Source organism: Anser cygnoides, chromosome 1 (genome assembly GCF_040182565.1).
Source record: "Anser cygnoides isolate HZ-2024a breed goose chromosome 1, Taihu_goose_T2T_genome, whole genome shotgun sequence".
Classification (NCBI taxonomy): Eukaryota; Metazoa; Chordata; class Aves; order Anseriformes; family Anatidae; genus Anser; species Anser cygnoides.
In genome coordinates this window covers 75,392,559-75,464,647 of record NC_089873.1, presented here as the reverse complement: position 1 = coordinate 75,464,647, position 72,089 = coordinate 75,392,559, and the positions used below count along the sequence as shown (strand labels likewise).

The 72,089-nt window shown below is 41.3% G+C and overlaps 1 protein-coding gene across 3 annotated transcripts; it reads right to left on the bottom strand.

Moving 5' to 3' along the window:
* Positions 1-17,416: 17,416 nt before the first annotated feature.
* On the bottom strand, positions 17,417-49,061 carry SULT4A1 (sulfotransferase family 4A member 1). 3 transcript variants are annotated; one of them, XR_007160083.2, is made up of 9 exons: positions 48,565-49,061; positions 48,175-48,350; positions 30,016-30,146; positions 28,518-28,598; positions 28,284-28,410; positions 25,730-25,824; positions 24,604-24,742; positions 20,739-20,868; positions 17,417-19,098 (listed from the first exon to the last, which is right to left on the bottom strand). XR_007160083.2 is itself a non-coding variant. In XM_048054575.2 (8 exons), the coding sequence occupies exons 1-8, from the start codon at positions 48,894-48,896 to the stop codon at positions 18,986-18,988; spliced, it is 1,194 nt and encodes a 397-aa protein (XP_047910532.1). In that variant the 5' UTR covers positions 48,897-49,061; the 3' UTR covers positions 17,417-18,985. The 3 variants fall into 3 exon arrangements, 2 of the variants coding, with proteins under 2 accessions (XP_047910532.1, XP_047910533.1); XM_048054575.2 differs by lacking the exon at positions 20,739-20,868; XM_048054576.2 differs by lacking the exons at positions 20,739-20,868; positions 30,016-30,146 and having other exon boundaries at positions 48,218-48,350.
* Between the last annotated feature and the right edge of the window lie 23,028 nt (positions 49,062-72,089).

The following is a 72,089-nucleotide window of genomic DNA, read 5'->3' as shown; positions in this document are numbered from 1 at the left end:
ACTAGAGTGACGATATATTCAGATGTCCTACTCAGTGGAAGGGAAGCAAATGGGTTGCAAATACTACTACTGCCCTGAGGTGTAATAACATCTCTGAAATCAGAAAGATTTTATTTCTCTCTCTCACATTACAGGCCAAGCCCATGCCAAGCACAGCAGGAGGTTGAATTTTTCTTGGATTTTACATCAGGTTATGGTTAATGTATTTCTCCCTCTATGAAGGGGTCTTATAGTAGCGGTAATAGACTGTCACACAATATTCTAGAAGGCGTGGAATATTTTCTGTGTGCTTGCAAATAGTAACTATTATTATGACTAGCAGAAAACGGACTCCACAATCAGTAAGATTGTAAAGTAGGTATGTTTATTTAGTGTTGGGCAGCACGAGAGGTAGTCCCACCAAAGTCATGCGCACGTGACGTGGCAACTTGCCATGGTTATATGCAGTAAAGAGTTGCATATGCATGAAGTTTGACAATGCACCTATATATATGCATAACCTGTCCCCGCTTCATATTAAAATAAGTTCAAGAAGGCATTTCCATAAGCTCCTCCCATCTGCGCTTGCGCAGTGTCTCCTGGTGGTGCTCGCCGGGGGTTGTGGGGATGAAGGTTGGTGACTCTTCCTCGTCACTGCTAGTTGACCTCCTGTCCTTGCAAAGACTCAGTTGCTCCTTGGCTCTTGTCCATCCGCAGGACCAGTTTCTGCCAGTTTCTTGAGAGAGGCTCCCACTCTTATCAAGAGACTAACCTTGATAAGCGGCCCAGGGCTTCTTCCTTTAATTAATTTGCACAATGTACAACAGTTAGCAAAGACACTAAGTAGCATCCACTAGTTTAATACTGTCAGCGCTCTATCTCTACTTGTTAAGATTCTCCTAACTCCTTTCTGAGTCAGACGTGATATGTGACATCAGGTTACAGGTTAACTTGAAAATGCCCAAATATAATAAGATCGTGACACTGATGGACAGGTTTTTGTGGCTCAGTTTGTGAAATAAATAAGTCTAGGTTTCCCATATTTACACCATCACATCTTCCCCAATGTAAAGAAGTATTTTGATGCTGTTCAACACTGTCTGAGATTTAAGTAGCCTGAGCTCTCAGGTGGATGAATAATTTTAAGAGTACAAAATGGTTAAAATACTATTCTTGTGATGTGACTGAATGTTTTATACCAGTCTTGCAAAGAGCTAAATGATTTCAGAAATTGTACTGGTATGGAGAATCTAGTTTCTTTTATAAAACAAGCATTGTTACTCAAGCCACAAGCATCTAGTAACAAAGAAATAAAAATCTCAGTAGGACTATGCCAGTCCTATGCCAGAGATTTGTTACGAGACTGCTGGAAAGAGAAGAGTACTTAGATTTTTGATGCTAAAAAGGGATTCATAGTAGAGATTAGAGAGAGGAGACAAAACACTTTTTACTTTAGCATAATAATAATAAATAATAATATATAATATATAATATAAATATATAATATAAAATATATAATATAAAATATAATAATAATAAACAACCCAACACCTAAATTACAAGATCTTCATAATGCAACAACAGGGCAACATCCATTTATGCACATTACTAAACTGATAGCAATAAACCAAGAGCACCATCTACTTATTATCTGAAGTGAATTACTATACCAGCATGTGGTTTCTGCTGTTAAACATACTTTGTCCTTGAGCTCTCCAGCTGCCTTAATGTCATTGTCAGGCAACCTTGGCTGTTTGGTCTGAAAACACAAAAATAACATAAACCACAAGTGCATAACAGTACTGTTGAAGACCGCTGTAGGGACATGAATGGGAGAGCTTTTGCTTGGCATGCAAAGAACTACAAATGCAAGAAAGTGGATCAATCCTACCTTCATTCTAGCTGTGCCACACAGCTTTGCACTGCTCATAAAAAAAATCACTAATTTGGATCCCTGAGCAGAACAGAGATGTGGCAGCTGTCCCTTTTCCACCAGTGTAATGACTTAGTGTAGAATATTTTTTGTTCAAGGATATATCTGTGTGTATATGCTGCTGTATTTGGCCCTTGGGATGATACAGGAGTCCCAAGGTCAAGAAAGTTATAGTGCTAGTTCTCCCTTCTTTTCCCTCTCATCAAGTGTTACTCAGAACTATAAACATGCCTCCTCCCCTTCTCCCCGAGCACAATTGAAATCGATTTTTACCTATTTGTGACCAGTAAATTTGAATAACTGAAAAATCTTATTAAAAATAAAAAGATGTATTACCTTGCTTTACTTCCATTTCCTCATTCCATTGACTTGCAACAGGCCAGGTCATTTTCAGACTTAAATACCAGCCAAGTCTACTTTCTACAGCTTGCTCTACCTGTGTGAGACTGTCCAGTCTCTGCATATTTGTCTCTGCTTTCAGCCTTAAGTAACTGGTTCTGAAAAGCTTTGCACAATGTAATTCATATCTGGTTTTGTGGTATGGAGTCCTCAAAGCCAACTTTTGCCATATTTTCGGCCTCTGAATTCAGTGGAATTGCTCGAATTTTAAACAGGAAGAGACAGTATCTCATAATTCCTCCTAGCAAAACTTCTGGAAAACAGCACCTGTACTGCCCTCCGGTGGTGGAAGTACAGATATCTGTTTCTGATAGCTTTCACAATCCTACGGTTATGTTTACTTCTGTACACTGCACACAGTTTCAAAAAAGATCTCTAACAAAAGATCTCTAGCTGGCCAAAAAACAAACCTTAAACAATGATCCGTTCTACATTTTAGTGAGTTTAAAAGGAAATCAAGAGCAACATCTTATTCTCCCTGAATGTTGGAGGAAAATCCAACCCTTAGCATGTAAAAAGATTCACCATTTTATTATGTCCCATGTAATAAAGACAAGATTAACCTTTTATTCCAGAAAAGATCCCCCATATGTTATTTAATTAGTTTTCACTAATTAATTAGAATTTTTAAGCTCCTCTGTCTCTCTAGGAAAAGTCCCTCCTTTTTTCCTGCTTTTCTTTTGCTGCTCCTCTTCTTCCTCCTGCTTCCTTTCAAAGTCTTAATCCTATTTTTGTATCTCTGGTATTACACTCCTTAATAACTTCTTTGTCTGAGAGTTTTCTTAGCTTTGCACTTGCTGGGAATGAAGTTGGACTGGAATTTACAAAACTTTTTTTGGAGGAAGAACAATTTTCTTGCAGATCCCTTTTCAAAATTACATTCTTTATATTTCAGTGAGGGGAGTAGCAAGGGGTGGTGGTGAAAAAATATTAGGGCTCGACTAAGAAAGCTGCTGTGAGAACACTTTTTTCAATTATTTTTATTATTTTTATGTAGAATGTGGATCTACATTTCGTTTTACTTCCTATGTATTAGCCTTCATTAAAAAAGTAGAATCCAAACTTAATCCCTGTTCACACATAGATGGCATCTTCCTTGTTTTATTGTAGAAAAATTACTTGCACTGGAAATGCTGACAAAATCAAGTTATTTACTCCTGAAGGTCTGAACTCTAAAACATCCTGACTTTCCCATTACTGGGTCTCTTATCTTGGCTTCTGTGTCTCACTTAAAGGCATTTCAAGTTGAGCAGCATGTTTTTGAATTCTCATCGAAGTGCACTGGCTATGATTTCTTTCATACACAATAATTTACAATGTTAATTTAGTTAACAGGCTGATTAGTGTTAAAGATTCATATTTTTTCCAGTAGCAGAGCAGTGGCTTAGCAGACCATTCCTTTCCCTTTGCCAATTAGTCAACATTCCTTTGGCAACTATGCCAATTACACATACAGGAAAAACATTTCTAGAAAAGAACTTATTGTATATGTCTACCTTACTAGATGCTCACATCAGCAGCTAGACCCTGCTTTGAGAGCTTGAAAACTCACAAGTGATTTGTGATTAGAAGTCAGGAGCAATTTCACTGCATAATATGTAACACCTACCTTTTTAGCACGCTGCTACTTTCTGCAACTTTAGTGACCAGGAAGTCAAGATAGGGCACAGTAACTTTGCCAATACTTCGAGTCTGTATTTCAAAATACATAGATCAATACATGCGTAAATGCAAGAGTAAGTTCTATAGTGATATCAGATATTTTTAAATACTTCATTTGCATTACTAATTTATTCTTTTCCTTAAGAAAATAAGTACCTTTTAATTGTGCTTTTGTTCTGTGTATTTTGCATGACTGCTTCTCAGCAAGTTGTCTACAATTAAGCAGAACTTGGTAACCCCCACAAACCCCTCTAGCTCTTATCTTTCATGTGCATATATGAGAGCATTTCATTCTTATCAGCACCTTCTCTTGATTCAAAATAATATTTAAAGTGTTTCAGGTGCATATGTCCCCCTAATGACTATTTAGGGACTATATAATCAAAGAATTTAACATCAAGCTTAGCTGAAACGTGCTTAGCCTTTTACAGACTGATTTGCTTAATGTGGGTGAGCTGAGCTATTAGGTTTGCATTTTAAGCTACAAAAACCAAAGCAGATAGACTGGGGGCGGGGAAGAGAAAAGTTTCCTACATTTTCAGGACAAAAATTTAGGTGTACAATAACACTGGTGCAGATGGTGCATGAGAGTCCTCCCTGTTTTTCAATGTGTCAGTTACATTACCATATAAATGCCCAACACTCCTTCAAGTCCTCTCTCTCACTATGGTTTATAAATTCACAAATATGAGAATTGTGCTGAGACCATCCTCCCGCCCCACCATCAAGACAAAAAGCAGCTGGTACGTCTCAGTGTTCACAGCCTAATCTATGCACACTCATAACTCTGCATGTTTATGACTAAGCTTTGAGTAATGTCCTTGTTTTTAATTGCAAAATCTGGTAGTAAGTGGCAACTCTTTCAACTAGAGTAACAAGCCACAGACAAAAATCCTCTTAGAACAAAATTTTAGAATTTAGTTCACATTACTTTTGCAAGTTCTCTATTACTTTCACTTCAACTACTCATATAAGATTTCAAACATATTTAACATCTTTTAAATAATATTTGTCTTGAATCTGCTCCCATTGAAATATGGGGAAATTTTGCACCTAAGAAATAGGAATTGTCTCTAAATTATTATAAACAGCAATGACTTAGCATACCTCTGCCAGCGCAGCATCAAAGTGAGCTCCTGTTAGACAGAAAAGAAAGATTTCAATCTCACTCCTAAATTCATGCTTTGTGACTGTCAGGGCCTGAGCAACATCAAGCATTTAAAATGCTTTTTTTCAGTTCATCTTCTTTTTCAGTTGTCCTTTGAAGTAAGATCTGACCAAAGTCCCAGGAGAATTATGTAGGATTTGGGACAGGAGTCACAGACATAGCTGTAAAATATATTAGGTAGTCACCATATTCTGCTAAGCCTGGCAAAGTCACATCTTTTTCTGAGAATTCAACACTATCAGTTTATTTGCAGACACATAAGCAAATCAGCTGCTGCTTGTCCACTTATTTGAAGGCAGTAAATAAACAAACACAACTGTAATGGCTTAATAAGAGATCTTTCATCCCTGAAAGTAGTATGTACTGTCTTCTGTTTTTGTTTTTTTTGTTTGTTTTCCAACAGAATAAAAAATGTTTCTGGACATTACTATTATAAAATCATCATATTCTAAAGAAAATCATCAGATTCCAAGGTCTGTCTTTCTGCAACTACAACCAAAATAGTAAGCGTTTGAAACTTAGTTTTCAAATTTAATAAAGTACACCACATATGTCTGTCCTGCCACCTCAGACAGGATCTCTTTGCCCTGTATTTCACTTGCTTACTGAGGTTTCGGTACAGGTATCATATACTATTGGGTTTAGCATTTGTTTTTCATATGTGGAGCATACAGTCGACATGTATATTAGTGCACATCAGCTTCGTTCCTTCAAAAAACAGGCTGAGCAACAGGAAGAGTAGATGTACCTGACAGTGCAGCGCAGCTTACAGAGATACCTTGTGTTACACTTCCCACTCTTGGTGGGCCTGAGTGAGAACTACATAAGGCCCAGAAGGTTTTGCGTGTTTCTTTTGGATTCACGAGTGAAGTTCAGCCACAGCTATGAGCATTTAATTACCTACCACTTGAATCAATGGAGATTCTGTGCACAAATCTGAACCTAGAGGCCAGTTCATATGCATTTATTTTTTTTCCAACGTTTAATCTAGGATCTGCTGTTAAACAAAACGTAACTGCCTTCAAAAGAAGACTTGTTTACAAGAAGCAAGATGGCAAAATACAGTTTCTTGTTATTTAGTTTTGCTGCAGTTTTATGGGAGACTTTTTTTTTTTTTTTTTAGTGCTCATCCCTTTCTTGCACAGAAAGGATACAATCATGGATGTCTCGTACATTTCATTTTGACTCCAAGCCTTTTTGACAAAATAAGGTATTCAAATGCACAGCTGGATGAAGCTTTGGTGAATTCAATAGAGCTGTCACAGCTTACCTCTGCTATGAGTAACCCTAAATCTTTAGCTACATGGCAAGGAGAGGAAGAAAAGTGACATGAGCATTGATGGAGGAAGCGTTAAATGATAATAATTAAAAATTACTTGCAAGAGGAATGTCCACTTTGCGATTAACAGCAAATTCATACTTGATTGGCACAAACTATAAATATCAGTACTCCAGAAAATGAATTTTCTATGGTAAGTGTACATCATTAAAAATGACTTCCCAAACAGCAAGACATGTATCAAGTTTGGTAATATGATTTAAGTGGCAAAAATGAACTTGCAGTGATTTAAGAATATAAAGGAGACAATAGTACACAGAACCAATGGACTTCAGAGAAGGGAATAAAATTAAGACCCTACTTCCCTACAAACACGTGGAACAAGCGCGGGGTGAGAAGAGACATGGCTTCCTCTTCCACCCTCTTTCCACCAGTACAACAAAAAGCAATCTCGATCTAATATCTACAGGAGCCAGCAAATATGGTATATTTGTCTGGGATGACTTCTCTCAAAGTGCTGAAGGAAGTGTGTCCCAAATGCCCAATGGCACAAGTGTTCCTTGGCTATTGCAGCTTGCTACACTAAAATGCACCACTGACTCTGATGCAAATGTGGCAGAAAGTACTGAGTGGCCAAGGCTACATATGAGTACACAGATCTTGTCCTCTAAATCAAAATCCTTCTAATGCTCAGAGTCCCAGCATTATGAAAATTTAGATTTCAGTACAAACCTGCAGCTGATTTAATTGAGTGCTGTTTGCTGCCATGCAACAGTGCCCTGTTTTGCATAGACTAAGGTCCTGAGGTAAATGTGATTCCTTGACAGGAAGAGCGTAAGTTAAAGTCTTCTGCATTTGTCACTCTGGCCATGACTGGGTTTAAAACAGAATAATCAGAATGAAAGAGAATCATCAGAATATAGGACATGAAAGGAAGCAGTGTGGATGGCAGCAGCAGTGATAGGAAAACAGAGATATATACGTACATTACATGCATATATTTATATTCTTGACACAAGACCTAACTCACTGCTGTTTTGACTGTATCCAGTACAACTGCAGAGGTTTTGTACTCCTTTCATCTCGTTGCTAGTAGACAGCAAGATCTATCTCGTACACTACCACATACAAATATGCAGTTTAGTCTACAACTCCAGTGTCCTTCAGTAACTTCTTTACAAAATAACAGAGAATTTTTTCAGTAAAAGTCTTTTTAGCCATCATCTTGAAGTATATGCATAAAAGCATTCTCAAAGTTTTAAAAAGCAAACAAAACCCAATAACCTTTTAGTTAAAGCCTGCTACTCTATTAAACAGTTCAGTTACTTAGATGTTTATACTCTTATGCTTTTGCATGTCAAAAATCCATGTACCAGACACCAGAAGTCGAAAGAATAAGAGAATGTAAAGAAGCGGAAAGCAGAGACGACAAAGACAAAAGGCCGAAAGAAGGCAAGGAGTGCCTGAGAAGGTTAAAAAAAGAGAGGAAAAAACGGTAAAGAGGAGGACAAGGGAAGGCCAAAGAAAATGAAAGACCGCAGAAGGCCAGAGAATATAAAAGGAGACGCAGTGAACGAAGAGAATGACACAAATTTGGAACCACCAGGTGGCCCGGAGGACAACCCCCGGTGCCAGACTTTGGAACCCCTCCTAGGGGCCCCGGAGGACAATCCCGGTGACAATATTTGGGATCCCAGAAGACTTAGAGCACAGACCGGGTGACACAATTCGGGAGACCCCTAGGTGCCCCGGACGACAACGCCCGGTGACAGACTTTGGAAACCCTCCTAGGTGCCCCGGAGGACAACCCCCGATGACAGACTGGAACACCACCAGGTGCCCTGGAGGACATCCTTCGGTACAGTATTTGCGATCCCAGATGCCCCAGTGCAAATTTTAGGAGACATAGTTTGGGACCCCGACCCCCAAGGTGTCCGGGACGATAACCCCCGGTGTCAGACATTGGAAACCCTCCTAGGTGCCCCGGACGATAACCCCCGGTGTCAGACTTTGGAACCCCTCCTAGGTGCCCCGGAGGGTAACCCCCGTGAGAGACTTTGGAACCACTCCTAGGTGCCCCGGAGGACATCCTTCGCTGACAGACTGGAACACCACCAGGTGCCCCAGAGGACATCCTTCGGTACAGTATTTGCGATCCCAGATGCCCCAATGCACATTTCAGGAGACATAATTTGGTACCCCGACCCCCCAAGGTGCCCCAGACGATAAACCCCGGTGACACACTTTGGAACCCCCTCCTAGGTGCCCCGGAGGACATCCTTCGCTGACAGACTGGAACACCACCAGGTGCCCCGGTGGACATCCTTCGGTACAGTATTTGCGATCCCAGATGCCCCAGTGCACATTTTAGGAGACATAATTTGGTACCCCGACCCCCCCAAGGTGCCCCGGACGATAACCCCCGGTGTCAGACTTTGGAACCCCCTCCTAGGTGCCCTGGAGGACAACCCCCGGTGACAGACTGGAACACCATCAGGTGCCCCGGAGGACATCCTTCGGTACAGTATTTGCGATCCCAGATGCCCCAGTGCACATTTCAGGAGACATAGTTTGGGACCCCGACCCCCCCCTGGTGCCCCGGACGATAAACCCCTGTGTCAGACTTTGGAACCCCTCCTAGGTGCCCCGGAGGTTAACTCCCGTGACAAACTTTGGGACTCGCCAGGTGCCCAGGAGGGCATCCTTCGGTGACAGTATTTGCGATTCCAAGGTACCCCAGTGCACATTTCAGGAGACATAATTTGGGTCCCCGACCCCCCTGGTGCCCCGGACGATAACCCCCGGTGTCAGACTGGAACACCACCAGGTGCCCCGGAGGACATCCTTCGGTACAGTATTTGGGATCCCAGATGCCCCAATGCACATTTCAGGAGACATAATTTGGTACCCCGACCCCCCCAAGGTGCCCCGGAAGATAACCCCCGGTGTCACACTTTGGAACCCCCTCCTAGGTGCCCCGGAGGACATCCTTCGCTGACAGACTGGAACACCACCAGGTGCCCCGGAGGACATCCTTCGGTACAGTATTTGTGATCCCAGATGCCCCAATGCACATTTCAGGAGACATCATTTGGTACCCCGACCCCCCCCCAAGGTGCCCCGGACGATAAACCCCGGTGTCACACTTTGGAACCCCCTCCTAGGTGCCCCGGAGGACATCCTTCGCTGACAGACTGGAACACCACCAGGTGCCCCGGAAGGCCAACCTTCGGTACAGTATTTGGGATCCCAGATGCCCCAGTGCACATTTCAGGAGACATAGTTTGGAACCCCGACCCCCCCCCAAGGTGCCCCGGACGATAAACCCCGGTATCACACTTTGGAACCCCCTCCTAGGTGCCCCGGAGGACATCCTTCGCTGACAGACTGGAACACCACCAGGTGCCCCGGAGGACATCCTTCGGTACAGTATTTGGGATCCCAGATGCCCCAGTGCACATTTTAGGAGACACAATTTGGGACTCCGACCCCCCAAGGTGCCCCGGACGATAACTCCCCCAGTATCAGTCTTTGAAACCCCTCCTGGGTGCCCCGGAGAGCGACTCCCGGTGACAGATCTTGGAACCCCCCCCCAGGTGCCCCGGAGGACATCCTTCGGTACAGTATTTGCGATCCCAGATGCCCCAGTGCACATTTCAGGCGACATAATATGGGACCCCGATCCCCAAAGTGCCCGGGACGATAACCCCCGGTGACAGACTTTGGAACACAACCAGGTGCCACGGAGGACATCCTTCGGGACAGTATTTCGGATCCCAGATGCCCCAGTGCACATTTCAGGAGACATAATTTGGGTCCCCGACCCCCAAGGTGCCCTGGACGATAACCCCCGGTGTCAGACTTTGGATCCCCTCCTAGGGGCCCTGGAGGACAATCCCGGTGACAATATTTGGGATCCCAGATGACTTAGAGCACAGACCGGGTGACACAATTCGGGAGACCCCTAGGTGCCCCGGACGACAACGCCCGGTGACAGACTTTGGAACCCCTCCTAGGTGCCCCGGACGATAACCCCCGTGAGAGTCTTTGGAACCCCTCCTAGGTGCCCTGGAGGACAACCCCCGATGACAGACTGGAACACCACCAGGTGCCCCGGAGGACATCCTTCAGTACAGTATTTGCGATCCCAGATGCCCCAGTGCACATTTCAGGAGACATAGTTGGGGACCCCGACCCCCAAGGTGCCCGGGACGATAACCCCCGGTGTCAGACTTTGGAACCCCTCCTAGGTGCCCCGGAGGGTAACCCCCCGTGAGAGACTTTGGAACCACTCCTAGGTGCCCCGGAGGTTAACTCCCGTGACAAACTTTGGGACTCGCCAGGTGCCCAGGAGGGCATCCTTCGGTGACAGTATTTGCGATTCCAAGGTACCCCAGTGCACATTTCAGGAGACATAATTTGGGTCCCCGACCCCGCCAAGGTGCCCCGGACGATAACCCCCGGTGTCAGACTGGAACACCACCAGGTGCCCCGGAGGACATCCTTCGGTACAGTATTTGGGATCCCAGATGCCCTAATGCACATTTCAGGAGACATAATTTGGTACCCCGACCCTCCAAATTGCCCCGGAAGATAACCCCCGGTGTCACACTTTGGAACCCCCTCCTAGGTGCCCCGGAGGACATCCTTCGCTGACAGACTGGAACACCACCAGGTGCCCCGGAGGACGTCCTTCGGTACAGTATTTGCGATCCCAGATGCCCCAGTGCACATTTCAGGAGACATCATTTGGTACCCCGACCCCCCCCCAAGGTGCCCCGGACGATAAACCCCGGTGTCACACTTTGGAACCCCCTCCTAGGTGCCCCGGAGGACATCCTTCGCTGACAGACTGGAACACCACCAGGTGCCCCGGAAGGCCAACCTTCGGTACAGTATTTGGGATCCCAGATGCCCCAGTGCACATTTCAGGAGACATAGTTTGGGACCCCGACCCCCCCAAGGTGCCCCGGACGATAACCCCCGGTATCACACTTTGGAACCCCCTCCTAGGTGCCCCGGAGGACATCCTTCGCTGACAGACTGGAACACCACCAGGTGCCCCGGAGGACATCCTTCGGTACAGTATTTGCGATCCCAGATGCCCCAATGCACATTTCAGGATACATAATTTGGTACCCCGACCCCCCCAAGGTGCCCCGGACGATAAACCCCGGTGTCACACTTTGGAACCCCCTCCTAGGTGCCCCGGAGGACATCCTTCGCTGACAGACTGGAACACCACCAGGTGCCCCGGAGGACATCCTTCGGTACAGTATTTGGGATCCCAGATGCCCCAGTGCACATTTTAGGAGACATAATTTGGGACTCCGACTCCCCAAGGTGCCCCGGACGATAAACCCCGGTGTCACACTTTGGAACCCCCTCCTAGGTGCCCCGGAGGACATCCTTCGCTGACAGACTGGAACACCACCAGGTGCCCCGGAGGACATTCTTCGGGACAGTATTTGGGATCCCAGATGCCCCAATGCACATTTCAGGAGACATAGTTTGGGACCCCGACCCCCTGGTGCCCGGGACGATAACCCCCGGTGTCAGACTTTGGAACCCCTCCTAGGTGCCCCGGAGGGTAACTCCCGTGACAAACTTTGGGACTCGCCAGGTGCCCAGGAGGGCATCCTTCGGTGACAGTATTTGCGGTTCCAAGGTACCCCAGTGCACATTTCAGGAGACATAATTTGGTACCCCAAGGTGCCCCGGACGATAAACCCCGGTGTCACACTTTGGAACCCCCTCCTAGGTGCCCCGGAGGACATCCTTCGCTGACAGACTGGAACACCACCAGGTGCCCCGGTGGACATCCTTCGGTACAGTATTTGGGATCCCAGATGCCCCAGTGCACATTTTAGGAGACACAATTTGGGACTCCGACCCCCCAAGGTGCCCCGGACGATAACTCCCCCAGTATCAGTCTTTGAAACCCCTCCTGGGTGCCCCGGAGAGCGACTCCCGGTGACAGATCTTGGAACCCCCCCCAGGTGCCCCGGAGGACATCCTTCGGTACAGTATTTGCGATCCCAGATACCCCAGTGCACATTTCAGGCGACATAATATGGGACCCCGATCCCCAAAGTGCCCGGGACGATAACCCCCGGTGACAGACTTTGGAACACAACCAGGTGCCACGGAGGACATCCTTCGGGACAGTATTTCGGATCCCAGATGCCCCAGTGCACATTTCAGGAGACATAATTTGGGTCCCCGACCCCCAAGGTGCCCCGGACGATAACCCCTGGTGTCAGACTTTGGATCCCCTCCTAGGGGCCCTGGAGGACAATCCCGGTGACAATATTTGGGATCCCAGATGACTTAGAGCACAGACCGGGTGACACAATTCGGGAGACCCCTAGGTGCCCCGGACGACAACGCCCGGTGACAGACTTTGGAACCCCTCCTAGGTGCCCCGGACGATAACCCCCGATGACAGACTGGAACACCACCAGGTGCCCCGGAGGACATCCTTCAGTACAGTATTTGCGATCCCAGATGCCCCAGTGCACATTTCAGGAGACATAGTTGGGGACCCCGACCCCCAAGGTGCTCGGGACGATAACCCCCGGTGTCAGACTTTGGAACCCCTCCTAGGTGCCCCGGAGGGTAACCCCCCGTGAGAGACTTTGGGACCACTCCTAGGTGCCCCGGAGGTTAACTCCCATGACAAACTTTGGGACTCGCCAGGTGCCCAGGAGGGCATCCTTCGGTGACAGTATTTGCGATTCCAAGGTACCCCAGTGCACATTTCAGGAGACATAATTTGGGTCCCCGACCCCCCTGGTGCCCCGGATGATAACCCCCAGTGTCAGACTGGAACACAACCAGGTGCCCCGGAGGACATCCTTCGGTACAGTATTTGGGATCCCAGATGCCCCAATGCACATTTCAGGAGACATAATTTGGTACCCCGACCCCCCCAAGGTGCCCCGGACGATAAACCCCGGTGTCACACTTTGGAACCCCCTCCTAGGTGCCCCGGAGGACATCCTTCGCTGACAGACTGGAACACCACCAGGTGCCCCGGAGGACATCCTTCGGTACATTATTTGCGATCCCAGATGCCCCAGTGCACATTTCGGGAGACATAGTTTGGGACCCCGACCCCCCAGGTGCCCGGGACGATAACCCCCGGTGTCAGACTTTGGAACCCCTCCTAGGTGCCCCGGAGGGTAACCCCCCGTGAGAGACTTTGGAACCACTCCTAGGTGCCCCGGAGGTTAACTCCCGTGACAAACTTTGGGACTCGCCAGGTGCCCAGGAGGGCATCCTTCGGTACAGTATTTGGGATCCCAGATGCCCCAGTGCATATTTCAGGAGACATAATTTGGGACTCCGACCCCCAAGGTGCCCCGGACGATAACTCCCCCAGTATCAGTCTTTGAAACCCCTCCTGGGTTAGAACTACAATTTTGCCCAGCGCAAGGCCCCTGTGACACACTGAAATGCTCTTTAGCTCTTTTAGCTTCTCTAACATTTTTGCTAGAGGACTTAGCAGGACAGGAGGAAATCCAAGTGTATTTCCACTTTGCCTTGTAATGGCTGCTCTGTTTTTTTTTATTTCTACAGAGAATTCACCGATGTACAAAGTAAGAAACAATGTACATAGCATGCTGAGTTTTCCAGAGACTCCAGAAGTCACAGCATTCCCATTGCTAATATTTTCCTTCTACACTGTGTTAACTGAATGGGAGAAGCAAGGTGCAATTTATTAACTGGTGCATGACAGAATGAGAAACAAATATATTATACTCTGTCATCCATTTTGGGAAGAAAGGACACTTCTAACTTCTAATTTTATGTGCCAAAAGGAAAACATGGCCTCAGATTTCTAAATCACTTCCTTTGAAGTGTCAAACTGGGCTAACTATGCAAGCAGAATCACCCTGTGGTCTGCTGCATGGGACAGACTGTACTTGATTGTACATATGGTTTAATGACTGTTAAACAGGTGAACCACAGAACACCTGAGGGTGGAAGGGACCTCTGGAGATCACCTGGCCCAATCCCCTGCTCCAGCAGGGCCACCCAGAAAGGGCTGCCCAGGACCATGTCCTGGTGGCTTCTGAAGATCTCCAAGGAGAAGACTCCACAACCGCTCTGGGTAAGCTGTGCCAGTGCTCCCCCATCTGCACAGTACAGAGGGGTTGCTGATGTTCACAGGGAACCTCCTCTCTGCCAGTTTGTGCCCACTGCCTCTTCTCCTGGCACTGGGCACCACTGAAAAGAGTCTCGCTCTGTCCTCTTTGCAACCTTCTTTCAGGTATTTGTACACGTTGAGATTTCCCTGAGTCTTCTCCCTTCTAGGCTGTACAGGCCTCGCTCTTATAAGCATTTCTTCATAGGAGAGATGCTTCAGTTCCTCAGTCACCTTTGTGGCTCTGTGTTGGACTCTTTTCACTCTGCCGTTTTCTGTCTTGTACAGTGGGGCCCGTAACTAGCCACAGTAGATGCCAGAACTGGACACAGTAGCATGTAAAATATGTCTGAAACAGGCAAAGACAGATTCCTCATGTCTGAATGTGCCACAGAGCAACAGCTCTCAAAACTTGGCGCTTTGGAACATTGTCAGTTCTCAGAACTTCTGACAGGAGCTCACATAACAGAGCTTACAATTGCAAATTGTCTTTGAGCTGTGTGGTTGCACAGAGCAGATGCAGACTACTTAACGTTGTCTAGCAGGTCACCAGTGAGCCAAGCTTATGGAACTGTTGAATGTGCCATGCTGTACTCTCTCTGATTGTTAGCTTCCTGGTTAGCTTTTCTGTTTATACTTACAGTACAGTTTGCCTCAGATTTCCTGGTGTGGAAAATCATAATAGCTTTTCATAAGACAGAGTAATTTGTCTAATGAACTGGTGTCTGGTACATGGATTTTTGACATGCAAAAGCATAAGAGTATAAACATCTAAGTAACTGAACTGTTTAATAGAGTAGCAGGCTTTAACTAAAAGGTTATTGGGTTTTGTTTGCTTTTTAAGACTTTGAGAATGCTTTTATGCATATACTTCAAGATGATGGCTAAAAAGACTTTTACTGAAAAAATTCTCTGTTATTTTGTAAAGAAGTTACTGAAGGACACTGGAGTTGTAGACTAAACTGCATATTTGTAAGTGGTAGTGTACGAGATAGATCTTGCTGACTACTAGCAACGAGATGAAAGGAGTACAAAACCTCTGCAGTTGTACTGGATACAGTCAAAACAGCAGTGAGTTAGGTCTTGTGTCAAGAATATAAATATATGCATGTAATGTATGTATATATCTCTGTTTTCCTATCACTGCTGCTGCCATCCACACTGCTTCCTTTCATGTCCTATATTCTGATGATTCTGTTTCATTCTGACTATTCTGTTTTAAACCCAGTCACGGCCAGAGTGACAAATGCAGAAGACTTTAACTTACGCTCTTCCTGTCAAGGAATCACATTTACCTCAGGACCTCAGTCTATGCAAAACAGGGCACTGTTTCATGGCAGCAAGCAGCACTCAATTAAATCAGCTGCATATGTTCCTCCTCCAGATTGGTAGCTGGTGGCTATCATTCAGCTACATTCGGCATTGGTATGTACATACACTTGGGTGTTAAAAACATGGCCTTAGAACCCAAGAGCTTTGCCTTTAGGGGCTGGCAGTGGTTTTCTCATGCAGCAAAGGAGACAGACTGTGCCTAGGAATGGGAGTAGGATTCACTGCTGTCTTTTGAAACTTCAGAAGCCTTTTGGGCAGGTGGTAAGGATGTATTGCTCTTATGCCCTCAGGATTAAACAACTTCAGTGGATTTTTGATGCCAATGAAGTTTTCTGACTCACATTCACAGGAACGGTGGGAAAATTCTGTCTTCCTCTGCAGAACTTCCACTGCAGATGTCTACTCTCTCTAGTCGTGTCTTCTTGTGGCTTAGCACATTTTGTAGGTTGTGGTTTTCTGTATGACACAGACTAGGACTCCTCAGCATGGAGCTGCTGAGAGCTGTAAAATAGAAGTCTACAAAATCCCAAGTGAACAGTGGATGGAAGAGTGACTGTATCATCCGTTGCAATGCAAGAACAAAGGAACATCACACTGCACTATCTGTTGGCAGCCTCTAAGACAAAAGGAGTCCTTTTTCACACAGCGGGTATTTAGATGAAGAACTTATGGCCATAGGATGGTGTCAATACCAGCACAGGGGAAGAAAAAAAATTAAGTACTATTAAACACAAAGATACTCACATAGTCCTGTGCTCTCAGTTATATTCTTGCACAAGCATTTCTACTATTCCCCCTCTACTCTGCCCTGGTCAGGCCTCACCTGGAGTACCGCGTCCAGTTCTGGGCTCCCCAGTACAAAAAAGACAGGGATCTTCTGGAAAGAGTCCAGCAGAGAGCCACTAAGATGATACAGGACCTGGAGCGTCTTCCCTACAAGTAAAGGCTGAGAGACCTGGGTCTGTTCAGCCTGGAGAAAAGAAGACTGAGAGGGGATCTTATTAATGTTTACAAATATCCCAAGTGTGGGAGACAGAGGGATTTGGCCAACCTCTTTTCAGTGGTTTGTGGGGACAGTACAAAGGGTAATGGCCACAAAATGGAGCACAGGAAGTTCCGCACCAACATACGAAAGAACTTCATGGGGAGGGTGACTGAGCACTGGAACAGGCTGTCCCAGGGAGGTTGTGGAGTCTCCTTCTCTGGAGATATTCAAGGCCCATCTGGATGCCTACCTGGGCAGCCTGCTCTAAGGAACCTGCTTTGGCAGGGGGGATTGGATCCGATGATCTCTCAAGGCCCCTTCCAACCCCTACAATTCTGTGATTCTGTGTGATTCTGTGATTTGTTATAGGCTGCTGTCAGAAACAGCTCACTAGGTCAGACAGTGGTTTGATTTCATGCCATCTATCTGCAGTTTTATCTTAAATTAGGAGGTATGGGTAGTGAATAAGAGCTGTGTCTGAAGACTACAAGGCTTGAATTGGAGGTCTCCAAAATGAGCAAACCATAATGCATGGAACACATCTTTTATTCAGTAATCAAGCAAGCACAGAAGTATAATGTGTAGTGCTTAATATTCATACAGTACTGAAAATATAAAAATAGAAATAAAATTTCACTGAAAGCATTTTCACTCACAAATATACAAGGAAAAGTGCTGTCAAGCCACATCATGCTACACCACTTGCCAGTTAAACTGACAGTTTGTTTCCCAACAGAACTGAAACACCAAAAATCTGCTAGCCTTTCCTCATGACTTTTGGTGAGACTGAATATTTGACTAGCAAAAATGGGCCTTCGGCCGCTGAGAACCTAAAAGGCAGTGATGTCATTATGTAACAGAATAAAATAATTCTGGAAAGTTTTACAGTAATTTTTACAGTAATAGGAGCCTGCTTCAGGCTGTTTGTGTACCTGTCATCGAAAATAAAAAAAGAAATCAGCTTTCCTCCTGATCATAATCCAGACCAACGAGCCATAGCTAACAATTACTGAAACTATTCTGCATGAATATTTGTACAATACTCCCACCTGGTGGTGTATTTTTAAACTCTCTTCCCTCATTGCTGCCATTTCCTCTGCCTGCTTACATTGTCACAAGTACCCACTTTATCTTAGGTCTGAGGGAGTCCAGTACCACAGAGAACAGTGCTGAATGCCCTTAACTTTTGGTGGAACAGGAGGAGATCCAGTACCTTATCTTCTCTGACTGTATCTAATAGGTGAAATTCAGATCTGCACAGTAAACCAACATGAGTTAGAGGCTAATTCCTGAAAAAAGACCACTGCACCAGATGCCTTGGTCCCCATTTTGAGGGACTAAGCTAGAGCTGCAGGCTGAAAGCTTCTGTTTGCTGACCTTCTGCATGGAGCTGAACTTCTTCCATCAAGAAGACTGCTGTGTGCAGTCATCCATGAAAGCATGCATGAGCTTGGGGATTAGTGACAATCACAGCTATATTTCATAACTAGGCCTGTCTTGCAGAGTGTGCCAGTACACAGATTATAGATTATAGAGATAAGAGTGTGCAGAAGTTAATGTGAATCCGACTTTGATCATTTATTTTGGAATGGGATTTTTTTATACTTGATTTACCAGCTATAAAAATAAATGTCATGATTAACCCCTGAGATCATTCTAGAATACAGTTTTGGCCTGTTACTTGTTCCCCTCTGAAATAATTTATTTGGTTTATGGACATTTATTTAGGTCCTCGTGAAAAGCTTTATAAAACATTAAATATGCAAGATGGGCCTGAAAAGGGGTACATTCTAGTTGCACATGATACATACCTTATACATATATACTACAATTCCTTAACAGCTGAATGTTCTAGTGTTGTCTAGGAAGTTCGTGCATGTGGACAAGTAATTAAAATACCAGAAAGTGAACAGCTCTTTAGGATCAAAGATAATATCTGGTTTACACTTAAATTGTTTAAGGTTTTCTTAGATTGTTTACTTCAATTGTTTTTCTTTCTTTAAATCTTGTTACACATAACAGCTACAGTAGTTTGTCCAGTAGGTAATAAATGAACGCATAAAGCACTTCTAGCTACATTTGGATCATATGCATGCATTTTATAAATAAAAATCAAATGTGAGGTCACATTTTCCCATCTTCTGTTTATAAACTAAATCAAATTTCTCATTCATAGAAACAGTGAAGATGTCTTTCCATAGCCCAACTCGACCTGAAACACACAGAGGTAACAGTCAGACAGTGGAGAGAACACCAAATTTTTACAGTCTAATTGTGCAGGGCACCAAGAATACTTTGTGAGAAGCTGTTCAGTCTTAACTTTCACTGAAACCCCAATGAGAGCTGATACTATTCATTATCTTCCCCAATCACCCCTGCCATAACCTTTGTGAAGACTTAAAAAAAAAAAAAAAAAAAGTGCCCTATGCCTTGTCATCTGCACTGGAAGAGAAAAGAAAAATTCAGATTTGAGATACTGCTCCAGCCTTAACTAACTATAAATACAGATTTTGTTTTGGATATTAACTTGTTGATTAAGTTGATTTCTGGTGTCAGTTCTAAGTATGGATGCTTAATAATGCCATCAGCTAACAACAACACATTTCAAAGTGACCGTGCCTTCACCATATACTCATTGGAAAACAATTCAAAAGGTGCATGAAATACAGAACATTAAGCTGATTATTGAATTTTGATCACTGAGATAAAATACTAGAAATCAGCTATGCTAAAATTTCATGTTTAAAGGTAAGTTCAACAGCTGAATTTAAGTTTCTTAGAATGGAAAGAAATGATTTGTAAAATACGAGTGAATGCACAGATTGTATCTATTTACAAGATATTGACAAGAACATGTGCCATGTAACCAGTTTATGACATTTAAGTTTTAATTTTGTACATGAGGAAGAGGAATCTTTTGGTGGATACAGTATGGACACTGAACACTTTTACCTTGTATGTAGTATTCTTCTACTTTACTGAATCCAACTAGTAATACAACCTGATGACACTGCTGAAGTCACCAGTCAAAGGCTACAGTCCCCTTAGCAACTGTTACTCTGCAACAAATTTTAACTTGTATTCTTGTTGGGTTACTTATTGATGAATAAGCCCCATGGAGTAACCAGACTGAGATAAACAATTCTCTTCTCATTTATACTGGGTATAAATAAAGACAAAATCCAGGCTTGTTCAGCTGGAATAAATTAAAGGAAAACTGAGACTATGCTACCACGGTTTAATCATAACAGCAAGAACAAAACTACATGCAGGGAACTTAATTAAGCATCTGATGCATAAGAAGAACAGCTATTTAATTAACATTGCTTTTATGCGGCAACTCTATCATTGAATCCAAAGACAAAACTGTCTGAAACTTCTATAAATTAGACATTAACATGATGATATAGTATGTGTGACAAGGGCCATCTAATGAAATCAGGATTTTCCTATAACTCCTGAAGGTATGACAGTGTTACGGTTTGTTTCAGGATCAAAAGGGTCAAGAGAACCTGAAACTGACTAAAAATGCATCATTTTGTTTTTGACAAGTTTGTCCTGTATCAAACAGACCATTAAGAAATGTCTTGCAATCAGAAACATCTGATAGTTTTATTCTTGTAACTCTAATTGCATAAAGTACAGCAGAAAACATAAAACCCTGTATTTATCTTTCAATAATGTTAAGAAGTATTTTCTTCCTCTACTTGGGAAAGATAGATGTTTTTATTTCTGAATCTCCCTAACAGCACATATGAACAAATCACAGGTTTTACAAAACACAAATGCAGTGGATTTGTAATTTTTTTTTTAACCACATGAATTTATAGGTTGTCAAAAAAAGTCACCCACCTGGTTTATGATTTGAATCATGCAACTGTGTAACTTATGATGTGATATGAGTCAAATGTAAATAATATATCTAATCATTGCTCTGCTTTCACAGCAGCTCATGGTTATCTTCAGAGTACAGATCAATGTGCTAAAAGAAAAAAATGAAGAACTAAAATAAAGCAAAATAAACGTAACTAATGACAAACTAAAAATATTTGAAACAAATTACAATAAACTGTCATGTAACCGCCACAATTGTCACAGAAATGAACAGAAGAACAAAGCACTGTTAATGAAGCTACATTCTGAAGTAACAAAGTATTGTAAAAGCCAGAGACAAGTGAACAAAAGAAATTCAAAATAAGGATTTATTTTTTAAAAAGCACACAGTGAACAAGTGACAAAATATTAAATCAGCTGTTGTAGCTCCCTTCCTTCTTTATTACAAAATGGGAGTATCTTTTTGAAAGGTTTGTTAGAAGAGAGCAGTAAGGGGCTCTGACCCTTGACTAGGGCTTGCAGGCTCCACTACAGAACAATGAACACTAACACCATGCACAGAATGGTACGTGCAAAAGTGGGCATCACCCTGTTTATCTGGATGGAGATGACCTGGGCAGCAGTGGCAGTGGTTGACCTTTCTGCGTGTTGAAGGACTCAACAGCAGCTGTGTTCCCTTCTTTCTCATTTCTCTGATATTGCAGCCTCACCTTTCTTTCACAACTGCCTTGCTGGCTTTCACTAGGCAAAAAGGAGGGATTTTGGCTGTGCACAGTATGTAGCTGCACTGCTGCTCCACAGACCTCCTCCAGGTAGCAGAGGTTAGATACAAATCTAGGTTTTTGTGTTACTTCATACAATTGAACTGAAGAAAATGTGGCTCTGTTGTTTGTAAGATCTTAAAACTTATATCAAACACTTTATCTGAGGCATTCAAGATGCCTTACCAGACTCATTTTTTGATCTTGCCTTCACAGCAGAGAAGTGAGGTGATAATATGAGTTTGGTAATCTGCTGTAAAATTCTATGGCAAATGAGATGGTTTCTGTTTTTTATACAAGATACGACCTGTATTACATGTTGAATTTTTCAGTTTGAAAAAGCAAGAGGGGGGCAGGATGAGAGTTGAAAGTAAGATATCTACGAGCAGAAAAACACACTATGCAGTGGAGACTACCAAAGACTACACAGATGATGTTTTCCAGTGAAACTACAAACTTCTTTGTCTTCACCAAAATTTTACCTCAAGCCAGCAAACTTCAGATAGTTATTTCAAGAACTAATTATTTATCATAACTGAACTGGGACAAAAAAAAGGTGCCATATCACAGTTATGGCAGAACCGCCCACAGGAAACCAGGTTCCAGGTCCTACAGTAGTAACTGGAATGTACAGCTCCTATATAACATACAAAAAGCCTTTCCATACTGTTTTTACAAAGTCACAGATAAAAGCAAGGAGGTCTGAGCAATAGCTTTTGTAAAGTGTGACATTCTGAAATGTTTGTGCCAACATACAAACAGCACAAGTTACTGAGGGGCAGTTACCCTGACCACAGTCTGTGCAGGGGAATGAAAACTGGCATAAGGCTCTGCCAAGAAAGACAAAGGTCATAAAGAATAGCAGTTATCTGCTTCCATGGGAAACAGATCCTCTCAAACAAAACTGACTGAATGTTCATAAGATTACAGTCTGACTGAGTAAAGGTGAATGCAAAGATACAATGGACTTCTGTAAGGCATGTGACGTGTTTTTTTAATGCAATGACATAACGTTGTATTGGATTTACGTGGAAAGGTTTGGTGAGGGTGACGGGGGACTGCAGGGCTGGCTTCTGTGAGAAGAGAGAAGGAGCTGCCCGCCATGTTGGACAGAGTCAGTTCCAGCTGTCTCCAAAACACTGTTGGCCAAAGCTGAGCACCATTAGCTGGTGGTACCTCTGTGATAACATTATTAAAAAAGGGATAGAAAACTGCTCTGAAGCAGCTGTGAAAAAAGTTAGAAAAATGCAAGAGAACCAACCCTGCACACAAAGTCAGTGAAAAAGAAGGGAGTGGAGGTGCTTCACATGCCAGAGCAGAGATCCCCCTGCAGTCCATGTAGAATACTGTGGTGAAACAGGTTGTTCCCCCACAGCCAAGGGAGGACCATGTCAGAACACTGCCACGCTGCAGCCCATGGGTACCCAGTCTCTTCCTAAAGGACTGTACCCAATGGATAGGACCCATGCTTGAGCAGTTCTTGAAGAACTGCAACCCACTGGAAGGACCCGTGTTGGACTGATTTGTGAAGGACTGTATCCTGTGGGACAGACCCCACACCAGAGCAGCAGCAAAGTGAAAGGAGAAAGCAGCAGCAGAGAGGAACTGTTATGAACAGACCACAACCTCTGTTCCCCCTGCACCACTCAGGGTGGGGAGGAGGTAGAAGAGTCAGCAGTGAAATCAAGCCTAGGAAGAAGCAACAAAAGGTAGGTTTAGTTTTGTCTTTGTTTCTCACCATCCTACTCTATTTTTAACTTGCAATAAATTAATCTTCTCCAGGTCAAGTCTGTTTTGCCTGTGATGTTACCATCACATTTTGGTGAGCAAACTCCCCAACTTTATCTTGACCCACAAGTTTTTTCATTCTTTTTTCTCCTCCTGTATCACTGAGAAAGGGGAGTGAGAAAACAGCTTGGAAGGCATCTGGCAGCCAGCCAAGGTTAACACTGCCTCCCCCCCAGTCAATAAAATGCATGATAAATGAATAAACAATTGACTTACTCAAAATTAGCAGTCAAGATGGACTAATGATATTTCATATTCTTAGAGATTTGAGAATTATAAAAATTACAGCTAATAAAATTTGCACATAACAAGAAGATTGGCTGAGAGAAGTAATATGGAAGGGGCTCCTACACAGAAGCTTAAGAACAAAGCATTCAGGTCATGCTTCCCGTATAAGGGACAATAACATTTCAATCAGTTCCTCTGAAAAGACTGTGTGGTCACGATAAGCATGAGCTTCATGTTTGATGCTGTAGCAAAAAGTGCTAATGTGGCCACAGATGGACAAACAAGGGAGAGGGAAACAAACTTAAAGTTAAAACTGAATTCAATCAGTGGATAAAGTGATTTTTATCCTGAACAAGGCACTTGTGAGAATGACATAGGAAATCTCCATCTCATTCTTTATGCTCTTGTTTTTAAAAAGAGCTGTTAAGTGTTGTAATGCAGCCCACAGAAAATAAGTAGAGGGAGACTTCTTGAGTCCACTTTCCTATGCTTATCAGAAAGAAGACTGAGAAAGGACTTGATTTCTTGGCATTGTTGAAATACAGATATATCAGCAGATCAAAGGACACTTCAGGTTCCTAGAGAAAGACCTCACAAGAATAAACATCTATAAGCTACAAACATTTTAAACAGCTGAGATAGACAATGAAAAACGGACATAAGTAAAACTAGAAGTTCTTCTCATTTGATGCCTTGAAACTAGAATGATTTGCTATTCTAGAAAATCTGATATAACAGAACACAAGGGTTTAGGCCAGGACAAATGAAATTGTATGGGCTTTGGCATGCCAAATGTCAGAAGGAGCCAAGCAATCTTCCCAGCATCAACAGCTCAATCAGTTGAAGTAAGCCAAAGACAACTTGTTTTCTCCAACAGAGCAGTTTGGATGATGCTCAATATGCACTGTTGATCTTGAATGTTTCCATTCTTTTAATCACTTCCACCTGACTTTATTCTGAAACAAACCTCAAAATTGTACCAGTTTCCTCACATCATTTATAGAGCAATATTTCTCAAACATCTTAGAGTATCTTGGATGTTACTAAGCTGTCAGACGCTTCTTGCAACTTCCACTCTTAAGTTTTACTGTGGGTTTTAAACATACCCCTGCCAACAGGAAGCGCTTCTGCATTACAGCACTGATCGATGAGTTGATGGCAGTGTTCCACCATGGATTCCAACTGTGCTTTGTCATAAGAAACTCCCAAGAACCTCACCAGTTGCTCAACCATTGTTGCTAGGTCCTGTAAGAGAGCATTTAAAGATGAGTTTATTTTACAGTATTTTAAATGATTTTTTTTGTATGAGTTTAAATACTTCAAAGTGAATTACATCCTGATGAGTGGGAAAAATATCAATGAAAAAGTTGCAGAAACATCACCGTAAAAATTTTCCCACCTTCCTATTTGCTGAAAGTAAACCCACATATTCCAAGTAAGTCGGGGAGAACAGATAGGAAGCGGAGTGATGCTGTGATGCTACCAGCTTTCAGCAGCATCCCTCACTGAGGGGTTAGGAATATACTGTTATTCAAAATAATGGGTTTGAAATCATTGTTACTGAATTATTAACATTATTCTGATTATATTACAACTTCTAGCATCCAACTCCATGAGAAGGTTTAAGAAAAAATACAAGCTGAAATTATATAAATGTGCATTTTGAAATATTCTTGCTAATTCTCAAAAATATATTATTACAATAGGAAATGGAAATTGATGTTATGTACTATTTCCATTATATTTCTGATTTAAAACACAGTGGATTTGTTAGCCAGTGCACTGTAAGGACGTTAGAATTATGTTCACCTTATGCTACATGATCATCCCCAATTAAGATTGATTCCCATACGATAGTAAGATCAAATAATCAGAATAAATGCCAAATATATAGGAGAGAGTGATACCTCTGTTCTCATTGATATAACACACACTAAGACGTTTATTTTAAGTGAACGCCCAATGTTGAGGGCACCAAGCATTGAGCAGTTACACCTCTCTGCCTTCTGTGCAACGGAGCACCTACACATGCAAGTGGATTCCTGAGCAAATTACTGCTTCTACAAAAGTGCTGACAGTCCATGGAACGAATTGAATGCCAGTACTTTAAAAATGGTATCAGACATTAGGAAGCCCAACTATGGAAACACGAACCATTTTTTTCCCTTCATATGTTTTAAATGCTACAATGCTAAAAGCAATTAAAATACCTCTTTGCTACATGTAACCTACCTTGTGCATATCTTCATACTTGAGGAAAAGCATGTTGGCATCCATGTGATGTTCCCAAAACTCTTGGACATGTTCAAACCAAGAGCCATATCCTACTACAGGTACAGGAGATATTATGATAGGCATATACAAAAAAATACTGTTATTAATTCCTCTTCAAAAAATGAAAAAAAAATAATTGGAGAGGTTCATAGCCCCAAAAGAACCACCTAGTTTTGACCCATTGCCATGCACATCAATGAATTTAATTGAAAAAGTGTGTTTCTATCAGTTTGGAATATTCAAAAGCGCTAACCTGTCATAAAGAAAAAATGTTCAACTGAAAATGTAACTATATTTCACTATGAACCTCTCTAGAGCTCAGTATTAGTAATGCTTGACTACTGCACAGAAGTGGAGTCAACATAAACATTATATAGATAGTTTTGCAGAAGGCAAATTTTCAGTGGCTCTAACCTGTGTGAATTCCTGCAATTAGCATTATCACACTGCACCTTCCATCATCTAGAAGCTAGATACTCATTAGTGGAAAGTTCCATAGAGCATCTTTTATGATGGACAAAAAACCTGCTAACAACCATTATCTTTTCTTCATTAGATAAGTATTGAGGAAACAGACTTATAAGTTTTCTTCACTGTCATTCTCAGAAAACTGAAGATGTACTGACAGAATACTCTATTTATCATTACATCTTTTGTCCCCTCTAAAATTTAAGACCTATTCTCTTCTGTTTTAACTTTCTTAGTACTTCCATGCAACTGACACAGTTATGCCAGAACATGGTTTCAGGTATACTGTAGCCAAGGTGCTACGCTGGGAAGGCCTACGTTCCCAGTTCTGCTCCGGCAGTGGTTACTAGAAATTCTAACACACACACTACCCCAAATTTTCTTCCTTTATTTTCCAATTCTCTGATAAAGTCCATATTTGTGCTGATTTCAGTCCATCTGCATGTGTATAGCAGAGGTACAGACACTAGCATTTATTACCCAGAGAGTATCTTTTGCTGCTAATATTACCAAAATGAAAACTGGAGGAGAAATGCATTCTGGATATTACTTTCTTACCAGTGATAAATTCCCCAAAAGTATGTCAGATAATCAAGGCAGGAGCTAAGCAAATACGGTGAGCAGTTTTACACATTTTCTCAGTATTTTTAGTCATGTTTATCTCTACAGCAAACAGCACTAGAAAACATTTAACTTTTTAGCTTTGTATTTTGAAGCCACCTTTTCCCTTTGAAAAAGTACAATTTCATTTCGGTATATGAAAAGTTTTCAATGCACAGAAGTCAGTTTCATATGAGAAAGAATACAGAACTTCCCTTCTATATTAGGCCTTTTAATATATCTTTCATGTGTCTCCAGTCTAGAAGTTCCTGCTCACAGGCTACAGACAAGATTCCCATTCCTGGGGAATGTAGAAGAAAAAACTGAAGGTGCACTAGAACAGGAGGAGATCATTCACCCTCCCTGCACAAAAGAAATTGACAAAGGTTATAAAGCCTGTTAACTAACCTCCACTGGCAGGCTTTTACTTTTTAATTCCCTTTAGTATTCTATTGCTTCTTTAGCATCAAGTCCTCCATATTCCAACTTTAAGGAAATTTGGATCTAGAAGAGATCCTGGTCTCAGACCAGATCACAAGGTGTCGCGTGGCTTCTTAGCATCACATTAGGGTATCATAGAGAAGATTTTGTAGAAAAAGAATGCAGTAAAAAAATTGCTATTTTTTTTTTACTCTCACTAGCTACATGTAACAATCCGCTGCCAAAAAGCCCAATGATAGCCAGTTATGTGAGAACATAGGGCTTGCCCTCCCCCTAAGTTTACTGAGTTGGTGCAACAGAGCTACTTATGGTAGTGCAGTTGGAATGGGAACAGTTGGTGGGCATGTCACAATACAGCCCTTGCTCAAAGGAGTTACTGGGTATCCATCTACTGAGCTGCTGTAATGCAGGTTACTGTATTCTCATTTCAGCGGTATATTTTCAGACAGTAGCAGCCTACAGCTGCTTTCTTACTCACTTCGACTTATTGATATATTTCTACTGATGTACTCCATGAGCTCAGTCTCATGCAAAACTAGAAATTTTTGTGCATTAATTGATATCTTGCTAGCGACAAATTTCAAGTTCCAGAATTAAATAAAAATATTAAAGGAATTACCATAGCAAATGTTTCTTGAGGAGCAGAAAGACTACTGAAGTAGGTAAGCATAGAAAACTGAAAGCAACAGGTGCCAGGCACATTCACCACTTTTCACAGGGTACCTGCTGCCTTGCAAACGGAATTTTAAAAAATAGAGTAGACCAGAATTTGCCTGAGTGAAGTAGAATGGTATCAAGCCCATGGGGTGAGTAATTGTAAGGCAGTTATTAAGAAGGCATGGCCACAGTCCACATGGACTAAGTCTATGCAGCACTATATCTGTAGCAACCTCCCTACTCTATAAACAAAACAACTGCACCTTTATCCACTTCATTTCTGTACTTGTAGAGGGAATGCAGAGATGAAAATACATGTGTAACAGCATGTGCACATGCTCCTTACACTTGTCATTCATAAACCTTCTGCAGAACTCCTGAAATGTTCCTCTGTAGCTCATGGTTCTTAGGGAGCGGTGAAACTGGTAATAGGACACCACCAGGTCTTTGGGGTTGCGAGCCATGTATATTACCTACAACAGCGAGAGAAAGTCATCTTAAAAGTCCCCCCCCCCCCCCCCATTTCCCAAAGCGCATAAACAACTGCTGCTGGTTCAGCTAAATAAACATTAATTTTTACCTTTGAATTGCCATTATGGAGGTCTGAAGGCAAAAAACGATACGGTAGGTGGCTTTTTATCAGGCGAGGAGATGTTAGTTCCTAAGATAAAGCAAAGAAACATTTCTTATTGTGTATTAGTTCTTGGCACATCCTGAGCTGCCCTGAGCCATCATACTTGACGTCCTTAACCGTCCTGAGTCACATTCACTAAGTCACTTATTAAATTAATAGGGGTCTAGGTATTAGGTCAGGGAATTGCATCTTTTTCTTAAATCAAAAGGACGGATAATGCATATGTGCAGAAATTGTAGAAATTGTTGTGTGGGGTTTTTGTTTTGAAACTACTTCCATTTGTAGGACCTTCTCAAGAAGAGTGTAACTGTAGCATTATTGGTGTAACACTAACTTTGTTTCCTCTGATACTTCCACTAAAATTCTGTGAAGAAAAGAAGCTCTAAATAAGGAGCTTCAGAAAACCCTTAACTTCTTAACTTCAAAATTATAACCCTGCAGTTTATTTTATCTTCAAAAATAGGCCTAGACAGTCGAGAGGTTTATCTTGAGAATATTAACACTTTTCAAACAGAAAGCACTTTTCTATCATAATTTCAGAAAAAAATGTCTTATGACACAATCTCTCAGGAGTTAAAAGCTGCATAAACTGGTATTAGATCAAGTTGCTAGCACATAGTATTCATAATGTGTAACCTCAAACTAAACCTCTCACTACTGCCACCACATATTTGCCGTGAAGTAACAACGAGGTTTCACTGGAATAGGGTCACACAGTGAAAAAGAAAAGCAACCTCTGACCCCTAAATGCTCTCAGCTTAAAAGCAGGCTGATGCTGCAGTTGTCAGTGACCAGAACTAGCTTAGATCTATCCATGCCAGCCTTAGCTAGCACAATTCATTAAGCACTGTAGAAGTTCTAGAATGGAGCCTAGTATTTTGGCTAATCATTCCAATATATGACTGTATTTAAAGTAGTTACAGCAATAATAAAATCACACATGCCATGCCACTAGTCTGAGTGATTCTTAATAACATGGAAATCATTTCAAGCAGAATATTCCAAACTCCTCTAACCACATTACAGAGTCTACAGATTCACAGACCCTGGGTCTCTAAGGATCTAGATGTGCAAATCCAGAGTACAGGGTCTATAGATCCACAGATCTCTGTATGTGTAGTTCTTTTGCAAATTCAAGAAAGGGATCAAAGCAAATCAGTCTTATTTGGGGAGCTTCCAAGGAAAGGAGGCTTAGAACTCTCTTATTCAAGAAATCCATTCTCAAGATATTTAGGATGTTGAGAAACATGTTTTAAGACAATACATAAACAAGCTTAATAAAAGCAGCTTCAAAATAACCCAATAATACTCTGAATCATTTCAACAAACTGAGCAAGTCCAGTGATGAAAAGGACAAGGACACAGGATGAGATGAAGTGATAAATATGGAGCCTACAAAAAAGATATCCAAATGCTGAAAGACTTTCTTTGCAATACATTGTACCTTGATGATGTCCAGACCAGGCTGAGGGTACTCTAGGACTGGAAGTTGTTCATCTATATTCATTAGTCCAATCTCATCTGGATCAGCTCCCTGACTCACTAGATAAACCACTTCCTGTAGCAAGCCTGTGCCTGCATAAACCAAACAATGAAAGAGAACAGATTGTATTACAGTTCTTATCTAAACAGAAGCATATGAAGGGAGACCTAGACATAGAAATAACGATAACTTTTGTCCTTAGGAGTCTGCTCTGAACTCAGTCTATAGCTACTGTTTTAATGTAGTATGTCTGCTCCCTTTGTGTTTTTTTTTTTTTAAACACATGAAGATCTCCTTTCACATAGAATATCTGAGGTTTATCTTTGGTAGTAACTTAAATATAACTATGTTTTTGTTTCCCAGTCCTTTTACCTGACTTGGAAAAGTATTTTTCCTGAATTGGAAAGCATTTTACATATACTGAGTCTTACCCTATGAATGTTGGTTAGGTAAATACTATCATCTCATTTTTAGAAATTAAAAAAAATGAATCTGATAGAGGTCATCCAAGTTCATAAAATGCATTATAGTGGCCATACTGGGAAACAGCCACACTGTCCTCTATTCTAAACTGTAGGCAGTGCTACTGTTACATAATTACTTGAGTCTATTTATACTTCCATTTTATAGATTGGATAAACCACTGACCACATCAATGCGTAGTGAGTTAGTCATAAGCTTTAGAAGCCCTAATCATGTACCTCTCTCTGGTCTGAAGACACTTACAAAGCAACCAATAAATAATATAGCCTTAATGACTGCACATTGGAAAGTTAAAAGGTATTTCAAACGTAAGTTTGAACAGGGAAAATATTTCAACTGATTTCACCTTCAGGCAGGTAGGACTGGAAAGCAGGAAACACTCTAAACAGACTTACCTAGCTCTGCTCAGACCTGCGGCCATGTACTAGACTTGCCTTGGTTACCAGCAAGATCCACAGAGCACTGGAGAGATAGGAAAAGACCTACTAAATGTCTTATAATCCACATAGTTTGTAGGAGGCATGGGAAAGAAGGTTTCTGATTTGGAGGAAAATGAGCCTCTGGAAGCTCAAAAGTCTTCACTGTTTTCATCTAAATGTGCTTCCATCAAAAATAATTATTCATTAAGAGTAATGCTGGGCACATGGCAGACAAAAATAAAAATCTTGATCAAGTACAGGTTCTTTAAAACAGTACTTTGAATCTATGAACCTCAGTGCTAATAATAAGCATCCACATGCACATATACATAAACTACTGTATATACATACTGTATATGTATGTATATAGTATATACATACAGTATACTACTGTATATACATAAACTACTGCATGATTCTATAGAACGCTGCACATACTCTAGCATCCTATTCTAATTCATAGAGTGATAAATATTTCTGCAAACTCTTCTACAACAGGGAGGATTGTAAACTGATAGCACTGATATTTGGCTTCTGGCCAGCCAGCAGGTTAGTTTCTCCTCCCTACAGATACATTAGGATCTCTGATCCTGAATTGTCCCACCCGTGAACTCTGTGCTAGTTTTCACTTTTTGTAAAAAAAACAAAAAACAAAAAACTTGTTTACAAAGAAAAAATAGCTAAAACCACTTATATAAAATTATATATATATAACCTCTTCACATCTCTATTAGGATTAAGAACAACTCAAATTGAAATTACAGATATCAACAGAGCTGAACATTCTTTTGGTTTAGAAATGTTGGCTTAGCCTAGCAAGAGACAAATGGCAGCCCAAATTCCAGACCTAGATCCTAGGGCAGGATTTTCTACTCCATTTTCTAGATGCCCAAGCCTAGACTGGGGCCAGCAAAGTTTATTAAATTTGCCACTGTGGAAGGTGAATGCGAGTCTTCTGTTGTTGCCTCTGACTTCCCATCTGGGTATAAAGCATATAGAAATTGTCTGTTTAAATCAACTGACATAAGCTGATGTCTGTGAAGTGTGAGAACCGCCATTTTATGGGGTTGGACCTAGAGTAAATTGCTGAAAATGAGATTTTCAAAAGAAATTATGTGAATTGGGTATTAGAGTTGATTTAATCCCTCTGATAAACCCCATGTATCACCAAACTTGGGCAGATCTAAATGCTACAGAAAATTTCTTGGTAAAAGGGGCAATAATGACACTTGTTGGAGAGAAGAAAGCTAAAGAAAATTAAAGAAAAGAAAATAAAGGAAGCTAAAGAAAAAAAGAAGTGCAGAGTTTACCTTTATACTCCCCAGATTTCTGGCCTGGCTGCCAACCATGATGCATTGTCACTTGAGGGCTTCTCACTTTTTAAGTGAAATTAAAGGACCAGGTCACTAAGTGGAAAAGCTATCATTTATGTATACAAAGCTAAAGTTTTTTCTTGGAGCCAATCAGTGGATCTTGTGAATTCTCTAGTATTTTCCATCACCTTCTCCTTGTGTTTCTGAATGCATGCACTTGTACGTGCATGCCTCACCTGGCATGGTACAGAAAGAGTGAACAGTCACAGACAAACAGGATTAATCTGTCAGCCTTTGGGCATGAGGCACCAGACACAACATTCATAAGTACCCAGTGATTCTATCCTGCCTTCTTCCAGCTGCTGCAGATCCACATTTCATCCTGGAAGAAGACTACTGTCCCTGCTAACTCCAAGGTCATATTGCCAAAACAGACGTGGAATTCATTAAAGCCTATCCAATTTTAACTAAAATGAACCTAGTCAGCAGAGGAACTTCAGAGCGCTGTACCCAAGAAACACTCTTCCCTGACAAGCTTTTCTGTTATGTCTATACAATGCCCCAGGAGAAGTACTGTTCCAATTTATCGTATAATATCTGGAAAGAGATGGGATGGGAAAACAGCAGTAATAAGCTACTGCCAGAACCTGCAGGTTTTTAAGAGATCCTTTTAAATTACTTATGAACCTACATTTCTACTCTGCATAAGGGCATGTCCAAAAGAAGCCCCATCACAACAGTTTGAAACTGTGCTAGTTGGGCTGTGCTGTCCTTTGCAGCCTAACGACATACAGAATCAGGACTCACTTAGAATCCTTCCACCCCACAATCACCCCTACAATGAACGGGAACCCTCTTGCAAGGCCAGTGCCTCAGCAACACTAGCAAGGTTAGTTCATGGCCATAATGTCTCTGCTTATCAGTAAGCCTAACTGCTCCAGCAGCAACCAGACAGCATAGCAAGATAACCAGAACTTTGAAACACCTCGCAGCTATTCCTTTCTGTTTCTATATGTTATTTTCAACATCAAATACAGCCTCTGTAAAAGAGCATTATTTTTTAGGGCAGATGTTCTCTGGCTCCTCTCAGTACTTTCTGGCCACTGGCACACTCACTTGCAGCTATTGCACCTCACAGATTCGTTCAAAGTGAAGTGGCAGATACAAAGATGGATGCCTCCTGTGAAGTTTTCCTTCCCTCCATTGTTTCTACTGTAGTTTATTTCAGGTTTCTCCCCTCCACATCAGCTAACATGGGACAAGCCTTCAACTCAAAGATGTGAAGGTCTTTCCTGTAAAGAAAGTCATACTGAAAAACATAAATACTAACGTTAATATTAACAATTTTGTAGCACTCCCAATTAGTTGCACCTCATTTGATCTACCATTGATCTACCAGTGCTTGATCAAGTTTCAACTAATACAATGCAACAGACCCATTATGACTCATAGGTGTTTGTTTTTTTTATAGCATTGGTAAACGTAGAGTGCTCATTAAAAATGAGGGCTGCAAAAGCTGTTACAGATTGGTCTAGCAAGTGCTGTAAAACAATTCCCCACACAATTCTAATTGCCTGCAAGCTCATTCCCTTTTCACCAATTTCAGTGTACATCTGCAGGTAAGTATGGCAAATTCATCTTTTTCCTACAGTAGTGGAGGGAAAATTAGATTTTTCCATTAGAGGAAAATAAATAAAAACAAACCATAAAAATCTCTCTTCTTCAGGTCCATATGTCCTTGTTCTCCTACACCTTGGAATTCCAACTGTCCTAAGAATATGGATTTTTATTTTTATCACTTAGGGTTTTAATAATAAAAGTTATATGTAGACCTTGATACCATATATTCCAATTCTTCTGTTCCTAGAAGAGACTCATGATTCAGAATGAAGGCTGAAATTATAATGTTATATTGCCAATATTTTTGACTGCCTCTTTAAGGTGCTGATTTTCAGAAGGAACTGAATACTCATGCTGAGATTAATGCCCCATTTACTTGGCCTAAATGCCTCTAAATTCAATATTCACCTGTGAAAGGAATCTGTGGAACATGAGGAAACTGAATCCAGATCCTGAAACTGATAGCAACAGCTTAAACATATTTGGATTTAAAACAAATGTTAACTGTATGATTTCCAATAACATTCAGTAAGTAGGGTCTTAGCTTTTTAGACTTATTAATCAGTTTAGTTTTCATTTAAGCTAATGGCTTTTAAAAACAAAACTAATAGGCTAAATTCTGCTTGTCTTTCGCTAGACTTATATCAGAAAATACAGAACTGGGTCCATTAGGTCTGAGCTATGTTTTTAATGTACAGCACCAGAGGCTGTAAACACTATTCTATAAAAAGTGTATTCTATTTGGAGCTAAGAGGTACTTTTATTTGGTTAAAAAAAAGCTATTGCTGCACTGTTTACACACATATTATCCTTAGAAGCATTACTACCATGTATAAGACCGTATCCTAAAACAACAATAAACGGTTACAAAACAGTGTTATTTTCAGTTCATGCATTAGTACTATTTTTAAAAGATGGCCCAAGTCCTAATTCTCCCTTACATTAGGGCACTAACTACTCAAGTGAGTGTGGGATGAGAAGCGCAAAATGAACCATGGTGCACCCCAGACCAGACACCGACCGCAAAGGCTTCACCATTGCCAAAAGCAAGGCAGACGATGCGGTGTTTTCCACTCCTAGCAACAGCAACAGCTCAGAAAAAGGCCTCCTTACACTAGTAAGTGAAACATGCCAGGGCCTGTTCTCTGGGAGGACATGCTGGGCAGCCAAACCCGCATCCATAGAGGTGAATTTCCCAAAACAAGACAGCCCCATCTGTAGCTTCCTGGGACCCATCCCTGGCTTCAGCTACTTCCCACCCCATGCTGGGGAGCCTGCTGTCTGGGAAAGAGCAAACTGCGCCAGGGAACGGGCTAGCAACAAAGCTATGTTGATGACAGCCTGCCTCTGTCTTAGGTTTACCAGTGTAGACATGGAGAGCAGAAAACTGGATTGTCTGTGTTCCCTACTTTAGGCGTCATAAAACCAGAAGAAAAACAGCTTGGGTCACAAACTCCCTAAAATCTCTATCCAAACCATGGTTATGCCAATCCACTCCAACAGGCAGTGGACCACATGGCAAAAGCCTCTTGCTGGGGACAGTTGGGACAAAAAAATATTTCTTTCCCTCTCAAACAAGCCACAACATTCTCACAGCCTCTGGAACTGCAGCAAGGAGTAGGTGCATACTGCCACCACTACAAACCAAGAGACAGGTCCACAGATTGTTTTTTTATCCCTAGATTTTGAGTAACAAGACGACACTGTTCGTCTCTTTGCCTTTTGAATGATGAGTCAGGATTTATGCTCTCAAGCTTGTCCCCATATCCATGATTTTATCATACCTAGGTGTCCCAGAATTTGTTACAGGTTCTTCACTGACAGCTGATACTGGTTGGTAGCTGAGAAGGGAGAAGGACTTTACTCATGGCCATTCTCTTTAGGCCTTAGCTGGTTTCGTAAAATATGTCCCTGTCCACGGATGCTCCTCATGTCAGTACCAGATGTCATCACCAATGGAGCAGCTTGTGTGAAGATGTCCCAATTCATGTGAAACCACATCAGCCAAATTAGCTTAAGGAGTTTATCTTTTTGGCATAAACTCACCTACCTAATTCTCCTTGAGACAAATGAGAATGCATTCACACAAAATGCTCTGCAGGCAGTTCTTTAAGACAAACAGCAGGCTAAGGACACTAAAATCCTGCACTACTGCAGATGCTTTTAAAAGAGGTCATCTACCCATATCCTTAAATTAATCCTCGCTTTCTGTTTCCACTCACCAAACAAAATGTGCTGCCATGGTACAAGATAGCACAACACCTACCTTGTTAAAACAAAAAGAAAAAATGTATGGTATAACATCTCTGGAAGGAATGTTACGTGTTGGGAACATGGAAATAACATCTAGATCAATTAAAGCTGCAGTCTTGCTTGCTGCCTTACTATCTGACAGACAGAATTACATCCCTCCTTACCCTTTCCACACTTATTCGAGGTTGACCAGGTCTAAAGTCAACCTAGTCCATTCAGTTGTCACCTTCTTTCCCTGGGCTTCTCTCTGAACATCCTACTTTGGACATCCTCATGACGCAATTCAGAGAAACAAGCCCTTTCGTAACAGCAGTGCGAGCACCGGATCATGCAGTCATGCCAAAGGACAGGCCACCAGGAGAGTAATTCATGGAGGAAAGACTGCTTTTATTGCTTTTATTTTATGCTACTGGGCACATTCTGTCTCAAACATCTGGAAATTATCTGGCAAACTCTGGCCACATAAACTAGCAATGGTAATTCTTCACAATGATGTGCCAATGGTGTATTACTAGACTTTCAAATCCCACTTTCTCCCTGGAGCATACATAAGATACATGCAGTTACCTCAATCTTACCTCTGCTGTATCCCAACCCCTGCTTTCTCTGCAGTCCCATTCCCCCAGTCTTTTAAAGCCTACATGAAAAAGATGACCAAACTGCACCACTCGTTACCCCAGCAAGAGCTCAACTTAATCTCCAGCAATAAGTCCCCCCATGGCATCAAATTCACCTCCATTTTCACACAGGTGACACAACGCTGTACCAAGGATAAGGCAGAAAAGAACACTGCTGTAACAACAAGTCATTGTTTTTTAAATCACCCTGAAGGACTTAATCATATTAAAGAGAAGTCCTTAATTACCCTTAGCACCACTGATTTCTAGGATAACTATATCACTTTGTCTTGTACTACAATGTTGTAATACAGACTGCAGCTAAACGCAGCGAAGGCAGGAGACAACAGGGCTTCCATATCAGAAACTTGTGTTGAGGTTGTTCTCATAGCATTTGTGGTGACTGTCACCTCTTGAAGTGCTTTGGTTGGCATTCAGACTTGTGTAGTGAACAGAAATGCAATTGTATGCCTCCGTTTCAATCCCTTCCAGGAAAATTGTTGGACAAAGCTTGCCTACACATTAATGTATATTTGCATATATTAGGTGGTTAAATCAGAAGAAGGCAGCATACAGACAGTGTCATGTGAAAGCACTGAAAATACGAGCTGTATGTGCAAAAAAATGGAAAAGAGGCATATTGTTGTTTCAGAATTTCTAGGAACATTTTTAACCTTCCATGCATGAGACTATGTAGTCTCTTTAGTCAGCTATTACTTGTATAAGATCAGGGAGTAAACCACTTTGTCTCAAACAGAATCACCCTCAAATGAAAGCTGCCCATCGTAAAAGCTGCCCTGAGCAAAATCATTCTTTGCAAGGTACCCATGCCCCCACTCATATTTAACACACTCATTCCCTCTATCTGCTGAACTGAAGTTTTAGGCAAGCTACAGTCATTTCTATTCTGCTATTGCTCTTCAAATTAGAAATGGATATAGATCTACTCGGGAGTACAAAAGGGGATCTGCCAATCTGTATCACCATGGGTTTTCTCAGTATTGCTGCAAAATCTTTGAAGAGAGCACATTATTTCTGATAGAAAGCGCTGCTGATCCAACAGAAGCACTCACATTGATCATTATTAATGTGCACTTCAACTACATATGCATAGAGCAATCCAATTTTAGAAATGCCTGCAGCAGTTCTGTGCTACTCTGGCAACCCTGATCAGCAGTAAACAGGCTTTTAACTGGATAGTTAACCTGGGTTTATGATTGCATTGCAAAGCCGCCACTGTACTGACAAATCTGAACTGCTGTGTGGGTAGTCAGTATGTATCTTCTGAACATGTGTCTCATCTCATCTGCTTCACATTTGTCTCATTTTGTTGGCTTGGATGAATTTATTACTCACATACTTGGACACAGTGAAGGGCTAATTCTGCACCCTTGTCTGTATCCCATATGGTGATCTGATATCATTATACATCATCCAGAACTTGCAGCCTTGTATAGGATGACAGCCTTCACATCCTGCACCATAAATGGTGGGTGGGTAAAAGCACATGAAATTAGCTTGCATTTTTTAAATTATAGATGTACTGTGGCATTTAGTAACAAAAACCTCTTGGTAGTCGGTTCTCCACTGCTCCTCCTTTCACTTTATATCCTCTACTATCTCAGCCACTGCCTCAGACTTAGCTAGCTAAACATTTCTTACACACTTTCTACCTCTGATATGCTTCCTTTCTGCCATTTCTCAGTACCATGCATTTTCCTCGCAGTGGGTCTCATAAGCCTGTAGTCTCATTTGACCAAAATATTAAAAATGAATGTTTCCAAGTGTTCTCTCTGCCATGCCATGTGTGTCTGTGCATATATTGAGCAAAACATTCTTCTTGCTACTGAATCTGCAATGTTTTACAGGATTAATATATAACATAAATGGTTTATTTGGTCTGTATCAATCTGTAAAGGACTTTGGTATACAGAACCCTAATTATTTCAGCTCTTAAGCCCCATCTCTCCAGATTCTCCAAAGTGTTACTGAAATTTTGAACAGGCTGAAAGTGATTAGATGCTGGGTGCTTCATGTTTGCATGTGCATCCTTTGTTTGTTGCTCCCTTCCACCAAGCTAAAAAATAAAAACATTCCCATACAGTGGTATTATTATGTGCTCAGCTCTAATACCTAGATGTTTGATTCAAATTTAGAGCTATAATTTGCTAGTTTATTTACAAAAATATAGATGGTAGATGATACCTTTTCTCTAAGAGAATTTCTAGTCATTATACATGTAACAAATTCTGTCAGAGATGAAATACATCCATATGCCTCCAATGGAAAATGCAGACAAAATGCTTAAATAACTTATGCAAGGTCAGAGAATCTGCAGCAAAGAAATCATACCAAATGTCCAGCATACAAAAACTTGCATCACTTCTGAAGCAGCACTGATGGGACAATGCAGGCAGAAGTTTCTTCTCTCCAATATAGGGTGTTCAGTTGAGTAGTAATTTAAAGAAGAAAGAAGTCGTTTAATAAAAGACTGCATAATAAGAATGAAGAATCACATGTGCTTAACCTAATTCAGTCTAATGTTCAAGACTTTTGCTTTCCTTCATTAACATCTTCACTATGAAAGATGAACATTAACATGAAATGAGAATGAGTTGGGTTGAGCTGATTTACATAATTTTCCTAATTCTTTAGTCTTTGAGGTCATTTTCATCTATTTAACCCAGTCAATACTGATTTCACATATGGGGAGGAGGTGAGCAGGCTGAGGAGCATTAGGGATTCGGAGAAGGAGGTCAGCTGGTGGGATCATACTCTTACCATCCCTGAGACAGAAGCATCAGCTAACCACAACACAAGAAATGAAGAATCTCCTACTCTCTCACCACCAGGCAGTAGAAGGGGACTTAAGAGATGGGGAAATGGAAGCAGGTTTCTGTTCAGGGTGGCTGGTGAACCCCTCTCCGCTACCTCACCTTCCCAGGTGCTTTTATTCTACAAGGTATTAGGCTCTGGAACTTGATGGACAAGCAAATGATGATGTGGATGAAGGTCAATCCAGGTTAGAGGGATCACCTGGGGCAAGTCAGCCTACCCCCAGTATCATGACCATCTCTGTCACAAGAAAAAGAAAGGTTGTCATAGATGACTCCCTTATGAGGGGAACAGAGGGCCCCATATGCCAGCTGGACCCGACCCATAGGTAAGTCTGCTGCCTCCCCAGGGCCTGGGTAAGAGACGTTACTAGAAAACGCTAGCTCGGTATGGCCCTCTGATTACTATCCATTATAGTTTTTTCATGTCAGCAACGAGAAGTTTTTTCATGTAGCAAAAAGAAGTCCAAGGACAACCAAAAGGGACTTCAGGGCCTTGAGGCAATTAAAGAATCAGGCACACAGCTAGTGTTTTCTTCTATCCCTCCAGTACCAGAGAGCAACATTAAAACGATTAGGCAGACCTAATACGTAGCTCCAAGGCTGGTGTCACCATCAGAATTTGGGGGTTTTTGATCATGGGATGGTCTGCACAACACCAGGACTGCTGGTGCCTGACAGGACACACCCTTCTCAGAGGGTGAAAAGGATGTTTACTCAGGAGTTAGTAGAAGTTTAGTTTAGTTAAAGCTGAGTTTTAAACTAGTTTTGAAGGGGGAAATGGACAAAACCAGGCTTGCTGGTGATAAGCTACAGGACAGCATGCCAAAACAAAGTGTGGGGTACAGTGAAGCACATTTGAAATAATTCTACACAAATGCATGCAGCCTGAGGAACAAGCAAGAGGAGCTAGAAGCCTTGGCTCTGACCCAAAGCAAAACCTGGTGGGAAATCATGTGACTGGTGTGTTACAACAGTTACAGGCTCTTCAGACAGGACATGCAGGGCAGACGAGACGGGGGGCTGGCACTGTATGTAATGGAGGGCTGGGCTGTACAGAGCTTGCCACTGGTGATGACAACATAGTTGAGAGCCTCAGGGTAAGAATTAAGGGACAAAAAAGTAAAGCAGATGTCACTGTGGAAGTCTACTACAGACCACCCTGCCAAGATGACAACACCGATGAGTTATTCTTTAAGGACACCTCTAGATCTGCCACCCTTGTCCTTATGAGTGACTTTAACTTGGCAGATATTAGCTGGGAATACCACACAGCTGATACAAACATGTCCAGGAGATTCCTAAAACTCCTTGATGATAACTTATTGGCACAGGTACTAAGGGAGCCAACCAGGAAAGGTGTCCTCCTTGATTTGTTGCTTGTAAATAGAGAGGGTCTCATTGGTGAAGAGGCAATTAGTGGCTGTCTTGGCCGTAGTGACTATGAAGTAGTTGAGTTTAAAATCTTTGGTGATAGGAAGAAAACTGCCATGAAAACTTGAACCCTGGATATGGGAAGAGCAGACTTCAGGCTCTGCATGGAACTAGTTAGTAACATCCCACAGGCAACTGCTTTTGAAAGTATTGAGATCCACCAGTGCTGGTCACTTTCTAAGTACAACCCCTTAAGAGCACAGGAACAGACAATTCCAAAATATCAGAAGTCAAGCAGGTGGGGCAGAAGACTGGCTTGGCCTAGCAGGGATCTTTTTCTAGAGCTTAGGCAGAAAAAGAAAGTGCATGGCCACTGGAAGCAAGGTCAGGTGACATGGAAGGACTACAGGGATGCTGCTTGCATTGTAGACACAAAATTCACGCAGCCAAAGTTCAGAGTTGAAGTTGGCCAGTATCATGGGAGACAATAAAAAGAGCTTTTTAAAATATGTTAACAGTAAAAGGAGGACCGGAGATAACATTGGTCTGTTACTTGATGAGAATGGTCACCTCACAAACAGGGACATAGACAAAGCAGAGACATGTAATACCTTCTTTACTTCTGTCTCCGGTACCAATGATGGTAGGACCACAATTGCAGCAGTGATAAACTCCCAGTGAGCCCCCAGCTTGTGCAGGATCTGCTGTTCCAGCTGGATGCATGCAAGTTTTTTCCTCTTCCCTGAGTCTTCTTTCACAAAGAAAGTCACTTGAGTTTTACACTACTTCACAGTAGGGAAGCAATTATGCTAGAGACCCAGCAATACCTATTAGGTAACTAGAGAATTCTTCCTCTTCTGAACCATTTGTTCTTTCTCTAGTAAGATCTCTTCACTGTCTTGATAAATGATTCATGAGAGAAACATGAGAAAAACACTGCTAGCTAGATTAAAAAAAAACAAGTTTTCCTAATGACAGATCTTTCCTCACCACTTTTAGTTCCTGCTTTATGCGTGTAAGGACCTATTCAATTCTACTCCCACTGAAATCAAGTCAAATGCATCAGTGGCATCTCATTGTCTTCAATTCCTTATTATTTGACATTTTTATTTATCATTTCTTTGCCTAGTAATAGTTAGGACTGAGTCAATATCAGATGATATTATGAGCTATACATAAATAAAACAAAAGAATCCCATTTCAAAAGGGTTTTCAAAGCACAGGAACCCAATGGCCCTGACCCCTACCAATAATTGTGTATTGGTCTTGCTTTCCTGCACCTGGGTGGTCCTCAATGGAGTGAGCTTAAGAAACAGTGTACTTACTCGTTTAATTGTTGGAAAGAATAAGGCTTCAGTCACCAAAAACCAAGAGCATGAAATCAAATTCAAATGTACCCTATATATCAGTCCCTATAATGACAGCTCACAGAACACTTCTCCATCACCCAATGCAGTTTGCTGACTCCTTTTTGTTTGCGCAAGAAGTCCATTCTTTCTGACTAGCTGGAATAGAACTGAAGCACATTCATACTGCATTAAAGATGTTGGATATCTGAGCTTTACAAATTACTTAAGATAAGGAGAAACTGAAAAAATATGACGGGATTGGAAAAGAGAAATAGTAAGTACCACCATTCTGACTTCCAAAATATTAACTTGTTCATGAAACTAACAGAGGCATGGTATCGTTGTAAGTCACAGGGAAGAGCTTGTAAGCATGCATAATGTTGCCTCACAAAACAGAGGACAAAGGAAAAAAATCCCAGATTTATTTTGTGTAAAAATCTCTCAATTTTTAAGCCAACCTCATGATTTCTCACGACATGTCTCTGGGCCAGTAACACTCGAATTCCCTCTTACAACATAAACCAATTAAAAATATAAACTGATTAAACTCAAGTGACCAAAATCCTACATAGAGAATAGGACTATAAATCCAGAATAGCAGAATATGGCTATTCTGCAAGATAAGAAACTGTTGTCAAAAAATATAACAACAAAACTCTTGGGAAGAGTTCCTTATGAGAACACTGGAAATTAAGGCAAATCAACCAGCTTAACACACAAAACATCCATGTGGACACCCTTGTTCCCTGAGGAGCCTTACTCCAACAGCATAAGGCTTTCTTAAACCTGCTATTAACCAGGGTAAACCTCTGCCACCCACTACAGCTGACTCTTCGCTGTCTGACAGCTCCCAGCCCAGAAACTCCCACAGACTGGGCACATCCTTGGGCAACCTTTCAGCCTGATTCTCCTCTCGTTTATGTCTGCACAAAATCAGGACTGTCAGCAGTGTTGGCCCTGTGTACGTCTGGGTCAGTGTGAAGAATCCGATTCCTTGTGCTCAGGGTTATCAGTCTGACATATTATGCAGGGGCAACTGGAATGCATTAGCCAGCGAGGCAGCAACGCGGGTACCTCAAAAAAGTACAACTTACCAAGCCACAGCTGGGGTATGCTAATGGGTAGGTAAGAGGACACAAACACTCTGATTCCCTGACATAATACAATCACTGCAGCTCTGTGCAGACCTGCCACCTACTCACTGATTGCTATGTCAGGTCACTGCAGATACTTTAGCTAGTGAGCTAGATGTCCGCAGAGTGCAGGACACCCCTACAAGCACAGCTCATGTGCAGCCATGTAAACCTAGCCAAGTGATAATGCTCTTTATATTGAAGGGTATTATTATGCAGTACAGTAACGTTCAAAAACCTGAACCAGAAACCAGCCTTGCTAGTTAAATGTAACATCCCTGCCAAGAAATCACATAATCTGAGGACAACAAGAAGGATGGGATTGGAGAAGACAAAGCACAATTTCCACAGGAGACAGTCATTTGGTATAATTTTTACAGTATATTTATTAAAGACATTTTTCCACTGTATTTTATAATATAGTCCCACAGACAATTGAAACTGATCAGAAGGTGAAGGGGAAGAAACAACTGCCTAGAAATAATAAGTCCCTGAATGAATTTCACAGCCAAAGAAAAGCACATGAATCTCCATCCCCAATGGTTCAAGCCTTCCTTTGCCTGAAGTATAATAGTGTGAGTGCTGGGTCTGATACAAATAATATTCTAGATGTTGATGAACAGAAGTCTGTTGATTTTAAGAGGAAAATCAGACAAGCAAGGAAAGTGGGGGTTACACTGAAACGTCTATGTCTGGTTCACAGCCCAGAAGCTTCTTCCACTGCTCTAACCGTCAAAGGATCAAAGAACTGTTTTCCCTACAACAAAAGAAAAAACATGAGGCACATGAAAAGAACAACAGATTACAGTATAAGGGAAATGTAAGAATGTAGACAGAGCCCCAGCACATGGCAGGGAAAGGGGATGGACAGAACAATAAACAGAGCTCCTCCCTGCCAGGGAAGGGAGGATGGGAGGGATATCACTGTCCCAGCAAGAGGTGTTAGATTCAGGAGCACTGGAAATAGAAGAGAATAAGAGACTGGCGTGCCTGCAGTGGGAGAGGTATACACAACAGGAGGAGGCACAAAACCCATGATGCGTATAATGCACTTTATCAGCAGGTACAATGAGAAGCAAGACTTTCTTCTGTACATACAGAATCTTTTGTGCAAATAAAATAATGGCAAACTCAAACAAACCTTCTCCAGTTCATTTCATACATGACTGAAGGTAAGCGTTAAGAAAGAATTTGAAAGATGAGAACTCAATGAATGTACACACAGGAAAGCTGTCCTTGAACTGATGTGCAAATTTACTGTTGGTACTTCATTAAGCCTAAGGCCTAAAGTCAGCCATCATATTCCCTACAAACTATTGGGTAGTTACTGAAATTCAATGCTGCAACAAAAATTCAAAATGTTGTCTACAAAAAGACAGACCTACAGACAGCTGAAGTCCATATCCAGCACTCACATTTCACAGTGGACGACAGAAGAGCAAGAGTTCTCATGAACTGACTGGACTTAAAGCTGATACTTGCCCAGCAACTGACATTTTCCCACACAGAACTCCAGAACATTATTTGGCAAAATAATCAAAACTGGAGAGACAGCTCTGCTATTAATGTAAATAGCTCACGTTAACAAATTACCAGTTTTGCAACAAGGCATTAATTTGTGGGCTTTGACCCAGGAACATAAAATGCACACTGATGCAGAACAGATACAAGAGGGTATTAAGAAAGCTTGCCACTGCACATCAGTTATGATTAAAGCAAACAAAGATCTACAGTCAAGGGTTAGCATCATAAGCCACAGCAAAATACCTAAGTGAACCTGGAGTCAGTACTATACTTTAGGTCCTGATTTAATTCCACTGAAATCGTTGACCTTAGCAGACAGTCTAACTCTTGGCATGGTGACTGAGGAAATTCCATGAAAGAATTTGCTTGTTCATTAATTCTGTAGTTTATTACATCCATGGAGAAGAATTCTAATTTTCAAGTAGGGTACAAAACCCCCACAGTATGAGAGGGTTCCAGGAAAGTTATTACAGAGGTACAATGTGCTTCCTCGCTAACACTGCATCTTATTTGTGAAGCAACCTGTTGTGTGGGCTCCAATTATTTAATGCTATATAGAATAGTATTACTATGCACTTGTAGTAACCATAAATCTCGTTGCACCCTGCTCAGCCTGCCCATTCTACACTACAAACTTGCACGAAAGATGAAACTTGTGACTTGATCTTTTCAACAGAGCAGAAGCCCACCTGATTTTAAATTATTTACCATGACAAAAAGGGTTTCTGTAATTACAGTCCTAATATATACGTATGTAAAAGCATACATGCACACTGACATATTTACATATGTCTGTTTAAATGGGTCTCTGGGTTTTAGGCACAAGCTCATCCTAGTCCAGCAGCTACCAGAAGTTGTTAACATTGATTGGATGCAGGTGTTAGGATTAATTAAAGATGTAAGCAATATCATTATTTAAGCACCCATCAGTGGAAATCACATTAAAGCAGTCATCTTCCATTAGGCTTATTACATTACTCCCAGTAAGGCCACTGGTACATTCAGTTTTCTACCATTATTGGACCAGCTTTTTCCTGGATCACACCCAATTTGTCAATATCCGTAACTATTTCCAAGTAATGTCTCCATCTCACGTTCAGAGCAGCAGCATCACCTAGTTGTGCAGAGCATGTCTTCAAAATGGCATACATACTTCTACATCAGTCACTAGGAATACTGAAGCAGTCCTGACACCCCCACCCCACCCCCCAGAAACAGACCATAAGCCACTTGTATATTTTCTTTGCCAGATAAACCAACACACAGTCAAAAGCTACTGGTAGAGCCTTTTGATATTAAGTTATGGTACAGGGCTCAGTAGGAGCTAGAAACTCTTGCCTCTCTCACATCTAGCAGAAGGGCTTGTTTGTGTATTTCTTCCACAATTTGAACAGATGGAAAGGTGGTGAAACAATGAACATGATTTACTTTCATAAAAGTTTTCCATTAAACCTATCTGAAATTAGTGTATTTTTCTCTTCCTAAACTTCTGTTGTCAAAAATACTCTTGAAATTTTGTTCAAATGTAATTTATTAACAGAAACTAGGTAAGTGGGTCCCAAGCATGTTTTACATTTGAAGATTCCCCAAGAATGCCAAGGTATTTCATCCCTATTAACTATATTTTGTGCATGAAACATGTTTTGTAAAACTACTTTTTTCCATTATGAGAATTCTGATCAGCTCCAGTTAACAGAAAAATCTGTCAATGCTGCTGAGAGACAGGAGGATGAAGCTGTAGTTAAGGTAACAGAGAAGAGCATGTGGTTCTGGATTCAGTTTCTGGCTTTGATGTAGACTTCCTCTAGGGCCTTGGGTAAATCAATGGAAACCATATTTGGGTTGTCTAATTTCTACTGACAGGCCTGTCCCTAGTCAGCAAACCCTTTCACAGTTGATTCAGAAACCCTAAATAAGGCACCAAGCCATAAGCCATGTAGGATCAGTGGACAAAACAAGTTCCAAGGGTTTCAGAAGACCTCAGGCCACCTGAAGGTGGACTGTTGTCTCCTGGAGCTTGCAGACATTATGATTGTGTTTTAAAGCCTATTCCCATGACAAGAACAGACTCAAGACCCATCCTAAATATACTCTGTCCTAGCAAGTAAAATACTATGGCACCTATTTTTTCGCAAGGTGAGGCTGCCCCTCCAGTTCCTCCACCTTCCTTTTCCTCAGCTTTCACACTGTTAGTAAACCCTCCTATAGTAAAGCACTGCCTCTAGCTTTGTAAGTGAGCAGTTGTTTGTCACTGACCTCAGCTGGGGTCCTGAGGGACCTACTATATTCACAAAATAATAGCAAATTACATATGATTATGCAAGTTGGCTTTCCATGGCCAACTGTATAGCCATCAAAGCTAAATTATTTCCAGGTGATGTATAACAGCTATTTTGTGCCTGGCTGCTAGAAACTGAGGTTAGGTGAGGATATTTAGCAATCTGTTAGTGCAATGTTGGGGTGCTGTACTAACAAAGGTAAACAGATTCACAAAAATAAAATCTTAAAACTGAAAGAATTAAATTGTGTGCTTCCTGTACGCTATATAAGTCTTTACAAGAACAATAAGGATGCTGTTGCCTTGTCCTAATCCTAGCATTCTGGGGGCCATTTGCCAGCCTACAAACTAGCCCTATCCTCTCTAATGCATGCATCTGTCAAGCTCTAGCTTGTCTTTAATAGCATAATTTTTAACTAAATGTTGAAAAAAAAAGTGAAGATATTTAAAACTCCTTGAGAAATGGCATCGTAACAGATGTTGCTTTTTTGAAAACATATTTGTGAGGCAGCAGACTGAGGAGAAACAGCAACGAACCCTTTGTAAAGCAAAATAATAAGAGCTAGTCAGTAAGCTGTGATACTGAAACATTTCACAAGGGCATTTACAGAGCTAACATCTGCTATCTCCAGTGGCCTTTGAATTTTCTAGAAAGCGATCATCCTGCTACCAGGAAAAAACCTCACTCAAGAAAGGGCTTCAGCAAGAACCCGTTGTGTTTGCTTCTGGTTTGCCCGGCCGCCTCGCCGAGCTACCATATTGCCGCCTCCGTGAGGGCAGCACCGCATCCCCCCGCACCACTTTTAGGCGTTTCTGCACGGGAATCCCGGAGCTGGCAGCAGACGCCCCAGCGGCGTGGGGCCGTGCCGGCGGCAGCGCAGAGTGCCCGGGCACACGTCCCCGGGGGGCTGGCGCCCGCCTACCTGACTTAGGATAGGTGACGATCCAAACGTCGCTGTCCCTCACCGGGAAGTTGGCGATCTCCTCCATCTTTCCCCGGCAGAAGGGCGGCAGCCGCACGCCATTGTACTCGAAGTACTTGCTCTCGAACTCCCCCGGCGTGCTGGGGGTCTCAGCCTCGCTCTCAGCCATCCTCGCCCTGGCTGGCGGAGATAGAAGCGACCGGGCGTGAGGGAAGTGCCGGAGCGCCTGGCGGCAGCAGGCGAAGCAAGGAGCAGCCGCCGCCCCCGGCACGCCCCCGCGCACGCACGGCGAAAGGAGGAGCGGCAGCGCGCGCGGTGATGTCATGCGCGGCGCCGCCAACGGCCGCCAAGCGCCGGCCGGGGGGGCGCACAGGGGGAGGGGGGGGTCACCTCAGCCCTGTGCCGCTGACAGGGTGCAGACCGTCCCCGTTTTCGGCAAGGCAGACCTCAGATAAGTGGCTCTCCGTTTGCATTCCTCGTACTACCCAGGCTGAGGCCCAGAATCGTTTCTTACACAGCACAGCCTTCATCCTGCATCCCTTTTCCCACTCCTTAGGTGCCAGCTCTGTAGGGCAGCAGCCCAGGGGGGTGCTGCACACTGGCTCTAGCCTGATCCTGCCCCAGCGGGCACAGCTACCCCCAGCAAAGCCCTTTCTGACTCGCTCCCTACAGCGCAGCTTACTACCGGCACTGCTGGTACAGCCTGATAAAGATACAGCCATTGTCAACTCCCACTTCAGCCCTGCCCTGAGGGGCAGCGCTATCCACACAGTTCCTAACACCTCAGCTGATGCTTGGGCCAGAGCTTAAATAGCGTTTCCCTACTTGAGCCTGTGGGTTAGCACCCAGGTGCTGCTGTTCAGGGTATTTAAGGCCTGCTGGCACCTGACAGGAAAGTATAAAAGGTCTACCCCCCGATTAAACTCCTTATATTAAAGAAGTCAGGAGAATTTTAGCTGTTTTGTCTGGTATGGATGAAAAGCCAGCAGTTCAATAGACTTAGGCCTCTGTTAGTTCCAGAAAGGTTAGTAAAGAATTTTTATTTGCTTTTTTTAAATGGCTGTTTGGCTGTGTGTATGCTTCTAAAATTACGTTAAAGTATAACATTCTTTGAAAGCTTCAGATACAAAGTGTCTGCAATAAGTATAAACTTCCAAAAAAATCATAAAGAAACAGGAAATTAGGGGAGGAGGGTGCAATTGCATAACAAATACATTTCTGAGGGAGTAAAATATAACTAACTTCAAGTTAACGTACTAAATTGTGAACAGCAACCAGATGGAAGTTGTCGAACTGTCCCTACTACAACCTCAGCAAACTCAGGGAAAACAACAATACAAACAGCTCAGAGCAGTAACTACTTTGAGCCTGATAGTTCCATCTGTTATTGAGTAGAAATCAATATCTTTACTGTAGTTTACTTTTTTTTAACCACTACTAAACTACAGGCATTAAAACTATAGGTGGAGCAGGTAGGAAGAGTTCACCAAAAGCTATTATCCAAAAAAAAAAAAAATCTTTCCCTTGAATGAAAATAATTTGTAGAAGTGGGTCAGTTTAATATATATATATATGTGTGTGTGTATATGTGTATATATATATATACTTAGAGTAATTCACCCTGGAGTGTTTTGACTAGTAAGAACTGCTCTAGAAGTTGATAAAACATGTTTAAGTCCCTGTGATGCCAAGGTTAGTTTTGAAACTGTTCCTTCAAGAAACCAAAGTCAAAATTCTCTCTAGAAATCTAAAAGAACTTTTCCAGCTTAAATAAAGAAATACATATTTGTGAAAGGTGGGTTAACAAGATTGGAGAATCCAAGGAGCTGGGTGGTTGGCATTCTATATTTCAAGATAATATTGTAAACTTAGAAATAACTGGTATTCTGGGGCTGGTGCTTCTTATTTTCTTCCCAATGGTGTTCAAGTGGTCTCTTTTCTTTTTAAGAAAATAAGATTTTCTTTTTAAAGAAAAGATTTTCTTTTCTCTTTAAAATTTTCTTTTTAAGAAAATAAATCTCTTAATCATTAAATTGTATCAGTGATAACTTCAAACCCCAACAAAATAGACAAAGACTTGAATTCTAGTCTCTGCTGCTATTTATTGATTTAATTTTGCTTCTAGAATTCCTAACTTAGCCCTCAGGTGTTCACACAGACCTTGCTGCATATATCACGTGGAGGGAGCCATCCTGACAATAGAAAAACTTTGTTTTCCCTTTAAGTTAATAGGAGTTGTCCAAATGTGTCTTGGGGTGGAATTCCTTTATGTAGAGCAAAAAGCCCAGCAGACATTACCACAAGGGATACAGCAATAATTGGAGCATCCTTCTAGCAGTGAATGCTTTCACTTACCTTCTGTTTTGAATGAAAGAGCCCAATGGGGATGAGAAATTGGCTGTCATGGATTAACTGCCCTTGGAAAGATTGGGTACGGTGAATCCTAATATAGGCACATTGGACCTATAGTGCACCAATTGCACAGGCGATGTATGCATGTGAATATTCAACATACTGGATTTGCTGCAGGTATACAGATCACCTGCCCAGCGCTTACCAAGGTCTGATGTATGAGATGTGCACCAGACTTGCTGGGAATTCAGACTACTGGACTACAGGATGTTTGAAAGACTGTCACTGGACCACCCTCTGTATAAAACTTGGATAAGACTTGGAAAAGGAGATGCTAGAAGAAAAATGAAATGCTGACTTTAGGGAAAAGTTTTCATTTTAAGATCAGTGGAAGCAGGATTCAAGCCTGGAAACAGATTAACTGTTCCTATGCTGTTTAGGTATGTCTGTATTCTTGTGTTCTGTCACTACAAAAAGCACTTCTATAACCTTTGTGCTCCCGAAGAGTTAGATGTCCTTGTCTTTGCTATCAGATTTGCCTACTTATCAGATGAAACTATTGTAAAGAACATTCCTGTCTCGAGATGTGTGTGTATACTGTTGCAGACAGAAATAGTTCTTTCAAAAATCTATCTGATGAAAAGATAAACTTGGCAATGTTCTGCCTTACCTTTTTATTAAACCATTGTAACAGCAACCCGCATCAGGGTTGGAGAGACGAGCTTATTCAGAAGGAAAGGATTCAGAGGAAGATAGACCGCTCCCACATGTTGAGGTGCCAACTACTGTTCAGTTTTAGACCTGAAACCTATAAATCCTATCAGAAGTATGTGATGTTTATAAAATCTTGCTTTCTGAGAGGTGCTTGTTTGTTCAGGGAATACACATGAACTTTCAGGAATGTTTCTTACAGTCTCAGCCCATATATGAGTGAGAGCAATGTGACCTTCAAGCACACAGTCCTAGTCCAGCATCCTAGTTATTTTAGTGAATGGGGCTGAGGAATAAGCCATTGATCATCACTCACTGTCTTGGGTTTTGTCTCTGGTACCCCGTGAAGAGTGAACACTCTGGCCTCTGCCAGGACCCTAAGGAATTGTATCTCTTTTCTGCATAACGTTAACAAAGTCTCCCTGTGCTTAAATTCCCACCTCTAAAACAGTGCAAGTACTCAAGTGCTATCTATCTGAAGGAATCTCTTATTATTATCCAAGTGCAAGATTCAAGGTCTTTCTGGGAGACGAGATTGATGCAAAGCATACATTTCCCTGATGTAATCCTGTTCAATACAGTCAGAATGAGAGGGTTTGACCAGAGAAAGGCAATATGAAAGTAGTCAGTGTAGGAAGAACAGAAGTGACTTATGAGATAGGGATGGAAGAATCTGGAAGAATTGAAATGAATGTGCAAAGTTGCTTGCAAGTCGGTGATGGCATGGTGTGACACCCTGCTGTAGTCAGGAGCATTAAAGGTCTCAAATGTAAGACAAACTGAGGGTGGTGGGAAGTGGGAGACCACACATAGAGCCTGAAAGAAGGTAAAAATGAAATGATATAGTAATGTGGTCTCAAATTGAACTAGTCTGATGTTGACTAGGACTGTAGATGCATACAGTGAAGCACATGTGACTTGAATTACATAATCCGCATCATCATCAATGTGGCTATTTATACATTTAAAATGACCATGTGCACCGTTACTTTATTGCATTGGTGAGTTAATAAAGGCATTAAAATGTGCAAACTTGAGTAGAAATTGATAACAGTAATGTCCTGACACAACTGACATAGTATTCTGTATTTTCATACATACATGTATCACATACATACACACTTAACTAGTCATCTACTACTTCAGAATGGATTTGTCAAGTTAACTAATGACCAAGAAAATAGTTGCTGTTGGTCTCAGTCCTGACAGTCCCTCTGTCAAGTCACTGTCTTGTTGCTCTACTTTATATTCTGTGCATGAGCGCGTACCTATGATGGTTGTCAAGGTTAGATTCATTCTCAAAGGCTTTCCCAGAGAGTCTGGTATTGTAACTTAAATCACCTGAGCTGCAAAACATACACCTCAGGGAGTGTGATGAGAACCTTTCTCTGGGACACTGAGCAACTGGTTCACATGGTTCTCTCAAATATTCTTGCTTATTAACTGCTGGGGTAAGGATTCAATCCTGGGGTAGTTTCATTTCATATGTGGGACGCTAAATAGCAACAAAACACATCTATCATGTAGACAGCCTGTTTGTGGTGTAGTAGAAAACAGAACGTAGCTCTTACAGACTAGAATTGATGAAAAATCCTCCTTCCTTCTCTTTGATCAGCATCTTTGGGGCAGGTGAGGCCTGATACGTATTACCTGCAAACTTTAGATACAACAGTGCCTCCATGCAGCACTGTTCTCAGCTGAACATCTCACATTCTCAAGGAAAAAAAAACAGGTAGTACCATATATGACTTAATCATACACCTAGAGTACTACTTTCCCATCCTCAGAGGCAGCATTGCTTTTTGTTGCCTGAAGCCAAATTTTGTCTCCTGAGCTGTTTTCTAGTCACTCATTTGGTTCATGGGTGCATAGCAGAGAAAGACAAATTGTAAGGGACTATTTTTATTTCCTCTTCTCTAATTCTAGGCAGTCTGGGATGACAACCTCTACAGGGCTAAATATCCTGGAGACCTACCAAATTGCTGCTTCTGCAGCTAATTTGAGGAAAGGGGGCTGGTAGATTCTAGCAGGAAGCTCAACAGCAGGGAAATGGCATTTGGAAAGAACTTGAAAAGGCAGAAGGAAATGTGACAGGTGCCTTGAGGAAAGATAGTTACTCAAAAATGTTCATACTAGAGTTCACACTAGAGAGTACAAGTTGCAGGTGTGGACTGTTACCTTGCTGCATGGTGAACACAGGGCAAAGCAAATCTTCCTCACATTTGTTCTAGGCATTGGTGCAGCAGCAAGCATATGCTGCTGAAAGGAGGAAAACATTTTCTCATACAGTTGTTTGAATTACAATTATGTAAATAACAACAGACAGAACAGCTGCTAGCACATGAGAAACCATATGCTGGGCTTCCCCGTGCTTTGCTAAGGCAGCTTGTGTGAGTGGCAGTAGCCATTTCATGACATCTGACATCTCCTTTCTGATCCTCTGTTGCATCTCATGCAAAGTGCACTCCCTGAAGGCCTTTGTGGAGCAGGAAGCAGAAGCTAGGCTCTTCCTTTCTTCCTACCACAAAGAATCTGTTCCTCAGGGAGCAGGACAAGCTGTGAGCAATGCCTGCATGGATTGTGTAAGGCACAGGGGGAAGAACCCACAGGTTCCTATGAATAACTACACAAACCTGGCAACCTTCCGTGTGTAAGAGATGCCATGACTGGTTCTCTAACACTAGCAGCATTAATTCATGGTGGCCTGATTGTGGCCAGGTGTATGTAATGGAGACTAACAAACTGTTACGACTGTACATGGCTATATGCCAGGCTTCAAAGCCACTCTGCCCCACAAATTCTGAAGTGATATATGAATGGATGAGCAGGCTGATTTTTTTTTTTTCAATGGCACTGTTTAGATCACAGGCAGCATTTGGAAATGAAATAGCTCATCTTTCAGCTTCTAAATCCACATGTTGACTATTGGAAAGCTCAGAGATTTTGGTTGCAAACCATCTTCGGCTCATCCTAATACTTACAGCTAGCAATATGGTTCTTCAGACCAAAGAGTCACAAGGACTACAGCACAGTATCTGCTGGCATGTTGGTGGTATCATGATAACACTGGATGTATCATCAGCTGTGTCATGAAATCACCTGTAAATAGTTCAGATGTAATGTCTTCCGCAAATGGCTACAGTCATCTCTGCTGGGTGGACCTTTAGTGAAGGCAGAGGTCACAGTGTTTCAAGAATGTCATCTGTTCAGGCGTAATATGACTCAACAGGACTTCTTAATTTTACTGACAAGTAGATCTATGTTTTTCTGAACACTGTGCATTACTGTCAGTAGCAAGCCTAGCTGTTAGGTATAATTTAGAGCCTTTGGAATATAGCAACCTGATATTCTTCCTAACTACCTTTATTATCGTTGTTTAGGTGCTGAGGACTAAGAAAGCACAGGTGCTGGGTTTAAAAAACAAACAAAAAACCTTCAATTTAAATGCTTAAACTTTTTTCTCACTAGTTTCTGTGGAACTCTATCATATGAATTAGGGATGTAGACTTAATTTCTAGAAAGAGAAACAATACAAATCAGTTATATTCCAGGAGACATAGTATTTTCCTGAATTTTAAGCACATGGCTGGTAAAAGGAACTCTTAATTTCTAACCCCAGTTTTGCTCTAATTTACTTGACTTTTCAACTCAAGTTCTTCAACCTCTTCTTTCCCTACTTATGAAATACACTGAATGCATTTGTCTCAGGAGTCTTTATGATGGATTTGCCAAAGCCTCCTCACTTACAGCAGCCTCTTCAGAGCTAAATGTAAGAGTATGTTTACCAGAATATGTTCAGTGCAAAGTTCTTTCCAGCACAAACTAACTCACAATGTTTCATGGTTGTTCAACCTTCAGCTATGTGGCAGGGCAAAATGGAATTTAAACTTGTTCGTATCAAAGACTGCCACAGAGGACAATTGCTAGGGAAAGAGGCTGGTAAAGAAGCTGTTGCCCAAGAAGTTCTGTATTAACAGGTTTGGGAGTCTGACCTCATACTTCAAGCTATTCTAGTTATGTCCAGTACCTCATGTGGTTTGTGCAGGAAGCTGTTTGAGGAGTAGAAGGCAAGGTGTGTGAGTCTGCCTGTGTTCTGATGCCATCTAAAGCTACTACATTAAGCCTAAGAAGCATCTGATTTTCTTGCAGATGAGCCTTTCTTGTGCTTATGCTGAAGAAATCTGAATGAGGGTCTTGGTAAACAAAATGCAAAACACATTTGTGAGATGTTCAAATCCCCATCATCCACCTCCTTGGATTGTGGCCTAGTCATCAGATTATACACTAGGTAAGAATGGACTCCCATGCTTCCTGTGGATGCTGTGAACTAGAAAATTATTTGGGCTAGGAGCAAGAAAAACTTCAGAAGTGTATCCCACGAATCTGTCTTCTTTCCCCTGGTACTGGGCAAACAGAATGCTGGGGATTCTTGTGTGTTTTAGTGACTGATTCTGAGCAGGTCGGGACTTAATACACAGCTCTAGGGCTCTACAGGTAATGCTTTTTATAATTTTAATTATTTTTTTTTTAGTTCTATTAAAAATCATGATAGAGTTCCTCAAACTGAATGTCTTGAATTACACTAAATAGAGTCCTAACAAATACAGCTCAGGTCACAGCTGCAGACATTCTATATGTAATTGAAGATGCTCTACTCAAAGTATTAAATAGCAGATTGAAATCAAGCTGTCACTGAATCTTTCTCACTGCTTTGAGATAGGTAGTAAAAGAGATTTCTTTGGATATGCATGAAAAATCAACATGAAGTAAGACAGCCTTGAAGGAACTATGTGCAGATGAATACAAAGGGCTTTCAATTGCTGTTAGTACAGATAAATCTCCTGGACAACATAGCTCCAAGCCAGTAATACTAAATCAGTAACAAGCATTCTGACAGGCAGTGGCAGGAGGAGTTCCTTAACCAAGGAGGCTGTGATGGGTGATTTAGAGAGAGGTTTTTCCCTAATTGCAAAACGAAATCCAAGGGTCTTCTCTTCTGAATCTTTCAGAGTCGGAAATAGAATGACATGAGCTTCTTAACCCTGGTTATTCAAGCTAGCATGCTATGGAGAAATTTGTTCTGTAAGTCTCTAAATACCAAGGCGAAGTGGCTTAATTTTTCATATTGCAGCTGTGAAATTCATATTACTATGAGGTAGTGAGGTGCAATTGGCATTGACATGCACATCATTTTATGCTTTACAGCAGCTCTTGTTTGCTTTTTTGCTTTTTTTTTTTTTTGGTAGCAGTCATTAGGAAAAGGGAAGCTTTAACAACAGTGAATTTGCTCAAGTCCTTACTGTTTCCTTGCTCAGCCATAGTTTTTCAAAGTACAGCTCTCCCCTCCCCAGAAGCTCAAGCTGAGGTTAATGTCCTGGACTGCAGCTGAACATAAGGCCTTCCTTTGAAACAAGGGTAAGGGCTTCACCTGTGGTGGTACATCATTGGGCAGGAGATGCTCTTTGGGTAGGTCTGCTCTGCCTTTCACACATAGACCCAAATTTGTTATTGAGCTTCAACTTCTTATTCATAATGGAGGGCTATACATTCAAAAATCATTCATGTTTCTTAAACTTTTTAGTATTTACAGCATGAAACAGTGAAAACTGTAGATAGCCTGTACAGAATTTCTGGAGCACCACTGTACATTCATTACAGGCTGTGCTGAACAAGTAGCCTGCATTATTCTTGTCAAAATTATTTTTTTCAAATGGAACTGTACCTTTGACCAGTCATTCTTTATTCATTCCTGATGTGACCACCACCTGAAGAAAGAGCCGTCTTTCAAATGATGGGAAGTTGCCATGTTTTGGATGAGTGTTCCTGTTCCCCTCAGCAAGAGGTTTCCACCGTAGCAATGTATGTTCACTGTGTGAACTCTCCTCTGATCTATTTTACTACTAGGTCATCCAGGCTAGTTCAGTCACTCTTGTGCCTGTGTAGCAAATAAATTAAAACGAGTGACTTTGCACTGAAGCAAAAAAGGTATGCTTCCACTCCTCTCAACAACTTTGCTGTGGGAGCATTGGCCTTCAGAAGAGGATGACAGAGAGAACTGCTCTGTAGATTTATCATATGAACTTGTGGCCAGGCTATTTTATAAATTAAGTATCAGGTCCTTGTTCTTCATTTTTTGGTTTGCACTGGAAGTCATTACCAGAGTCAGTCCTAAATGTTTCAAAATGAGTACTTTTTTGATTGCAAAAATAATCAGGATGTACCCACTACTCTTATTTAATCTGGTAATCATTTCCAATGCTAGAGAATTCACTTAATACTAGTATAACTCCATGCAATTTAAAAAATGTGTTGCAATTTCAGACAATTCAATCTGCTTTCACAGATTGAAATTGTAGTGCCTGATGCAACTTTAGATGCTGCTTTCTTTTTCAGTGGGGTGGTTTCCTGTTGAAGGGTACAGATGTGACTATCATATGCCTTAACACTAGGGATGCATATTGAGCATAAACTGCATTGCTTTTTACCTCTCCTGTCACAGGGATGAAGAAGTCTTGGATTTAAATATGGTTTACATTTTTTTTTCCTTAAAAAAAGAAAGACTCGTAAAGTAAGCAATATGTGCAAGGAGAAAGCAAATGAAAGAATGGAGCTTTAGCTGTAATAGGGAGTCTGTTTTCCTCACTAGTTCTAGGTACTGTGTGACCTAACCCTTGTAACTCTTGTTCAAACTATCCTTTAATTATATTGTTACACTTCCAAAAGCCAGTCACGTGTCAAATGGGGCTGTCAGAACATCGTCATGCAATCATTTAGCAAGAAATTCAGCCTAATGGATTTTGAAAATCTAACCTAAATGGGAGTGTTTTTTCTTTCACAACAAGCTAAATCCATTTCTTAGTCCTCTTGCACCTGTTTTTTTCTCACATGCTTAAACCAGCATTACTTTCCATACTGTTACATGTAAATGAAGCCAGAAAAAAAAAAAAAAGGAAGTAAAAATTTGTCTTGATAGATCTGTTTCTGGAACTGAGAAACCAGAAGACCTACAGCCCATGTATGGGCCTTTTAGCTACTGAGTCTGTAAACTCTGCTTTCAGAGCAAGACTGTGTTAATGTTATAACTACTTTCTAGATTACTGTTATCCTTACAAAGGAAAAGCTACAGAATTAAACAATGGTGGTTACTGGAATACCTGTCACACATTTACCTGTAAATACTGTAACACTTGTATGTTCTATGCCAATTTAGCTCCTCTAAATACTTGAGCACTATGTTTTCCGCCCTGTAAAAGTGTAGTGATACATTGCCCATCAGATCATATTAAATCTTTGATTCAAGTAAAGCCTAAAGCAAAAAAGGTCTGTTTGTGTGATTCCTTGTACCTTGCAAGAAGTGGTTGACTGTTTAGGTATTAGATGTGCTTTTTTGTTCATTCTCTGTAAAGGAAGGTAAAAGGGTTAGAACTTTTCCATGCATGTATTAATAACAAATGCAGAGGAAACATTCTGTGGCTCTTTGAATCTGCATTTAGAAACCTAGAAATCAAACTGCTGAAATTTCAGAAAATGGGCTACATGTCTTACAAAACATTCAGAGATGTAACTGGTTCTTATGATCTGCAGCAAGTTTTTTTCTGTTATTCTGTAGATTGTACTTGCAAATTCATATATGCTTCAGATGTATGCCTCAACTTATGAAAATGACTACTGCAATGCAGTGTTCTCAGTGCAGTGTTCTCCTCTGCTCTATCATCTGTTTCCTGTTATTTTTAAGAGTTGTTTGAAGATATAAAAGTCACTCTGCTTTGGTCCTTCTTTATCCTGTACTCTTCTAATTATGAAATGGACATTTGACAGATGCAGTTGCATTGCCAAGATGTGTAGTGTCCTGAGAATCTAACTCATTTTGCCATTTCAGGAAACTGCAAATTAATTAAAGTTGACATTGGGATTTTTTAAACAAAAGATAAAATTTTCAAATAGAGTTAGGATGGTTTCTTAAACTTGAAGCAGCTGTTTTGTGTGCATTACACTTAACCATTTTTGTTCTGAAGCCGTTTCAGACTGCCATTCCACCATACTTTCTCTTGAGCAGCTACTTCCCCATCTCTTTCCTTTACCCAACCTCAGCTGTTCATTCTTGCTTATTTGCTTCTGTGCCAGCTTCTTGGTTATTTTGATTGCTTCTGTGTCTGCTCTTTTGCCTTACAAAACAGAAAATGGGGAGGATAAGCTGCAGTCTTCTGTAAATTGACAGTTTATTGGGAGGAAAAAATAAAAGGCTCAAAGATGTTGATAGTAAGTGCTTCAATGAAAATTATTTTCAATTAGGAAATCAGGCTTGATGTCAGAATAGCAGTATATAAGTTAATTATATGGTATAAGAGATATTCATTTACAAGAAAAACAAATATATGTATTAGGAACAATGCAACATAAAAGTGGTTCCTATAGCTGCTGCAGGGCTCTGCTCCTTTAACCTAGAGCCTGTGTGCTACTGACAGTCCCCAGTACATGAAACTGAATGGACAAAATCTTGGCATAAATGTAAACAATCTCACATTAATTCTGTTCCGGAAAATAAAGATTTTGTAGTCTAACTTTTACTTGGCACTACCTGGTGACTATGATGGCAATACTGAACAAATTTCCCTGGGTTTATTTTGAAAACAGCTAAGTAGTCATTCAGTTGTTTCTTGGCATTTTTAAAGGTGATGGGATCTGAGGAATTAGTCGTTTAGCTGCAACTTGAAATCACAGTGCGATCTAGTTTTCACTTCCTTTCACCTTTTTCATAGATGTTTTCGTAGGTGCTGAACCTGAAGTGTGCACACTTTCTTCAGAACTAGGAAGTAATATGTTTCTAGCTTTGAAGTACTTGCTTCAGTCAGGAGATTTGCTATAATCTGAGGACAGACAGCTTTGATTTGATTCCTCAGGATAGAAAAAAGTATAATGGAGTTGGCATCAAGCAGGAGACTGGAACTTAAAGTTCTGGGATTACTAAAGCTAAAAATAGATAACAAGGAAAGGAATGGATGCATCCCTTAGGGGACACATCACAGCCAGCTCACAAGATTAGGACCTGTAGGAATATATCTATATATTGGTGTTGATTGGATTTTGAAAGGTTTTGAGATCCTCGGCTGAGAGCTGGCTGAGTTCTCTACAACTGAGAATCAATGAACTGCTTGGGCAGCTTGGGATATATACTAGGCAAGATGTGTGCAATAGGTTTCCTTCATCTGACATTGGACCTCTTATACTTTTAAGATTCATCAGTGAGTGATTAACAGCTGGACAACCAAGAGCTTCCACTAAGGCCTTCACATCAAACTGTAGGGAAAAAAACATTCCATGTACTCTTTCTGTTGGACATTGCATTTGGAATGTAGATTACATGAAAATTGTGTTTTATGAAGTAGATGGCAACTTTAGACTTGTCTAAAGACTTTTTCAAACTACTTGCATCCCCCATCATCCTGATTTAAATGCACATGTATGTGCACGTGTTTTAGAAATGGAAAAGGAAATGTGGCTTGTCTCCACAAGCTCCTTGAAAGAATTACAGAATTATAACTAATCTGAGTTGACCCATCACTGGTGACCTCCATGAAAATATATTTAGCTGGAGACTGAGTAAACCTCTTAAGGCTTAAAAAAAAAAAAAAAAGTCCATGTACATTTTTTTCTGGATTTTGTTTTCCATGTGTTGGACAGTTCCTGGAGTATTGATGTTAGGGGGTAGCTTTCACAGTTCACACATTGCTAATAGACATTTTATATAAAGAGAACAGATTGCTTGCACCTGACAACAGGAGAAAGTCCTATCTTTATCAACATTTTCTCTTTGAAAAGCCTTTTGGCCAGATTAACAAGGACAGAACTGTAGTGTGTGCTAGAGGAAGGCTGGAGGGCTGCCTCGTGTTACGGCAACAGAGCAAGGAGTCTGCTCCCTACAGAGGCAAGGAAAAAGGGGTGTTCAAGGACAGGCAGAAGTACAAGAATTAGCAGTCCTAATGCCTGCAAGAATGCAGACCTGGTAACAAAAGCCCAGCTGGTGTCACCTCTGCCAGCAGTCACTGTAATGAGTCACCAGAAGAGCAGCTGATGAGCCTTGAGCAGGTGCTGCAGTTTTTTCAGCTATCCGAAGTCATGAGGAGTCAGCCTGGTTGGCTATAGCAGGCTTCATGAGCCTAGAAGGCAGAGCCAAGTGTCTACAAAACAGAGGGCACCCAAGACCCATATTTGTTTCCAGTCTCACCTTCTCTGATTTGCTCTCTGACCTTCATCCTGTCCCTTGTGTAGCTTTGCCTAGATAAATATGCTCCTAAACTAGCCTTCTTACTTCTTACACGCACCAGTGTGCCTTAACTTTCTGACTTCAGAGCGCACAGGTGTCAAGTGCCTCTTCAAGAAATAACCTCTCACGTTGGGATAGCAACTAGAAACTGGAACCTCAACTTCAGTTATTGCTTCTTAGAATGTTAATTATGTTACCAAACATACCTCAACCTCAGTAACTACTTGATGGGAAATGCAACCATTAGATAGATGTTTATACAGCTCTGGATATGAAAACACTTGCTGTAGGGTGCAGTGTGGTCTCCTGTCTGCCTGTATGGCTGTGGTCAGGGAGATTTGCCAAAACTGAATTAGCTGCCCAGTAACAGCCAACAGGCGTGGAGTGAGATGAATTGTATTAATCTCTGTGGCAGCTAATCCCAACTGAATCTTGGTGTTTTTGGATGCTGCATCTTGCTGTTTGGGACCAGGTTCTATGCTTGGAACACAGAGCAGCATTCTCAGTACTCAGAAAAGGATGAAAAAAATGTAAGCAGACATCAAGGTTGAAGCATTTGTCTATAAGTACACAGGCACATACGTAGTTAAAGCATTTATGCTAATAATCTCAGATCATACAGCTTGTCACACAAAGTTTACACAGGTATTTGAATGCCCAGAAGGAATTAATTTGTGATTGGGTAACACCTCAGCTTATAAAACTGAGGCAGGGAAGACCTTAAGTTGTACTTCAGTACTTACGCTGCTAGTTCTGTACAAGTGTGCATTTCTATGGCACAATGGAGGTAGAAAGCCATATGGAATTCTTCTCTGAGTAAAGAGAAACAGCTTACCCTGATATTAGACTGAAACTTTATGCACATAATCATGATTATCTAACTGAACTTTGAAATGAACCCATGAAATCATGCAAAGCTTCTAGTTCTGCTTGGCAAATTTAAGGCAATATAAAGATAAAAGCTACCAAGAGTGTTTTTGTTTTCTGAATATGCAGAACTTGTACTTATGTTGATCTTGGCAACAAATGAGATCAGAAGAGGTCATCTAAAGATAAGATTGCTTATCCCAACCACCTGTATTCTTTCTTCCCCCAGTCTCCCAGTTAATCTTCACTTGTATTGCTGCGTGTCTAGGGGAAGGAAAAGTAGTGGTGTTTCTTCTACCCTAGTCTAGAATTGGGTCCCCCTTTCCATGGAACATCCAGAAATGTTGAAGTGTTTTTGCTGTGGCAGGAAAAAAAATGCTGCAGTGCTGGGGGTGGGGGGTGGAAATGTAAGGATTTGCTGTAGGAGATTGAATCCTCTTCCTGGCGTGTGTTGTTGTGTTTACAAGCTTCCTGTGACCTTGTGGTTTTTCTTGGGAATAATCAGTATTATCTTCATTTAGTGTGCAATGAGATATGTTGCCCCTTTTAGAGGTGGCAAAGAAGGGGTTAATCTAGCAGGACTGTATTACTCTGGGTTTATCTTTGGTTGAAAAGAGAAGCACAGTTCACCTCTAGGTTTTAGGGGTTGGGGACTGCACTGTGCCTAGCTGTGTGCACATCTGGAGAGCTGAGTGGGAAGTCAACGGGTAGCAGACAGATACAGCCCTGCCTCAAAGTGTGGATAGAAACAGGGAATTTTCTTATTCAGAGCTTCACTTTGGTGAGATTAAGCTGCATTCTTTGCTTTTGAAATTGACTGAACCAAACACCTTGTTCTCGTGTTGACCAAATCAATGCTGTAGTATTATTTGGTTAGAGAGAGGTTGTTGTCTTTACTTCTGTTTCTGGAGTAGTATAATCCATTCCATGTGACAAGTCAGGACCAGTCCTATTAATGGAGTAAAGTTAAAGATAGGAGTTTCTCTGAATCTACCAGCTAAGAACTGAGATCAATTCTGGCTGTTTCACAACCTAACTGACACATCTATCACTCCACAGTCAAATTCCCTTTAGTAAGTCAACATTTGGCAGATGGGAATCTGGGGAGGGGTGGGGGAGAAACAGTGACCTAGATTAGTAAACAGGAATGGATTATGGGAGGGAAGAGATACTGTGCATTCTCATGCCTTAGATTCTTTTCCACATACTGAGAAGACGACGAAAATTACTGTGTTGTGTATAACTTGAGACTCAAATTTTACACAGGGTGGTCCACTGCAGTATTACAGCCATCAGAAGTGCACAGGGCTGCACGTGCATGTGCCTGGGTTAAACAACGGATTTGGGGGTGCAAGAGAGGGATAGACCAAAACAAACAAAAAAATCCACAAATATTATTTTTTCACAACTCTTTTGTCATGGCAGAAATAGAAACAAACAACAACAACAAAAGGCTTCTGAAAGAATTGAAGTCAGATACAACAGCAGTCTGTTTTCAATGGCATGTTTTTTGGGAGTGAAAGAGGGCAGAGGAGGTAAATGTCAGTCACTTCTCATACCAGACGCGGCTGACTGACCCACTGACCAGCTTTGGCTGGCACTGTGCTGTGCCTTTTGCCCCTCACACTCGAGGGAGGGAAGGAGGGGCTGTCCATAGCTCACAAGATGAGATCACTGTAAGTGCATAAGCATCCCTAGCCTCACTGCACTGGCCCCAATCTTAAGGTGAAGTTGTGTTAGACCAAGCCAATCAACCAGCTGGCTCCTGACAAGAAGGGGAAAAGACTGTCCCTGTTTGTCTAGTTCTTGCTAAGTCAATTCATCTTTTTAAACCAGCAAGCTATTCACTCCTGTTGTTCTGAGCTTACATGGCTGAACTGGGTAAGCATAGGATCAGAGAAGTGTCAGAGCAGTGACAGGAGGAGGAAAGGAGACTGGGGAGCATGTGAACATGTAAGCAGAAGAGGAAGGAACACAAATTGGAAGGATGAGGGGCAAAGGGACAAAATATGGAAGCGCCAGGAAGCTGAGAGTCCTTGGTCTTGCAGTAGAGCAGAGCTGGGAAAGATGTCAGTACTCCTGGTCCAAAGGAACACCTGCCATAAGCTACATAATTACTTGTTTCAGAATAAGAAATCTTACGAGGATGAAAAGGTGAGGAAAGTCCATGAGCATGGGATGTCCTTCTACATGAGGTGCTTGTGCAAATCTGAGAAAATGGACAATGAACCATTATAAAAGTGTCAGTGAAGTGATGATAAACAACCACCCATATGTTCTGGAATACATTCACATATTTCTATTATGAAAACTGTTGTTGTCCAAAGATGCCAATGGCCCCTTTTAGTGACGAAAAAACAGCTGAAGTTGAGTAAAGGCGATGACTTGCTGAATGTGGCTCTGAGCTAATTGCCACTGTTCTTGTCTACCAGCACAAGTGAAGATCAAAAGCAAAAGTATGAGTAGTTAAACATTATCAATTTATATCAGTTTCAACTAAATAACACACAACATAGCATCTTTCAGAAACCCAGCTTCATGGAAATAATAGTAAATCACAGGAATGTGACAATTTCAGCAGTATTCAGTGGGAAAAGAACAAAAGAATTGCTTCTACACTTACATTTAACTTCAACAACCAATTCATTTCCAGTAGGGTAAAATATTTCATTTAAACTATTTGGTTTTAGTTGCATATTACTCTTCATGCAGCTTAACATTACCAAAATCTGCTTATTCAAAGGAAACACTTGCATTTTCACACTGAAGTATTTCCAAATAGCCATTTTTTCTGCATTGTAAATAAAAAAATAATCTGGGTTTAAATTCTGAATGAGAATGCAAACACAGTTAACAATACTAGACTTTCTCAGAAAAAAAGGAAGCTGTAAAATCATTAAAAAGGAGTGTGAAACAGCCATGATGGTATGCATTGATTCTGTTGTTATTTTTCAGCTTTTCTTTTGGTGATACAAGAATAGGTTTTATCAGATATGAGTATCAAGTCAAGAGGAAAAACATGCCAGGGAAAGTTTTATATTGAACTGCAGCAAATACTTCAGTGTAGCATCTGATCTTCATTTAAATAAATTTAGAACATCAGCTATAAAAAAATAGAGCATCAGTGTATGAATTGACACTGCTTGCTTAGGAAATCTTCTGTATTAGTTTTCAAGAATTTAGCCAAAACTTTGATGTATGAATCTATTTCTCTAGTGACAAATTCTGAACATATATGCTTACCAAAGTAAAATCTGTACTATAAAAGGTGTATTACTGTGGGAGATTCACTTAACACTAGTCAATGAACTGTGCAGTATGAATTTAGGACTGAAATAACTGCATTAGAAGTACAAAAATAGCAAATGTACAATGGGAATGTGCACGCAATTTTTTCCTGAGCAACAGCAACAATAATATCTGTAGCAGGCAGTACTGACCGTTTAAAAAAAATTCTCTAAACTGAACTCTCTGAATATACAAACTCAAGCTCCTGGATCAGTTACAGGAATTAGTTTCAAAATGATTCAGTTAGCAGTTAAATGAGATGTTTGTATTTTAGCTGAAGTATCTTGGGATGGGCTCTAATCTAGATAGCTTTGGCCTCCCTGGTGTGTTAAATGAGGCCTTCAGTCTGTTCCTGTGGAGGCCAATAGAAGTTTCCCTAATGATACAGCCTCTTACCATTGCTTATGCAAATTGTCTTTAGCCAAAAATGTAACCCTACTTACATTTTGATTATAAACACTAACGGCTAGAAAAAGTCCATCTTTCAGTTGTCATCTTACATGCTCTGAAATCCTTCATTAAATTGTTCAGTTGTGTTACTTACAAGACTGTTGCACAACAGTGGGAGAAGTCGCAAGTCCTGACAAATGCTCACTTTGTCTAGAGATTAGTTGTTTAACTGCTTCTTCACCATCACATCCTACATTTTTGTCATGCGAAAGCCAGGCTTTAATCCTCCAAAGCCCTATGCCTCTACTTAATGGATGTGTTCCAGGATCTCTAGTTAAAGGAAAGACTTTCACTGACTTGATTCATTATAGGATTAGAGTGAGCTTGAGTACCATTAGAAATTCCTTCTCATATTTCAAAATTGATAAGGGGCTACATAGGTCAAGCACACTAATCATGGACTAGGGACATTGGGCAGCTCTTCAGTCTTGTACATGTAGGAGAGAACTGATGTGACTACATATGTTTTTTGTCTCTCCCCTTTGTTTCTTTTTGCTGTTTTCTTTGAGGGAAAGTGGACCTAGGGTCCTTTTCACTGGACATATTTGAACGGCAGTAGTCCCCATGCTGTCATTCACCACCCAGGACAGCATGTTTGCTCAGCATCACAGCTCCCTCCTCACCTCAAACTATAGGACAACTACATGCAGCCTTTTTTTTTCTAGTTACCCCTGATCCTCAGCTGAAGTTCTAGCAGACATACCATGTAGGTGGTAAGTCTCTTTTCAGTTAATCACTGCCATCCTATTTTATGGGTATAGAACATTTTGTCTTTCTGGCACAAATTTTACACTATTTTTTCTCAGTGAAAATCATCACTGAAGTGAGGGGGAAGCACTGAAAGTAAAGGTGTTACTCTAGCAGAGCAGTTGGCCAATTTCTAAAACTAAATGCAAGTTTACCAGTAGATCTGAAGTGTGAGTGTGTTGGTTTGCAGCAATGGAAGATCTGGACCTGGCAATACAAACAGATAAGGAGTTATTGATTTAGAATGGCACTCAAACAACCAGTGACGTTGGAAGTCTAGAGTAAAATTTTTTGCTGGTAGTGAACTTCCATAGGATTCCAGGGAAGCTGGGAGCATAATAGGTTCCCACTTTCTGCTGTGCATATCATTTGCCTGTTGAACAGTTAAACAATTAGCTATTATCTAGTGCCAGCTAGATGAAAATGAAATAATTAGACCTGCAAAGGGAGATGGGTGTTCTATTTGCTGTTTCAACTGCTAACTTGAAATGCTTGATGCCTGGGGCTAAAATTTACAGCACCGAGTTAAAGCTAAGCCTAAATTTCCTATGCAGCAAGAATTTTGAGGAATTGTGAATTCTTCAAAATGGGATTTATAATAGCAAGACCCCTGCACAGTTAACTGCCTGAATTATCTGACAGGAGAATGATGAGGGCGGATGTTTACTTTAAGCCAATGAGACATGCATAGCTTAGATGCCTTCCTTGATGAACTTAAATAACATCTTTCCTCTGTAAACAAAAAGGTCTCTATTCCTGTTAAAGCATAGCTGCAGGGAGATGAGCCTTCCCCATCATCCTCCTCACACTAATTCAGAGATTAAAACAGAGGTCCAGGCAGAGGAAGGTCACTGAAGATCACTCCTGTAACTGCTTGTTGACCCACAGATGAAGCTGTAGCCAACTGTGATGGCTTCAGCCAGTTTCCTCTAGCAGTATTCTCCAATATTTGGTCCAGACTTCCAGCTCTGCAGCTTATGTCAGTAACAGAGACTGTGGGTGACCCGTTCGGTGATAAACTGGAGCTGATTGATACGGCGGTGCGCTAAGGGTTAAGAAGAACGTTACTCAGGGGCATAGAGTGGTAACCAGGCTAGAATAAGAGGAAGTGGGAACCAATAAGAAGAAGTTGCTAGGCTCGGACGGGCCTATAGAGGGCTACGCGTGATCAAAAGGAATGCACCAATCAGAAGTCTGTAACTACGCTCGCTAGCCGCATGCAGCGCGTGTAGCTGGCCCAGAAAGCTATATAATATCTGGCATTGGAACAATAAACATGAACAGGAGGTCTAGTGGGGCATTCCCCCAGTAGGTTCAGTAACCAGCTGAGTCGGGAAGCTGTCTTCCACACACTCCAGGAACCTCCTAGACTGCTTCCTCGGGGCTGTATTATATTTCCAGGATCTCTATTTCTTGACTATCTTGGAGTCCGTGTCCTCATTCCCTTCAAGAATCCTCCGAGACCTTTTGGGAAAAGGCAGACCCACTGAGTTCTCTTTGCTTTTTCATCCCCATTTTTAGGAGAACTGGAAGCCTACAAGTTGCAGTACTAAATTAGTGTGAGTAGTCACGATGCACACAGAGTAGTTGTCCGACTTCTCCATAACACAAAGATAAGTTAAGACCCCAAGCCTACAATGTTGTTGTTTTGAACAGAAGGGTCCCTAAACACTGTGCAGCATAGCATACATCATACCCACGTAGGCTACCCCCAGCCTCAACTTCCTTCCCCCGTTGTGTGGTGAATGCACCTTCCTTCTGGGGTTCTTGGCATGGCCCCTTTTCTCCAGGTCACCCATTTTACAAAAACAGGACGGAAGCTTGTCCACAGCAAGGCCATGGGTTTAGTTGTTGAGAAGCAGAATTGTTTAGGTTGAGAAACACCCCAGAGGAAAGAGTTACTTCTTGGAAGATTAATTCTTCCAGCCACTCCACTGTGCGTAGATGCTCATATGAGCACAGCAAAGGGCAGTGACTGATCAGGTTAGTATTACTACCCAAAAGCTCACTAGGAGTCTTTGCTTTGAATAACTAAGACCATCTGAACTCCTTTGGGCAACCTTCTGTGGCACCTGAAGTCCCTGCTCCTGCTGTGCTGGTATTACATAGCTCTCATCCAGTCTGTGATTTGGTTTAGCCATCTGCAAGGTACAACTGTTTGGTATCAGCTTCTTCCTTTCTCTAACTGCAAGAAATACAGAATTTTTCAAATCTCTGGTATTTAAAGAATCAAGGGAGCCATGACTACTACTATAACAAAGACCTATATTCATGCACATTGTATATGTTTGAATCCCACTGACATACTCTGCTGATAGCATCTTCACCTGTGTTCATCTCCTTAATCCTTTCACCATAATTTCTTACCATATATTCAAATGTAAAGAATAGGGCTAATGCATGCTAAGCAGCTTACTAGTTACTATTTACGCAAGCAATATTTTCCTTTTATTACAAATGTTAATTCCACAGTTTTCTCTTTCCACCTCTCAGGGGTGCTGAATGAAGGACCAACTGTTTCTGTGACCTGTTTCTATATAGAATGGAAACCTCTGTAAGTAGGTGAATATAAAATAATCTTCAATCTTGTCTTGCAGCACAACAAACCAACCATCAGTAAAGATTCAAAATGTATCATAACTCTGGGGAAGTTTTCTGGTAGAGAAACAGTTCTTATCTACATATCTATCTCTAGAACAATTCTCTGAATATTACTGGTCTTGGAGTTGGGAAGACAAATATCTAGTCTTCAGAGCAATAGCAAGTTTGAAGTCTTCTCTTAGGTCAAGACCACAGAGGGAGGCTTTGAGTATCTCTCAGTTGTTGTAAGGTGCTGATTATTAGGCCTTTTAATGATAAGATGTTAGGTCCTTAAGGTACATTATTTACCACAAAGCAGTTACCGTATATAGTTATATCCAGAATTGCCATTAAATAATAAATATAGCTAATGTAGAAACAGCCGAAGAGGAAACAATACATTCTAATAGCCCCACCACAAACAGAAAAAGGAACTCCTTCTCTACAAGACAAAATTTGAAAAATCTAACTCTGGTGGCTGTCTGAATTTTCCTCAGAGTTTGTTAGCCATTCTCTTTTTTTTTTTTTCCTAGCATCCTGTCTTTAAACAGTTCCAAGTACTTTAAAAATAACTAATCAGAAGAGCTAAGGTTGCAAATTAGCAATGGGCATGGTCATTGCTGTATCTCATTTGTAAGATATATAAAGCACCAAGGGGTCTTTGGCAATAAACTATTGCCACATACAAATCAGGCCACAAAGTTGTGAAACAAAAATGCTGTGAAAATATAGCTGAGTTAAAATTTGACCTTGTTAATGTGAAATAGTTTAAGCTATTTGTTCTGTGCAATAGTTATGAAGAGTAAAGGCAACAGCTGTGGTATCAGACCTGAGAAGCAAATTGTTACCCTCAAGATTTAACTTTGAGAATGAAAACCACAGGTTGCACCAAGGAATTCAAGATAGGAAATTTCATTTTCTTCTACCAGAACCAGTTACACTGGTTTCCAGACACCCTCAAAATATGAAAATATGCTATGTGCAGGAGAATTTCTATTGACTTTTGGAAATAAATTGACAAAGCAAGACTCTATAGTCACATAGTTCAGTCACTTTAAGACTCTATAGTCACATAGTTCAGTCACTTTTTAAATTTCTTTAGCATGCGGTGGATAGTTCTACCTTTGATTATAGCCACCTCTTGATTATCAGTGAGTGGGTTGCATGTGCTGTGGATTAACGAGACTCCTGCTAGCAGCACAGTGATGCAGCGTGCATGATGGAGTGCATGTCCCTTGCACCCCACTTAAAACCTGTTCTGTTCTTCACAGAGACCTGTTATCAAACAAGATGGTCAAAGCCAAATGCGCTGAATGTTTTGTTACTTAGCACATACTGTGTATTATCTGTTCAGAATTTGGTTTGCTTCATTTCCCCTTCCCACATTGCTTTAAGTGAAGGTTGGCAGTAGAATTCAGCATTTCAGCAGAAAGCATTTTTAGAACATGGGATGCACCCAGATCTAAGAATCTCCTGTCTGTTTTGAGGCTCGGTCCACTATCAACTGAAAATCAGAACAGGCCTCTTAGCTTTAGTTCAAAGCATGCATTAGGATTTTCCTGTGAAGTTTAGAAGCTGCACTGAAATTGCTCAAACTATCAGCATCTGTGTTAGCTGCATACAGCACAGTTTTTGAGAACATACTCCATAATTTGTACAGTATTACTACTCCCTGCCATAATAGCTTAGGAACATAATTACCAAAACATTAACCCAATCCCAAAATCTTTCCCAAAGGATAGCAGGATCAGGCCCAAGGGAAAAGCAGGTCAGTATCTTTCACTAAAATGACCTACTTTCCATCTCTTGCCAATGAAACCTGAGAGTAGTTAACCTGAGATGTCTGCAAGCTTAATGAGCCATGCTATGACATGTGAACAGAAAAAAATAACCACACAAACTGCCTGTGTCTTTGCTCATTGATACCACTGTTTTAGAAAGACCTGGAAGCCAGTTATGGACCAAGAATGATATTTTTGCCAAGAGCAAATTCTCTGCAAAGGCTAATATAGAGTAGAGGATATTTCAGGTGGTGCTGCAAACAGATGATAAAGTGTAAAAAGCTATACTCAGGAAAGTTTAAATAATGTTCTCTGTCCTTGCTCCTCAGAAATGCAGCCCTGTGGCAGAAGTCAGGGAAGAGAGCAGCACAGTGTGCATGTGGAGCCTTGGCATGAGGAATGAAATGGGATTCCTTGTCCAGGTTATGATTAGTATTTGTCCTCAGCTCACTTCCCTCTGTAATTCAACACTCTCTGTCCTTACCCTGTGCTTCCTCATGCATTTTTAACAGTCAAGGTTTCAGTCCTCTGGCCACCGATGTAGTAGGTATTCCCTTAGGGTGTGCCCAAATAACACAGGATGACTATAAGAAAGAAGTAAAATTCATCTGTAAAAGATTTAAATTATTCCTCTGGAATTAGCATATTCAAGGATGCATAAAAAGTAGTCATCTGAATAACAAAGACACCAGGGCTCATACTCTTTCTCCCCCAAGATCTCAGACCTTATCACTTGTCACCTGTCCAGTAATGCTCCTTTGTTGCCTCCTATTTGTGCTCAGTCCTATGTGGTTCCTTTACCTATAAATTATATGCCTTCATTAAACTTAATACTTAAATGGTATCTTTCTTCTAAGGAGTTAAAAGCACTTTAC

What these genes read in the sequence shown, in the direction of transcription:
- SULT4A1 (XM_048054575.2), bottom strand. Translation starts at nt 48,896, where the DNA reads ATGGCTGTATCTTTATCAGGCTGTACCAGCAGTGCCGGTAGTAAGCTG. An exon ending in GTCAGCGGCACAGGGCTGAG is followed by an intron (nt 48,351 to 48,564) that starts GTGACCCCCCCC and finishes TCCGCCAGCCAG; the next exon opens with GGCGAGGATGGCTGAGAGCG. An exon ending in AGCGCTTCCTGTTGGCAGGG is followed by an intron (nt 19,099 to 24,603) that starts GTATGTTTAAAA and finishes TGTGTGTTTCAG; the next exon opens with GTCGAGTTGGGCTATGGAAA.